Below are 60,948 nucleotides of genomic sequence, written 5' to 3' on the forward strand. Positions count from 1 at the left end.
TCCAAGTTGTGGACTGGGTAATTCTTCTCATGGGTCTTCATTTTTCTAAACACGTAGGCAATCACCCTACCGTATTGCATCAACACCGCGCCAAGGCCAACACGTGACGCATCATAATACACAGTATAAGACCCCAAACTCGTAGGCAACACCAACACTGGGGCTGTAGTCAAAGCAGTCTTGAGCTTTTGAAAGCTCGCCTCACACTCCTCGGACCATCTGAAAGGAGCACTATTCTGGGTCAATTTGTTCATAGGTGCAACAATAGATGATAAACCCTCTACGAAACCACGATAATACCCGGCCAAACCAAGGAAACTCCAGATCTCAGTGGCTGAAGACGGTCTGAGCCAACTCTGCACTGCTTCAATCTTCTTCGGATCTACCTTGATTCCCTCACTCCACACCACATGACCCAAAAATGCCACCGAATCAAGCCAGAATTCACACTTGTGAGAATTTTGCATACAACTTCTTCTCTCTCAAGGTCTGGAGCACGATCCTCAGGTGCTGCTCATGATCTTACCGACTGCGGGAGTACACCAAGATGTAGTCAATAAACATAATGACAAATGAATCAAAATAAGGCTAGAATACACTGTTCATCAGGTGCATAGATGTTGCTGGGGCGTTGGTCAGCCCAAATGATATCACAAGGAACTCGTAGTGACCATACCGAGTCCTAAAGGCAGTCTTCAGACTGACATCTCTCACAAAGGCTAGATAAGAATCACACCCCTTCACAACCATACCTTGAGCCTTTAGAAATGGTATAACCCTGCTAGGAATATAATCTAATGCACCCCTCCACTCTAACCATGGTAAACCTAGTATAGCCAGTGTCACAGTCTTGGCGTGACAATCTAGAATGGCTTGATAGAGCGACAACCAGTCCATGCCCAAGATAATATCAAATTTTACCATATTAAGTAATAATAAATCAACTCTGGTCTCAAAACCACCAATAATAACTAAACACGATCGATACACTCGATCTACAATAATAGAATCTCCCACAGGCGTGTACACAAAAATAGGATAACTCAAATAATAATGAGATATATCCAAATATGGAGTAAAGTAAGATGACACATACGAATAAGTGGATCCCTGATCAAATAATACCGATGCATCTCTATGGCAAACTCGAACCATACCTGTAATGACTGCGTCTGAAGCAACTGCCTTCGTCATATCCAGAAAAACATAGAATCTAGCATGGCCTCCCCCTCTAGGGCGACCTCTACCCGCCTGTCCCTACCCCTAGATGGCTGTGTGGGTGGAGCGACAACTGGGGCATCAATCATGGCCTGAGAAGTTTGTGGACCTGACTGAATCCGCAGAGCTTGAGTAGTCTGTGGAGGTGCACCCCTCCCGAGTCAGGGGCAGTCTCTAACCATGTGGCGAGTATCACCACACTCAAAGAAAGCTCTCGGTGGGCGTGGCTGCTAGAATTGGCTCAGGCCTGGTCAACTGGACTAACCGCTAAATGCACCCCGTGCAGGAGGTGCACTAGAAAGTGGCTAAGCAAAGTGTGCAACCTGAGACCTCGGAATACCCGGAGAATAAACTGGATGACTCACAAGGCCTCTACTATGACGGGTTGTAGCTGCATTGTAGCCACTACTAAATACTCCAGTACCTCGAGGCCTTTTGGCCTCTCTGTCATCTCTCTCACGGCCCCGCATACCCTCCAACATACGTGTAATCTCTACTACCTGCTGATATGGGGTATCTGTCTCCAAATCTTGGGCCATGCTGAACCTAATACCATAGTTGAGCCCCTCGATAAATCGACAGACTCGCTCCTTGACTGTAGAAACCAAGGTAGGTGCATGTCTGGACAAATCACTGAATCAGACAGCATACTCCGACAGTGTCAGAGTCCCCTAGCGCAGATGCTCAAACTCTACGCACCATGCATCCATAAGGGCCTGGGAGACAAATTTCCTCAAGAATAACTCTAAAAAATGAACCCATGTAAGTGAAGTTGCCTCGACTGGGCTACCCTCCTCGTACACTCGCCACCACTGATATGCCGCTCAGGACGCTGGAAAGTAGTGAAAGCAACCCCGCTCGTCTCCAGAATACCCATAGTGCGGAGAATATGGTGGCACTCCTCAAAATATCTGTGTGCATCCTCTGAAGCTAAACCACTGAAAGAATGAGGGTGATACTTCTTGAACCTCTCGAGCCTAAGATCCTCCTCCTCAGATGTTGCTGCCCTAATCATGGGTTGAACTGGATCAACATGTTGTACCGGTATAACCTCTGGGACCGGATCGACCTTAACCCATTGCTCAGGGGTTCGGGCTGCGGGAGTCTGTATTCCTCCCCCAACCTGAGATGTGGCTGGTGCAAGTGGGATCAACCCCGCCCGAGCTAAGGTACCGAACATGCTCAAGAACTATGCGAGGGTCTCCTAAAGTGCTGGGGTGGCAACAAGCACCTCGGGTGCCTGTCCCCCCAACTAGAACTACTGGTGGCTCCTCTATCGCAGCTTGGGCAAGTGCTATGTCGTCACCATGTGCCCCTCCTCGGCCTCTGCCCCAGCCCCGGCCTCTCGCGGCTCTAGTAGGGGTACAGGTGTCTGATTGTCGGATCCAACAGTGCGTGTCCTCACCATCTATGAGATAATAGAAAGTCAAAGTTTTAGTTTTGGAAATCAACCAATTCGCACGATAAGGAATCAAAGAAGTGAAGTTTTCCTAACAATTCTGTAGCCTCTCAAAGATAAGTACAGACGTCTTCATACCGATCCGCAAGACTCTACTAAACCTGCTTATGACTCGTAACACATATAAGCCTAGAGCTCTGATACGAACTTGTCATGACCCCAGTTTCCCTCCGTAGGATATTGTGATAGCACCCAATCTCTACGACTAGGTAAGCCTAACATTTGATAACAATTGAACAGATGTAATTAACGAAATACTAAAAATCAGTCTGATAAACTCATATAAACTTCTGAAAAATAGAATCTCAACCATGCAATCCCCAAGAACTGTAGAGTAGAGTCATAGGCTCTATAGAGTATGCTAAAGTGTCTAGTGCATTGCTGTCCGAAGAAAGTACAATAGTAAATAAGAACAAGGGAAGGTGGCTCCGAGGCCTGCGGACGCGGAGTAGGTATACCTTGAAGTCTCCAAGTAGCAACTCAAATAAACTCTAGCGTTCGGCACGGGCAGACGTACCTGGATCTGCATAACAATTGTGCAGAAGTGTAGTATGAGTACACCACAATGGTACCTAGTAAGTATCAAGCCTAACCTCAGTAGAGTGAGTAGTGACGAGATTAGGTCAAGACACCTACCGGGATATAAATAAACAGAATAAAACCATAAGAATGAATAATATTGGAAAGCAGAGAAATAACTGATACGAAACAAGATAATAGCATGAACTGCTACCGAAAATTAAGCATGGAAGTAACATAATAGAAGCAGATAAAGAGAACCAAAATGATCATACACGGACAACAACTGCTAAACAAGGAAAAACAAACAACAAAAATGATCCCACCAGAACTACTTGCCAAATGAGATAAATAACAAGAATCACAACGAGGTATCTCCTCGTGTACAATAAGATTCACTACCGAGGTACCACCTCGTATAAATCAAGAATCACAACCGAGGTACCGCCTCGTATTCACAATCTCAATCACAATCTTTCCTTATACCGCCGCGTGAGCCTTACATTTGAAATAGGTTTTGAAAATAGTTTTTCCAAAATAGCTACACGCACTTTAGCCCACCTTATGATGCCACGTGGCTTCGTGTGGTTCCCCTACAAGAAACACGCACATAAGTCCCACCTTGTATTTTCGCATGCACATTAACCGCAAGACTTATACCGCCGGATGCACGTCAATATCACATCACAATAACAACTCGCCCCACAAGTTCCTATATATCACAATTTGCCAACAATCAACAATATCAATGTTTCCACAACAATAGCCCATGGCTCCACCACAACGGGTACAAGAATATCAACAACAAAAATAAATGTAAAATGCCCAACAAGGAAGATGTTTCTACAATAACAATTTCGCCTCAACATGATAACGACTTTCACAACCACAACACCAACAGCTCAACAATGAAATAATGTATAACCACGATATTAAATAAGAATGACTCACAATGGAAGATATAACATATAAAAATGAATTCAAATTATGAAAATCAGCAAGGAAAAAGATAAAATGAACAATAACTTCAAGTAATGATAATCAAGAATGAAGGGGATAACACGAACAATAACTTCAAATAATGATAATTAACAATGAAAAGATAGCATGTAACAATAAAAGAGGCAGTAAGTTCAACTAAGGCATGAGAGCAATTTATCAAGTAGGATGTGGAACAAGTTATAAACAAGTCAATTAAGTTATGTATGGATAAACTAACACAAACAAGAATAGATTAACTAAGAGGATTGAGAACATGATATGGCATTTCAACTAAAGCGTGGAATATAGTCTAAGTATCCTAAACCAGTCAAATACAACGTACAACCCGTGTACCCACTTGTCACCTTGCGTACACGACTTTTACATAGCAAAAATCAATCCCAATACTAAGGGGTAGTTCCCTCAAACAAAGTTAGGCAAGACATTTGCCTCAACCAGGCCAATTGAACACTCGAAAATAGCTTTTCCCTTACAATTCGCCTCAGACGGTTCAAATCTAACCAAAATCGACTTAATATCACCAAAAAATGCTATGGAAATAAATTTCAATAGATAAAGCTAAGATCTTTATACTTTTTCCAAGAAGACAACAAAAGTCAATCCGGGCCTGCCCGGTCAAAACCCGGATCCAATGGTAGATTTTGACTATGCATGACCTCACGAGTTCATATATGTGATTAGTTTCAAAATCCGAGTCCAAATCGATTCTCAAAACTCAAATTCTTATTTTCCAAAAACTTGACAAAGTTTCACAAAATTTTCACTTTGATTCACATGATTTTGATGTTAAAATCTAAGATATATTGATTCAATATGATTAGAAATAGATTAGAATCACTTACCCAAGATTTGTAGGAGAAAACCCCCTCTCCAAATCGCCTTCTACCGAATCTAGGGTTCTAAAATGAGAGAATGAGTTCAAAAATCCCGTCTCCCAGCCCTTTAACCAGCTGTAGATGTCGCATTTGCGACACAGGGTTCACATTTGTGAACCCTCGCAATTGTGGACCAGGGCACTCATTTTGCGAACCCTGACAGCTTAATTCAACATCGCATTTGCGATAAAGGCTTCACAATTGCGAAGCTGGGAACTTCACAATTGTTAAGCTGGGATCTTCGCAAAAGCGAACAAATGTTCGCAATTGCAAACTCTATCCAAAATATAGTGCCTTTGCAAATGCGAAAGGGAAGTCACATTTGCGACATCTTCCCCCTTACTGTCACCTTCACAATTGCGAGGCTGGTGCTCGCAATTGCGACATCGGAGCACCAGCACACCAGCAGTTCATTTTTAAGCTCAAACCATTTCGAAACATGTTCGGAACTCATCCGAGCCTCGGGGCTCCAAACCACACATCCACACAAGTCTAAAAACATCATAAAAACTCACTCGTGTGATCAAAAAATAAAAATAACATCTAAAACTATAAATCGAATACTAAAACACATGAATTTTGAAGTAAGGTTCAAGAATTTCTAGAATTTCAACTAAACGTCCGAATCATATCAAATCAACTCCAAACGATACCAAATTTTGTAGGCAAGTTCTAAATACCATAATGGACCTATTCCAAGTCCCAAAATCAAATTCCGAGTTCGATATCTAAAAGGCAACCTACAGTCAAACATTTCAACTTCAAATTGCCAAATTTTGGCAAATCAACTTAAATCAACCTACAGACTTCCAAAATCAATTCCGAGCATATGCCCAAGTCCGAAATCATGATACGAAGCTATCGGAGCCATGAAAACACAGTTCGGGGGTCGTTTTCACAAAAGGCAAAGTTTGGTCAAAATTTTCTAATTTAAACCTCTAAGTCAAGAATCAAGGGTCTAAATTGACCCGAAAGCTTCCCGGAACAAAACTAACCAACCCCACAAGTCATAAAACCATAAACACAAATGTATGAAGCATCAAAAGGGTAAACGGGGTGTAATTACACAAAACAACCGATCGGGTCGTTACAAATTTGGTACCCACCATGGGGCTAAGGATAATAGTGGTGATTTAATACAAGTCTTGATAACGCACATTATTTTACACATGTTCTTTCGAGTTTGTTTTCTGGACAATTAAATACGTTAGACTCTCAATCTGACATATTGGTGTTGATGCCGAATCAGGCCATCTTGGTGAAAATAACAACGGGGTGCCGAGCAACAAAGTATCCCCTGTCGACCCTAATGGCGTGCCAATCGCTAATCTGGTCGATGCCAACTCACAGGTTGCTATCAACACTAACCTACAGACTGATCCCAATAACAAAATTCATGGGGCACCTCGGTCATCAGTTCGTGAAGCACCTGAAGACGGAGGCGATGGAGTTAGCTTACGTTTGATTTTTGAGATGTTGCAAGCCCAACAAGTTGGCATAGCTGTTATATCCCGCATTTTCGTATGTTAAAGTTTCATCGTAAGTTAATCGACGTAAGTTCGTGAATGGGATTATTTTGAGATTATAAGCATCATGCTATTTCAAACAAGTGATGAGTAAATTCGTGAAGGTGAGAGGGGAAGCAAGTCAAATAAAATGAATTTTCGTCCAAGTTTGACATATTGGGATAAAATGCGGGCCTAGAGATAATACCCGATATTTATGGATTAGTACCATACAAGGTACCAAATGACCATGATAGTATAATGTATAAAGGGTATTAAAAATAAGTAGAATTTTAAGTAATTTGAGATAATTCTTAATTATGCGGGTAATTAATTAATTACCGGGTAGCGGGATATTACCTAATTAGTTAATTGATTATTGGATAAGAATAAAACCCCTCCCCCACCCCATGTGGAAGCAAGCCACCACCCAAACCAAATGACTCATTAGTCATGTTGGGTTAGGTGGCAACTAGCTAAAGTAAAACCTTGAAATTCAATAAAAAGCTACATAACCTTTAGCTAATTAAAAGGCTTCATATATCTAAAATTTTGGCCACAATATGATATTATATGCTCAGAATCCCTTAGTTGCAAGCTGGTACGTAAGGATAGGTGAGGCACTAGGCGTCAGTCTCGCCCCCCAGGTTCGGGGCATGACAAAAGTAGTATCAGAGCAGTTCTGTCCTAGGGACTCTACAAGTCGTATCTAGTAGAGTCTTGTTTATGGGTGTGTTGTGCACCACACTTCTAAGCAGGAGGCTACAGGGCATTTAGAAGTGTCACTCTTTCTTCTTACTCTAGATCGTGTGGTAGAGCTCAGTTGTAAGAACACAATTTCCTAAACTCGACCTTATTCATAATACGGCGATGCCTACATTTAGAAAGATGATTGGTAAGGGATTGAACGCGGTTGTGAAAGAGTTGAGTCAGAAGAACCCGGTGAGCTTCTGGAAAAGGAGCCTTAAGGCAGAAATATCTATCCACCCCTATGGTGAAAGGCAATGAAAGATTCAGAAGATAAATACAAGTTTCAACAAATAAAAGAAGCAAGGTGAAGAAGGGTACGAGGTACCTAATTAGTAGAGATGAACATTATATACAATTCAGGAAGAGAGATATAAGCATTTTGAGTTACCTTCAACAGTAACAGAGGTATGTATAATTGGCCACACCGATCTAAGTTATGCTCTATGGGAGCTAACAAATATGGTTTAAGAGAAGGACATAATATCACGATCTGACTAGGGCTAGAGTGACCCAAAATGGTGGATGAATTGTTTGCGTTAGTTTACATTTCCAAAGGATATTGCAAATGTTCTAATAGATCTCCTTGTGAGACACCCGGATGGTGTACTCTAAAATAGTACAGCTAGATATGAGTACTACAAAGATAGGCACTGGAAGCCTTGAAGGGAGATATATCACCTTAGTATGGCTCCCGTCCCTAGTAGAGAAAGAATGTTAGGCAACCTGAAGAGTCAGTAGATGGGGCAAGGGGAGGTAAAAGCGAAAGAATGTCTTGTTAATGTTTCAGAATAAAGTGATAGATAGAAATATTAGCAGGGAAGTACGAAGAGGGATAATGAAGCATTATGAGTGAGATGTGATACATGGATGGCAACGGTAGAGTGTTACAGAATCTATAGTCAAATGAAGAAAAAGACGAGAGGTGATGGGCCTTAAGACAACAAAAGAGTATGGGCCATACAGTCACATCCTTATTTCGAGAAATAAGTTCGCGACTCTAATGTGATTAATAGAAGGAAAAGTTAGACCCCAGAGTAATAGAAATCAGTATGGACTGGTGAACAAGATAAACTAAACATGAATTAAGAACTGAGTGATTTGATAATATTCAGCATCATGAGAATTTCAGATTGCATTCTGGCAACAATAGAATGGACAACAGAAGAAGATCCATGATGAATTCAGAGAATTGTCATTCAGGGAGACGCTTCCCTAAAGCAAGCAATATGAGCAAAGTTAAGCTTAAGGTATTGTATGTGCCAGTTACACTAAGTGTCACCATCGCGAGTGAGGAGATGTGTTATCCTTGGCACAGAAGGATTACCGCAAGGCGAGTAAGGGTCATTGATGATGTGAAAGGATGCCAAAGATGAAGAGGAAAATCATCTATAGGCAGGTCGTCATAGCTCCAAATCTTAGTACTCCCCTAAAGGGGGGAATATGTAATGATAAAGGAAGAATGCGATAAAAATGAGAAAGGGATGAGATTGGACTTATCCAAATGTTACAGATATGCTATGATTCCAGAATGTTATGTAAGCACGACGTCAAAAAAAAATGTAAGGGTTCCTGCCCGGGATGTTATTGATAGATAAGGAGCCAGTACGTGAGGTAATTTAAGACAAGGAAATAACCCAAGAAAGATTACGCGGAATATGGATATGAAAATGGGCCGATGAGTAGTTAGTAGTTGATTTAGGAAGAGCCTAGTCATTACTAGACAAGAAGTTACAAACAAATCAGCAAATCATTCAAGATAAATGTAGTAAACCCCAACATGGAGAATTCAGCCTCGCAATAATGTCATTATAATACTTGAGATACATTCAAATAGGAGTCGGGGTAGTTAAAGATACCGTAAAAGTGTTACAGGGATAAAAGAAAGTGCCACTGGGAAGGCAGTCAAAATATCAGTTCAGAAGCAACCATATAAGCACAAGGGCACGGAGGTAAGAAACTACCGATGATTATAGGAAAGGAAGGACATCAAAAGGTTCGTAATAAGCTCATAGCTTTACAAGAGTCAGAGGGTCCTCCCTAAGTACGATAACGAAATTCTAGCTGAGGAAATAAGAAAGAAGGCTTCAACCTAAGCATAGTAACTTAAAGAAGAAATGGTCTTGTAGTAGCAGTCTCACTACAACATTGTATGCACTCCATAAGAAAGTGGCACCTATCGGAGCTAATGAGAGGGAAATAAAATCAAAAGTAATATTTGAGACCATGTGAGTTGCATAACAATTTTAGCAGATGTGGGAACTAAGATAAGCTAAGTTAGCACACAACAAGGGGGCAGAAAGACAAGGAAAAGTAATAGCTTACGTTTAAAGAAAGCTAATATGGAACAAAAGAAATTATTAAATCAATGATCCCGAGTGGGTTACGTTATGAACGCACTTAAGGGTTCAGAGTTTTATGCGTGCAACATATACAGCCGTAGAAGATTCTGGTATACGTTAAAAGAAAGAATTGAGCCCAGGTCATAGACAAAGGATTAAATTGTTAAAGGATTATATCATGCATATTCCTCAGCGCCCATGAAAGGCTAAACAGAATAACTAATACCATGAACCACAAATCGGGAGATAACTTAGGCCGACATAAAGGCCGATCAGAAGAAGGAGGAAACTAAAAAGTTACATCAACGAAGTAAATCAGGAATCCGATTATTGGACCCAGAAGTTATAGGAATCATGATTGAGAACATAGCAGGATCACTCTTAATATTAGAGGTGCAAGAGAGATAGTACAACAACCATATTCTATAACGGCTCTACGATAAAGCCAGTTAGGAAAATACTAGCCTCATAAGAATTCAATATGGAGCTCCCACCAGATTGTATATGCACCAGAGGTGCAAGTATTATAATAGAGCTTCAAATGGTGGATGTGATTTATACCTATATGGGAGGGAGGTGATGAAAAAGAGATAGAAGAATATGAGGTTATATTTTAAAGTAAGTAAGGTAAAGATGAACAGCGTACGAAATACTCAAGTATAGAAGGATGAGAGTGGTCCATACTTCAGATAGAAGACTAGAGCCGCTAGGATTCAGTATCCAGGAATGATAGCAGCGTCGTCAGTGGCATATCTTCCAGCCTATGGTTTCTAGGCACTGAGAGGTCTATTTAAGAGAATAAAGAAGAATTAGAGACGATGCGATGTCTCGCTTGATGTTCCAGAAAAGCATAAGGGAATCGATCGCAAGCTAAAGTATGATAGAATGACAAGGTTGTAGGAAGACAAGAGTAAAGATAAGAAAGGGCGAATGAGAAGGTGACAAGAATGGATAAGCCCTCGGGATTAAGCCCACAAAAATGAGAGAGAGCTGATGTATTCTATAAATTATATAAAGCTCAGTATAGCCTAAATGAGCTCAAAGGAGTCTAAGACTAGTAGCATTTAGAAGAAATAGAATGGGGACCTGGTTATAAAATGAGGATGTGATTGTGATAGATAAAGGATGACGTTTGGCATTCGATTGAGTAATGACTTGAAGAGGATTTCATGAATTATACAGGATTAAAATACCCATATAAGGTAAGTCATATTGGGATGCTAAAAAATACGGTTATGGAAGTATAGTATCGCCCCTAGGTGGATCAATCTAATTACTCCAGATGTCCCTGATGAGACGTGAGCCCTAACGGCAGTGTTACATAAGAGATCAAGTCATCAGTGGTAGATGATAGATCAACATTAAGTTGAATCAACAGTGGAAGGACAAAAGTCACAAGGTATGAGGTGATATTAGGCCGTCATTCTTAAGATGAACAAGTAATGAGGAGGCATTAAAGGACTTAGATTTATACATATGGAATAAGTAACGAAGGTAACTTGGAGTTCGGTAGCAGACCTTAGTAGCAATGAATCGAAGTAAGAGTTATGGTATAATAAGACCTACCTAGATGCAATAAATTCATACGAATGGATAAGTGGATCTATGAAATACGGTATAACAATATTTGTAAGTTCGACAAAGTACCAGTATACCTACAGATGCCCAGAGGGACATTTTATCAAGCTCTGTATATGTTTACAAAGTGAGGCCTAGAGATTGGCTAAAAGCTTGAGGAAAAAGGAGAGAAGAGTCGCATAGGAACATTTACAAGGTCAGAGTCGTAGAGGCTGCATGACAGAAGGTAGCAACAGTTACGAGATTGGAAGGATTCCGGCCATAAGTCATGGTATAAGAAAGAGGCCTAAAGGGGGGAATGCCCTAGCCTTTGGACTTATTCACAGAACAATTGCCTAGATGGCAAGAGGAGCACTAAAGTATTTGTAAGAGCTATGGGTTATGAGAATGATAAGTGCATCAGTCAACATTCGAGGACGAATGTTCCAAAGGGGGGAATGATGTTATATCCCGCATTTTCATATGTTAAAGTTTCGTTGTAAGTTAATCAACGTAAGTTCGGGAATGGAATTATTTTGAGATTATAAGCATCATGCTATTTCAAACAAGTGATGAGTAAATTCATGAAGGTGAGAGGGGAAGCAAGTCAAAGAAAATGAATTTTCGTTCAAGTTTGACATATTGGGATAAAATGCGGCCCGCGCGATAATACCCGATATTTATGGATTAGTACCATACAAGGTATCATATGACCATGATAGTAGGATGTATAAAGGGTATTAAAAATAAGTAGAACTTTAAGTAATTTGAGACAATTCTTAATTATGCGGGTAATTAATTAATTACCGGGTAGCGGGATATTACCTAATTAGTTAATTGATTATTGGATAAGAATAAAACCCCTCCCCCACCCCATGTGGGAGCAAGCCACCACCCAAACCAAATGACTCATTAGTCATGTTGGGTTAGGTGGCAACTAGCTAAAGTAAAACCTTGAAATTCAATAAAAAGCTACATAACCTTTAGCTAATTAAAAGGCTTCATATATCTAACATTTTGAGGGATTAGGAAAGAGCTCTCCAGGAGACTCTCTGAAGCCAACAGAAATGCTACTTGAAGCCAACGTGAAGGCAAATTGAAGCTAACATAAAAGGGTACGGGTCTTTAATCGATCGGACAGAGATTTTGCAATTTTAAGGGAGTACGGTGTAAACCTTCTCAAAAATATCACACGGATTTTTCCCTACTCCAGGTATGTTAAGGCTAATTCCTTCCTTCATTTTGGCATGATCTCATAATTACTCGAGTTTGATAATGAGGCATAAAGAGAAATTCATAATCCTGAATTTATGTACATTTCCTAGTCTCATAAGTTACAGCATTTTCCCTTATCGGGACTTCATATTTAATTGAGTATTGTCTTATTCCAGTCAAGAGAGTAGAGAGCCTATATATACAGTATTATAGTATTTTCATTACCAACGAGCTATAATCGATGGGCAGGCCCCTATTGGGCAACCTCTAATCAGATGGTAAGTTATATACTGAGCCTACTGTGGTCGAGCGCCTATGAGCGAGCCCAGTTGGTCGAGATACAGAGCCTAGTATGGCCGAGTGCCTATGAGCGAGCCTACAATGGCATAACAATTATATGTATATACCGAGCCTTATAAGGCCGGACAACTATTTTACTTACTATGTTGAGAGAGTTGAGTCAGTATCAGCAGGTAAGCATACCTTCAGATTATCTTTGACTCCCAGTTGCTTTCAGTTATTATATTATCAGTTAAGTTTTAGCTTTCAGTATATTGCCTTACATACTCGGTACATTATTTCGTACTGACGTCCCTTTTCTGGGGGTGCTGCATTTCATGCGTGCAGGTTCAGACAGACAGACGAGTAGACCTCCTCAGTAAGTGTTGCCCGAGTTCAGCTTGATCGGTAAGCTCCATACCCTTCGTAGTTTCCGGTCTAGAGCTTTACGTACATCTTTGTATATATATATATATATATATATATATATATGTTATGAGTAGGTAGGGGCCCTGTTCCAATCATAGTATATCCATCAGTAGAGGCTTGTAGACATATCCTGCCAGTTAATGCTATATGTTGGGCTTGTAGGCCTTTTATGTACATTTTATTAGTTTGTCAGCTGTAGTAGTTATGACGGCCTTGTCAGCCCAGCTTTATATTGAGATTTAGTCATTAATCACAATTGTCTTGCAATGTAGCCCATGGCCAAAGTATGACATTATATGCTCAGAATCCCTTAGTTGCAAGCTGGTACGCAAGGATAGGTGAGGCACTGGGTGTCGGTCTCGCCCCCCAAGTTCGGGGCGTGACAATAGCAAATCTGCATAATCAAAACCATGCACATAACGCAGTTAAAACTGGAAGGAGATACTCGGAGGGAAGAATGACATGTCATCGAGCCTACGGATCCGGATCCGGGGAAACTTCCGAGGTGATGAAAATGCACGAGGCACTGACAAAGCGGGTATAATCCAGCAAAAAGAAGATAGAGGCAAAAGATAAGAAAGTGGAAACCTACAACTCGAGGGTTGATCAGATCCCGGGGAACCTCCGATAGTGAAGGGACCCGATTCCAAAAAGTTCATTCAAAACCTTTTTCCCCTGAGCGCGGCACCAAAGTTGATTTCAAAAAGGTTTCGAATGCCCTATATTTCAAAATACAATGGGACTACAGATCCAAACGAGCATGTGAACTCTTACACATGCATTATAAAAGGTAACAACCTCGAGGATGACGAGATCGAGTTGGTGTTGCTAAAGAAATTCGGGGAAACCATGTCCAAGGGAGCGATGATATGGTATAATAATTCACCTCAAAACTCTATCGATTAATTTGTTATGCTTGTAAATACCTTTGTTAAAACTCACGCTGGATCCATTAATGTTGAGACAAGAAAATCGGACTTATTCAAAGTCAAACAGAGGGACAACGAAATGATCCGAGAATTTGTGTCAAGGTTCCAAATGGAACGAATCGACTTACCACCAGTTGCAGACGATTTGGCCATTTAGGAATTTACTCAAGGGCTTGACCCCCAACGCTCGATTGTGTCTCAACAATTGAAGCAAAATTTGTTAGAATATCTAGCGGTTACCTGGGTCGATGTCCACAACAAGTATCAGTCAAAGATAAGAGTCGAGGACGACCAATTGGGAGCTCCCCCGGGGTCGTTTTATCCCTGTAAAGTGAATGACAAGTCTAAAGGAGTAGTAGATTGGGAGTTGAGGCCGCCCCGAGACCGATACCAGCCTTACAACTCAGATAGAAAAGGAAAGGGATGTAGTTACAATTCAACCAGGAACGAAAGAAGAAATGATCATGGTTCGAGCAATCGAGGGTTGGTGAATAGAAAAGGGCCCGACAGACCATCTGGAGACAGGGATGCCCCGAGGATATCGGAGTATAACTTTAACGTAGATTCAACAAGCATAGTGTCAACCACTGATCGCATCAAGGAGATCAAATAGTCGAGGTCGCTTCAGTCTGATTCGGCACAAAGGGATCACAATTTGATATGCAAGTATCACGGTACTCACGGGCATAGAACCGAGGATTGTCGACAGTTAAGAGAAGAAGTCGCTTGTTTGTTCAATAATGGGCACCCGGTAAGGCTCACTGCAATATTTTTATGACTGATTACTTCTCCAAATAGATTGAAGCATAGGCGTTTGAGAAAGTTAGAGACATGGAAGTTATCTACTTCATCTGGGATCACATAATCTGTAGGTTTGGGATGCCGACCGAAACTACATGTGACAACGGAAGACAATTCATCGGCAACAAGCTCAACAAGTTCTTCGAAATCACAAAATCAAAAAGATTTTATCGACCCCTTATCACCCGAGTGCGAATGGTCAAGCAGAGTCGACAAACTAGATCATACTGCAGAACTTGAGGAAAAGATTAACCGATTCAAAATGAAGGTTGAAGGAAATTCTACCCGAGGTCTTGTGGGCATATCGAACAACCTCGAGGTCAAGTACCGGTGAAACATCATTTTCTCTAGTCTACATGGTAGAGGCATTGAATCTAGTAGAAGTAGGGGAACCGATATTGAGGTTCCAATATGCTACAGAAGCTTCAAATGACAAGGCCATGGCCAAATATTTAGATGTACCGGATGAACGGTCAGAAGCCGCCCTGGTCCGGTTATCAGCTCAAAAGCAGCGGATGGGAAGATATTATAATCAAAGGGCAAACCTTCGACACTTCCAAGCCAGGGACATGGTCTTGAGAAAAGTCACAATGCATACCCAGAACCCAAATGACGGGAAATTAGGCCCAAATTGGGAAGGACAATACCAGCTTGAGTACGAAAGTGGTAGACAACTGCAAAACAATTAGAATGTGGCACACTTAAAGTGGTACTATTACTAAGGTATGAATATTCAATTTTATTTAAGGTTTATTATCCTTCAAAACTAACCCGTGCAGATACTCAATCGAAGTCAAGACCAAGAATCATAAAATTATGTCTGAAAGCACGTGTTGCACACTTTTTTCCTTCGACCATTTTTTTTTCCCGAAGTGGATTTTACGGCACGGTTTTAACGAGCCAACATGAAGCGTGCTACTTTATTTTTGAAGACCGTTCAAGGATCGGGGACTTGGAACTACCCACATCGGATCAATAGTACTCGAGCCCTCGAATTTCGGCCTCAAGTACTAAGGGACTATCACACCCCAGATCAACATTCGAAGATCTTCGAAAATTTCGAAGACACTTTTATTCGACATTCAGAGCCAAGACTTGAATAATAGGATTTATTATAAGGGTCAAACGATCAAATGAATCGTGCCTAGATAGTTTATTCTGGCCACTACAACTATTTACACTACATTCAAAGAAATAAAATGAGAAATTCACCCTCTATACTTCATCGATTTACGCTTACACTAGCAATGTTCCCGTTATATCACTTAGAATAAATATTGGGGTCAAAACCTTCTAAGCTTGCGGTCCATCATTAACCGGGGGCATGAAACCCCAAAGGCAGTAGAAGTCTACGAGACTGTGCCCAATCATTTAAAGACCCCTAAACCTATGGGTTACCTTGAACCGGGGACTGCCATCTAATAATAAGACCAGGTAAAATCAGGTTAAAAAATCCCGAGGGCACCAAGCCTACAAGGCAGGGCCTAAATACAAAAGGCTAAGGTCAAATTAAGATCTGAAGCTATTGGAGCCCCGACCCCAACGTATAAACGACTCGGAGACGTCTGAGATCGTAAATATAAAAAGTAAGGTCCTTACACATTTTAAGTCTACAAAGACTATGTCCGATTTGATCGAATCAATCGATTTTGAATTTTAGCCAAGGCAAAGGTCACCTTCGGCAAAGACTAACTATGTCCGGATAAATCATTCGAATACACGGCAAAGACTTCATTTTGACCCAGGTCTTATTCGGACTTTGGAAGTCAAACAATTTTAGTGATGATAAAATTTATGCTAAGTCAACGACGATAAATTAGTCATACTGAATCCGAGACATAATTTATATATTCTAAGTCCTAAGAAAAAATCAAATGCGAAAAAATTAAAGGACACAATGTATCTGAAAGGTAATTCCATATATTTACCAAAAGATATTTACAGAGTCACGAGAAACGGCCCCAAAGTACAAAATCTACGAGTACAGAGAAACAAAAATAATATAAACTAAGGCATTACTGCCTAATCTTCATTATAGCCCAACTCACTATCTGACCCCTCGGGGTGGTACTTCCCTTTGGCCTTGGCTTCGAACCTCTTGGCCTATTCAATCTTGTCCGCTACGTCAATGCCTCTGGCTTGGATCTCCTCGAGATCCTCCCTTCGAGATAGTCACCTCACATACTCGATCTTTGTTATAATCAGGGCTTCGGCTACCTCGACATCAGCCTTATACCGAGCCAGCATATCCTGGGCGTTCGAGATCTTGCTCGAAGCCACTTCCAATTTGAACTTCAGCGCAGTATACTCTTGACAAAGAGTGTCGCGCTCTTCCATGGCCGAGGCGAGTTGTGCCCGGAGCTCCTCGTTCAGCCGAGACCATTTTTTGGCCTTGTGTTTCATCACTCGGAGCTCTACCTTGGTCGATGTCAAGTCCTCTTTGGTTGCATCCACTGCGATGCTAGATGATCCATTTTGCCTCTCAACTCATCGGCTGTAGCCTTGACCCCATTCATCTAGGTCCTGAGTTGGTCGATCAGAGTTATCTTTTCTTTGACCTGGGAGGTTGTGGCATTATCATTGACGTTTAGCCTCTCATTATCAATCTCTAGCACCTCTTACCTTCTCAACTAGAAGGGCATAGTCCTATTTTTCGTTTGAGGCCTCTTTTTAGGCCTTCTCCAGTTCAGCCTGAAGGGCGGAGAGGTCGGCCGTGTCCCTAAGGACTTCATCCTTTTGCTCATAGAGAGCTTTGTACATCTATGTTTGCTGGACTTGTTCCATGAGCTCGAATTCAAGATGATTCACCAACATCTTGGATCGGTGGAAGCTCTCGTGGTGAAGAACCGAGGCCTGAGATACGAAGAAAGAAGACCGTTAAAGATAGTTAGAGAAATGAGAACCTGTTAAAATAAAAAGGAAAGAAGACATACTCGATTCAGTACCTGTTGAGCCTCAGTGAAAAGGCTTGGCCCTCCTACCTCGTTCATCTTCATTTGGTCCTCCTCGGTTACTAGGGAAAGGAGATAGCTGGCCACTCCGACTGGCTCGGACAACATGCTAGTGTCTACCGGCACCGAGAACATGACTGTCTTCATTCCCTCGGGGTCCACACTCGGGGCAGGAAACTGCTGCTCAAGCTTTGAGATCGGAATCGGCCCACCTGATTCCGGTTTCACAACCTTTTTCGGGATCTCCAGGTGGTCAAATCCAGGGTAGTCTTCCAACATACCGATGTCCGCACCCTCAAAAAATGAGTTAACGGAATCATCCACAGCCTGGGACATTTTGGCCGGCTTCTCTTCAGATGCCCGACCCTCATTTAAAGTGGCCTCTATTCGGGGCGGTGACTCATGGATATGGATAATAGTGTCGCCTTCAAAAATAACCTTTCTCGGGGCCGGAGAGGATTCTTCCAAAGCAGCAGTCGCATGTTCTTCTTCGGGCCCCGAGTTAATGAGGATTCGACTTTATGAGCACCCTCCCTAGGGGCTACCAGCTCTTGATCAGTGTCGTTCGAGCTTTTCATCTCTTGGTTGGTATTTTCCATATCTTCGTCATCCTCGGTAAAATCCTTGAGCTGATGAAGAGCTTCAGAGCCTGGGCATCCGAAATATTTTTATTGGTGCTCTTCCTGACCCTGAGCACGATCCTTCTTCTTTTCTTGACCTTGGCAAGAGCGTCCAATGAGTCGGGGGATCTATTTTTCTTATTCATTTTTTCCTCATTCTCTGCAGCAACTTCAGAAATGGGCTGTACAGAGGTAGAGTGCTTGGAAGACTCGACGATTTCCCGAAGCTTGTTGGTCTTTGGCAAGCCCGTGAAAGAAGAAATGGAGGTTGTGTTAATGCCAAAATAAAGGGCGACAAGGAAAAGATCTACCAGTAAAAAGCACTCACCAGGGGAACGAGCCTCCCACTTGCATTTGGAAAGCAATAGGAGCCTCTGGTTCCTGTCCCCCAACTTGAGCTACTGGTGGCTCCTCAACTGCTGCTCTAGCTGTAGCACGTGCTCCTCCTCGGCCTTTGTCTCTACCTCTGCCCCGACCCCTATCAACACTAGATTTGGGGGCAGCGTCTGCGGCTCTTGTTCTTACCATCTGTGAGAGAATAGAATGACAAAGGCTGAAACTCGAAAATCAATAAACTCGCAGGATAAGAATGAATGAAGTGAAGTTTTGCTAATAGTTTCGTAGCCTCTCGAAGATAAGTACAGACGTCTCCGTACAGATCTCGCAAGACTCTACTAAACTCGCATATGACTCGTAGCACTTATGAATCTAGATCTCTTATCAGGGTCAGACTCAGTTCCAGTACTAGTTCCCTCAGAGAGGTTGTTTTGAGTGTGGTGATACTAGGCATATGGTGAGAGATTGTCCCAAGCTTTAGAGGGTTGGAGCACCACAGAGTATTCAGGCTATGTTCTCCAGTTGCTGCCTCACCTGCAAATCCAACTAGGGGTGGAGGACATACGGGTAGAGGATGTCCTATCGGGGGAGCCCAGGCCCATTGTTATGCTTTCCCTGGTAGGACTGAGCCTGTGGCATGAGATGTTATCATCATAGGTATTGTTCCGGTTTGTCATAGAGGTGCATCATTATTATTTGTTCTGGGTTCCACTGATTCGTATGTGTCATCCTATTTTGCTTCATATTTCGATATGTCTCGTGATTCTTTGAGCACTCTTGTTTACATGTCTATGCCTGTTGCGCCTTTTGGGGATTCTATTGCCGTAGACCGTGTATATCATTCGTGCTTGGTCACTATTTGGGCTTGTAAGATTCGGGTTGACCTTCTATTACTTAATATGGTGGACTTTGATGTGATTTTGGGCAGGTACAGGTTGTCGCCATATTATGCTATTCTTGATTGTCACGCTAAGACCGTGATGTTGGCTATGACGGGGTTGCCAACGTTGGAGTGGAGAGGTTCATTGGGTCATGTTCCTAGTAGGGTGGTGTCTTTCCTAAAGGCACAACTGATGGTTGAGAAGGGGTGCTAAGAATACTTAGCCTTTGTGATGGATGTTAGTGTTGATACTCCTACCATTGAGTCACTTCCGGTAGTAAGAGACTTTCCAGATGTGTTCCCAGGAGACCTACCAGGCATGCCACCCGATAGGAATATTGATTTTGGTATTGACTTGGTACTGGACTAGTTGCTTGCATATACCTTCGATCCACTCCCTCCAATGCGGAACCGCATTAGGGACTCGGGGGGGCAGCTGCACATCGGATGAGATATGTCATGACTGGGAAAAGTAAATACAAGGAAAAACCTTGACGGCTTAAGAGGAAGTAAACCTACGATTCGAGTTGCACTTCCCAGGGAACGACATGAATTCGGGAGGAATGAGGTCCTCAGTCTTTATCCGAATGAACCTCCATTGCCAACCCCGGTCCCTATCTTCATCTATGCAGGAGAAGAGAGCTTTCTTTGCCTGTCGTGCAAGTTTGATTAACCCACCTCGAAAGATCCGGGGGCTGTACAATCAAAGCAAGTGATCAACTGTGAACTGTGGCTCCTTCATAGTATTCGCAAAGTGGCGGAGGAGCGTCACGATCCTCCAAAAGGATGGGTGAATTTGCCCAAGGAAAATGTTATAACTCTTGCAAAACTCGAGGACAACCATGTCAATAGGCCCAAACATGAAAGGATATGTGTAAACACTTAAATACCCTTTCACGTGTGTTGTGATGTGGTCATGCCCAACTTTGCCTTGTAAACATGACTTAGCAGTTGTTGCAAATATATTCCGGTTAATAAGTCCGGAGTCGAATTCCATAAAGAATTAACCTATTAAACACATCTACTAGACTCGCACAAATTTACGCAATCAATCTTCGGAAATATTTAAGTAACAAATTTGATGTTTACTAACTAAATATCACGTAATGAAAATGCAATAATTAATAACTAACTATGAACGGGTTGTAGACAAGAATTGGAATGATCTAAGGTTATGATTTCCCCTATTGTCGGAATTTTTCCCCCTATATTTTCTATAAATTTGCCTAAGTCTTCTCTACCGATCATGAACGCTCTGAGTGTTGTAATTCTCTCCCAAGTAACAACCACAATTTACTAGACATATTCTCCTGAATTACGCTAGCTGACATTAAATACGGCTCACTCGGATCGCACCAAGGTTTCGTTATCCCTAATCCTACCTTTAAACCCTCCGTATTGATCCCTCATATACGTTAGGAGTGATGTTGTTCAACAATTACCTAAATATTCACTCTCTCCCGAGTAATACACACTAAATAGGAACAGTCGATTGAGGGCCCTTCAATCAACAACAATAATAATATAGTTGAACAAGTAGAGAAAATACTATGGCAAATCTATATTAATGTAACAGGAAATTCATCCTCCAATAGGTTCCATCAAAACCCTAGATTAGGAGTTTAGCTACTGATACTCATAGTAATAATATCCCAGATGTTCTGCATTATTCAATTACAAAGTAAAGATGAAAGGATGTAGAAATCAATAATTCTAACTCCCAACGGTTGTTTCACGAGCTATCCTTGCCTCCGGTTGCAAAACTACTTCAAAAATGGCACTTTATCTCTATTTATATGTGTAGGAAAAGAGCTAAATGACATAGTCCAAGTCCTAGTCAAATCAGGAGACGAAATAAGCCTTCAAAGTTCGAAGTGTGCGCGCCTCAGACCTCGCCTCGCAAGGCTTCACGCGAGCAGGACCTCACCCCAGACCTGGCGTTGCCAGCCTTAACGTGAGGTGGACCTCACCTCCTGCCTCGCCTAGCCTGCTCCCACGCGAGCTATTAAGCTTGCTTCGCCAGCTTTCTCATTTATCCGCTGCTCACTTCTTTCTTTCTTCTTTTCAACTGTTTTCGAGCACGCTTTAGACTTTAATTATTCCTTTTGCTCTACTTTCATCTCCAATTCACCTACACATAAAATAGACTCCATTACGCGCAAATAAAGTGTAGTTTATCATTAAAGCATACAAAATGCAAGGCAAATAATGTACTAAAATATTAAATTATAGCCACACATCAATACCCCACACTTAAACATTGGTCGTCCTCGAGCAATCAAACTATACTTATAGACACAACCTTTTTAAGCAATTCCCTTAACTCATCACACCAAGAATCTTTAAAATAGTCTAAGCACAAAGGTGTAACATCCTCACCTCAAGATTTGACTCATAAATACCATGCCTTATTCACAATTCACTTACTTACTCTAACATGGAGGTCAATGACATTTCCTTTCCTTTATGAATCACGTGCCCTCACCCAACAAAGAGCTTAGTTCCACACACAATGAATTTTAAGAACGTAGGAACTCAATATAGGAAAAATTCACTCGCTCTCAGAAATAACATTCATATGCCACAAATGATGCATCATAGGCTTGCCCGTAGTGTAATACTCTACTAATCGAGCTCATCCAGTCTAGGATCAAGTAGGACTTCAATTAGTTGTACTGTAGGCTGCGGGTCGGGTAGGATACATTTGGATATGACTGACTACACCACCCTTAAGCACTTTAATACATATACTTTAATACTACAGCACATACTTATGTTAAACCAGAATTCCACCTTCACTTCAATTTATGTTACCCCATACTTCTTTAAGCACAAGTATATCACTAGCCACCACCATCAAGAATTATTTTTCATACAATACAACTTTTTTTTTTTCTTTTTTTCTTTTTTTTTTCTTTCAATCCAAGTGGCTTTTATTGACATATTTTATTTCTTTCTTTCAAACAGTGCACCTTCCTCCTTATTTCATTTGTTCCACTCAAAAGCCAAACCACCACCCCACACTTTAACCTTTACATAATTCATCACAATTCAAGTGCTCATGAGAGGTGATAAGGTTCAAATATATGGTCGATTCAAACAAAGGGGTATGGCTTGTAATGCGGTTACCAAAGAAATAGGATTATAGGCTCAAAGGGGTTAACTACGTTATATGACATTCAGGCGGGTAAACTCTATATATCTGGCTCAACAAAGAAATGCCTATATTACTTCCCAGACTGAACAAGACTACCATTTCCCATTGCACACACACGGGGCAAGTTCTAGACATCAAATGCAATGTACTGAATACATACAAACCTCACACATACATGGCACATAACTCACTCAGGATTGGTTTTATTATGACACTCCAGTAAAAGCAGTCCAGCAAATTTAAGAATCTACGATTTAAGGTACTTATACTAAAGTCAAAAACTAAGCCTAAGCGTCACAACCAGAGTACTAACTATTCTCAAGGCATAACAAAGTTAAGAGATATCGCTGTAATTCAATTCATAGCCCAGCGATTTCTACTCCTAAAAATTAAAACTAACTACACCCGGTTCAAATAAAACTCTTGGAAAAGAACCGCAGCCCAAAGAAAAACCAAGGGGAAAATTACTACACTACCTACAAGAAAATCTATTTGATTTTTTTTTCTTTAGACTTAATTCCCTCAAGAAAACTGTCTAGGAGATCCATCGTCAGAAAGAGTCTAATTTGTTTTCTAATTTAAAAGGCTAAGACGATACTAACTAAAACAAATAGCTAAAACAAGACTAATTGCTTTCTACAAGTCCCCACCCCACACTTATTTCATGCAATGTCCTCAGTGCATACACAACTGACAAAACAAGAAAAAAGATTAGTAAGGTGTAGGAAAAACTCCCTGATCAAGCTGCATCCTCTCCCTCATCCTCTGATGCTACCCACTCCTCATTTTGTGCTTCCTCCTCATCGTCATCATCATCCTCATCATATGACTGCTCCGGCTCGGTCTCGGACTGCTTAGGTGTGTTAACATCCTCATCCTTAGGGAGTCTGTATCCATCACCTATCCCAACCAGCTGTTGGGCATGAGCATTGAGCGGGTACCACTGCTCCAATATGGCCCTCTCCTCTGTAGTGTTCGGCCGTCCCCCTATCCAAAGCTGCAAGTCTATCATCCCATATAAATAGGCCATGAAGATGTCATCATGTGCATTGCGCTCAGCTCCTGTCAGTGAAGTTGTGGTGTTCTTCTCCTTAACCCGGACATTTGTGAGGTCCGTTGGTCTTATGGGTGGATCAATGATATGATCGAACTCCTTTTCCTCCTCCACTTCTTCTTGCCGTAAGTACTGAGTTAGCATGTTTGCAAAGGGCATTCGGTCAATTTTCTTGCTAGTTCGTACTTGGGTCATCAGATAACGGATCAAGTGGCCCACATTCACCCTTTGGCCCTTCATTAAGAAACACAACACACAAGTGCTCTCACGACTAATGAGAGTTTCATGGCTGCACGGTAGGAGCCGTGAATTGATCAACTTCAACCATACTTGTGCTTCTGCCTTCATATTCTTCTTTGGGAACTTCCTATGGCATTTGGTTTTCTTATCCCGCACCCAAGCCGCCACAGAGTTGACACCACAAAGAGTGTGTCTCGGCTCTTGATAAGTAGGACGGACTATGGAGTGGTCCAAGGGTTCCCCAGGAACATCCGGAGCACCTAAGAAATTGCATTTTGCCGAGGCTGAAAAATCTATCAACCTTCCACGAATCGACACTAGCTGTTCAGGATCCTCTGGATCAAACCCAGCATAAAATTCCCTCACAAGATTGATGTTGATCTCTCTAGAGTTTCGGAACACATAGCTCAACCCCAACTCATTGATGCCTCTCCAAATAGCATGGTACTTGACTTTCAAGCGACACTCATGAATATCAGCTTCCGGATGTATATGTTTTGGCCTACAACGCTTGTACCAATCCTTAACATGTGGGGGTATGCTTTTGATTCCAAATTATCGTTGGCCCTGAGGTTGTGGACGGGTGGCTGCAATAGCTGCAACTGCTCTCAGTCCTTCACCTTGACTGGAAAAAGTTCCCCCCCACCCCCTCCCCTTTCTCTTCTTCTAGGGAGGTGCAGAAGTAGCTTTAGCCTTAGACGGAGCAGTGGATGTGGCTTTGCCTTTACCGGTGTCTTTTCTTGGAGGCATATTTGTACCTACACAAGTGAGCATAAATCAGTTTAAGCGGTATTGCAACATCTCAAAACATGGTCTTGCCACCCACACTTAGAGTTTAACACATGATTATCAATAGTTTCCGAGGTTACTCAAACTTCACCTCATCGTTTCTTAGCATGAGAATCAAGCAATGACACATGGGTGCTTCTTCCACATTTGAAGCATCGGGCTACCAGTGAGCCACCCTACACTTAAGATTTTAAAGTGGTGCACAACTACATAGCTCTAGTCTTATAATCCGGGAGACTCGGGCTCCAATGGGGACAAAGAATGACTTTGAGGAATTATAACAAACACTTAGCATATACTAGTGCCATGGGAGTGCTTGTAGGGGTGAGGGATTGCCCCTCCCTCCCAGATTGGCTTGGGAATTCCGTACTACCACTTGTTCACACAATAGCAACACCATTCCTATGGGGTTCATGGGGTTGGGACACACAAACACATGGTTACAATAAAGAACAACCCCAAATATTTGTGTCCAATATCATGCATTCACCTAACTCGAAATTGCCAAAGAATGGAGATAGAAACCATACCGTAAATATTTAAGAGAAGGAATTTTCCTTTGAATTGTTGTTGCAAGTGAAAGAAATAGCAGAAGATTGCTTGTCTTCAATGGAATTGTGAGGGGAAGGGTCTGGCAGTGTTCTGCTTGAGTGTGTGAGGGTGTGTTTTGTGAGCAGTGGGGTTTGTGTGAGAGGAGAAGAGAAGAAATGGGGCGTGCAGTATATTTTCTTTTAGGCGTGGGTGTTTTAAGTTGGGTTTTTAAGAGGGGGAATTAAAGGAAAACAAAACAAAAAGAAAATAAAAGCAAAAAACTAACCTGGCAGTGCGATCTCTCAGACGAGCGACATACCTGGCGAGGCGAGCTTAGAGGCAGGCGACGCGAGGGATTCCGCGAGATGTGTCTCGCTATAACCCATGTGAGGCGAGCTCCTTAGTGAGCTCAATACTTGGCGTTGCATGGCTTAACGCATGGCCCAGCTTGCTGGAGACCAGGCAGCACAAGATACTGCGTACGACTTGCCAAAATCACCTGCAAACATGTTAGTTCCTAAAAACAAAAAGAAAAATTCTAACTACACTAAAAATCAACTACAAATTGGGTTGCCTCCCAACTAGCGCCTTAGTTAACATCACGGAATGACGAATACAACATTACAATGGGTTGCCTCTCATGAAGCGCCTAATTTAACATCGTGGCATGATGTAGGTAATCGCACTTAAGGCTCGCTCAACATTGGTGGCTCGAGCAAATGAGTTACCGACACTACTTTCGCGTCATCCATGCCCAAATAATGTTTAAACCTGTGTCCATTGACTCTGAACGTACGAGAGTCATTTTTTGCAGCAATCTCTACGGCTCTGATGGGGTGAATCTCTACCACACAAAATGGTCCTGGCCATCTTGACTTCAATTTGCCCGGAAACAATCTCAATCTCGAATTGAATAATAATACCCTATCTACCAGCTAAAAGTTTCGCTCAAGAATATTTTTGTCGTGCACCAGTTTCATTCTTTCCTTGTATGACCTTGTACTTTCAAAAGCATGGTATCGAAACTCGTCAAGTTCATGCAACTCTGTGACTCTACTAGTTCCAGCGGCTTCCACGTCCAGATTTAATTATCGCAACACCCGGGAGGCTTTATGCTCTAACTCCACCGGCAAGTGACATGCCTTTCCAAACACCAATTTATACGGTGACATTCCAATCGGAATTTTGAATGCAGTGCGGTAATCCCATAACGTATCATTCAATTTTCTTGCCCAATCAGTCCGAGTAGCATTTACAGTTTTGGTCAAAACACTCTTGATTTCTCTATTTGACACCTCGACTTGCTCACTCATTTGTGGGTGATACAGAGTGGCAACTTTGTCGCGAACGCCATATTTCTCCAACAACTTTTCAAAGGCTCGGTTGCAGAAGTGGTTACCCCCATCACTGATGATAGATTTTGGAGAGCCAAATCGGGTGAAGATGTTCTTTCTCAGGAAACCAATAACTGCCTTCGCATCATTTGTAGGAAGTGCGACGGCTTCTACCCATTTTGAGACATAGTCCACCGCTAGAAGTATGTACTTGTTATTGTATGAGCTAACAAATGGTCCCATAAAGTCAATTCCCCACACATCAAACACCTCTACCTCTAGGATCGGGTTCATGGTCATCTCATGTCGACGGAAAATATTCCTCGTCCGTTGGCACTCATCATAATTTTTCACCCAGAAGTGTGCATCTTTAAACATCGTCGGCCAATAAAAACCTGACTTCAACACTTTAGCCGTTGTCCTTATGCCCTCAAAATGTCCTCCATACAGTGAAGCATGACTTGCCTGCAAAACAGAAGATTGATCTATCTCGGGAATGCATCTCCGGATCATGTTATCAAGACAAATCCTAAACAGATATGGTTCATCCCAGAAATACATGCGATAATCACGAAAAGACTTTTTCTTTTGCACAGAAGACAAGTCATAAGGAACAATACCGCTTTCCAGGTAATTTGCAATATCTGCATACCATGGTGTAGCATCGAGGCTTGTCGCTAAGAGTTGTTCATCTGGGAAAGTCTCCACAATCTCTTCTACCTCAACCTTCTTCTCGGCTCATTCCAGCCTAGACAAGTGATTAGCCACTTGGTTCTCTGTTCCCTATCGGTCACGTATTTCCAAGTCAAATTCTTGCAGCAGTAGCACCCATCGAATTAGGTGCGGTTTTGACTCCTTTTTCTCAATTAGGTACCTAAGAGCAGCATGGTCAGTATAAACAATTACCTTCGAGCCTATCAGGTATGACCTGAATTTGTCAAATGCGAACACCACTGCTAGCATCTCCTTCTCGGTCACTATGTAATTTAGTTGGGCACCACTCTAATTTCTACTTGCGTAGTATATTGGATGCATGACTTTATCTTTTTGCTGCCCAAGAACTGCTCCCACAGCATAGTTGCTCGCATCACACATCAGCTCAAATGGTTGCCCCAGTCGGGTGCAACTATGGTAAGTGTTGTCACCAGTCTCTTCTTCAATTCCTCAAAAGCTACCCTGCAGTCATCAGAAAACACAAAAGGGTGATCGATTTTAAGCAATTTACACAAGGGGTTAGCAATTTTGGAGAAGTCTTTTATAAACCATCTATAGAAACCGGCGTGGCCAGGGAAACTTGTTATTGCTTTGACGGAAGTGGGTGGTTGAAAATTTTATATCACATCAACCTTTGCACGATCTACCTCAATGCCCTTACTCGACACTAGGTACCCTAAGACTATACCTTCTTGTACCATGAAATGGCACTTTTCCCAATTAAGCAATAGATTAGTCTCCACACATCTTTTCAGTACTCTTTTTCAAATTCTTTAGGCAATCATCGAATGAGTCTCCCACCATTGAGAAATCATCCATAAAGGCCTCCATAATGTCCTCTACCATATATGTGAAGATGGCCATCATGCACCTTTGAAATATGGCGGGTGCATTGCATAAGTCGAACGACATTCTCCGAAAAGCGTAGACGCCATATGGACCGGTGAATGACGTTTTCTCTCTATCTTCCGGAGTAATGGAGATCTGATTGTACCCCGAGTATCCATCCAAAAAGTAAAAGTGGGACCTCCCGGCCAGTTTATCTAGCATTTGATCAATGAACGACACGGGAAAGTGATCTTTTCGGGTGGCCTTGTTCAATCTTCTGTAGTCTATATAAATTCGTCATCCCGTGATTGTTCTTGTTGATATCAACTCGTTGTTATCATTTTGCACTACAATCATCCCACCTTTCTTTGGCACACATTGGACTGGGCTGATCCAGTTGCTATCGGAGATGGGGAAAATGATCCCCGCATCTAACCACTTTATCACCACTTTTTTCACAACTACCTTCATGTTGGGGTTCAGCCTTCTTTGATGTTCTCTAGAAGGTTTGTGGCCATCTTCCAGTAGAATCTTATTACAAAAGGCCGGGCTAATACCCTTAATGTCTGCAATGGTCCAACCAATTACAGTTTTGCACTCAATCAATACCTGCAAAAGATGTTCTTTTTGCACATCTAACAAACCAGATGAGATAATGACAGGTAAAGTTGAGTTAGGTCCCAAGAAAGCATACCTGAGATGAGGTGGTAGTGGCTTCAGTTCTAACTTTGGTGGCTCTTCTATCGATGGATTAGCTGGAGGAGTTTTCCTTTCTTCTAAGTGCAAAGGCTCAAATTCGAGCTCTCTTTTCCAAAACCCTTGGCCTTCAACAGCCAGTACCCACTCCGCCATGTCCTCTCCATTTGCTTTATCTAAGTTCATGAGGCAGACTGCTAGAGGGTCTTTAGCATTCAAGGTCTCATCTTCTTCCTCCAAAATTACATCCACAACTTTTATTAGAGAGCAGTTAGCAAATTCACTTGGTCGCCGCATAGACTTCTACATATTGAATGTTATATCTTCATCATTTAGTCTCATTTTTAGCTCTCCCAGTGGCCAATAATGGTCTTCCCAAAATTATGGGAATCTCCTCGTCAACACGGCAGTCCAGAATGACAAAATCTATTGGGAACACAAACTTCCCAACCTGTACTAATACATCATCAAGGATACCTAATGGCCTCTTTACTGTCCGGTCGGCTAGATGTAGTAGCATGGATGTGGGTCTTTCTCTTCCAATACCTAACCTTTTGTAGATAGCCAAGGGCATCAAGTTTATGCTTGGCCCTAAATCCCACAATGCTTTAGCAAAAGCATAGCTGCCTATCGTGCATGGGATTGTGAAACTCCATGGGTCTAATAACTTCTCAGCTATGGGTCTCGTCACAACTGCACTACAAGTCTGGGTCAATGTAACAGTGGACAGGTCTTGGAAGTCGAATTTGCGAGACATTAAATCTTTCATCATTTTGGCATACCCAGGCATCTTCCGCAAAGCGTTAATCAGTGGAATGTTCACCTAGATTTGTTTCGATATCTCCATGAATTTCTTATACTGCTCATCCTTATGATATTTGGCCAATCTCTGTGGGAATGGTGCTGGAGGTCGCTTCCGTCTTTTGATTTGAGTTTTATCTTGCTCAGGCACTACTTCTACTGTCGTTTCTTGTGCTACCTCAGTCTTCTTCGCAACCTCTTTTTCTTTGCTTCTGCTCTCTTGTGCATGTTGTACTGTCACCTAAGTTAACCCTGTTGCATCATCTATCTCAATGGGTACTTGCACAAGTGTTTCCGTAGGTCGGCTTTCGCGAGCAATTTCTTGCTTCAGATCTAGGTCTCACCATTTCTTAGACTCACTACCATAAGTTGTTTCGGGCCCTGCTCTTTTGGATTGACTTGTGTGTCTACAGGTAACGTCCCTTGGGGATAATTATTTAGAGCCATCGAAATCTTTCCTAATTGAATCTCAATTCCCTTTATCGATGATTCATGTGAGTCCACTCTCTCTTGCATTTTTCTATTGGACCTAATCAGTTGTTGCAGCATTCCTTTAAGTTTGGCAAACCCATCATCTTGTCTCACTATCTGTTGTTGTTGAGGCTGTTGATAAGCTAGCTGCTGATTTTGCTGGTTGTAACCCTGTTGCCTTTGGTAAGGCACAACTTGACCCTGTAGTCGCATAGCTCCAGGATTGTTGTTGTTATTGTACTGCTGTTGTGCTGGCCTATATTGTTGATTCTGCTGCCCCCAATTCTGACCACCTTGCCTCTGTCCCCCATAGTTGGCCACATAGTTCATATCTTCCTGATAGTGCTGGTTGTCACCTTCCGCACTCCACGAGCATACATATGGTTGGTTAATGCATGGTGTACATAAGCCCACATTAGTTGCATCAACTATGTGTACCTGCTGCTTCTAGCCTGATTCATCGATCTTTTTGGTGATGATACTCATTTGCGTCATTAAAGTGGCCACATTTTCAGCTATGGAGTTGTTTGGGTCCAAAGCCACTGAATGAACTACAAGAGTGATTGTAGAGTCTCTTGTCATCCATCTTGAGTTTTGGGCCATTTTGTCAAGTAGGATCTTGCATTCTGTGAATGTTTTGCTCATAAATGCTCCACATGTTGAAGCATCAACATTGGCCTTTAAGTCGTCTGCCAGTCCCATGTAAAACCTCTGCCCCAACATCTGATCTGGAATTCCATGATGTGGACATTTAACCAGCATACCCTTGAACCTCTCCCACGTTTCTTGTAGTGTTTCTGTTGGTCTCTGCCTGAAGCTCAATATATCATCAATTTGTTTAGTAGTCTTATTGGGTGGATAGAACTTGTTCAAAAATTGCTTGACTAATTCCCTCCATGTAGTGATGGAGTTTATGGGGAGTGAATTAAGCCAAGTCTGAGCTTCTCCTGTCACCGAGAATGAAAAAAATAACAACTTTATTGCTTCCGGTGTCACATTAGGTTGCCTTTGCGTGACACATATCGATAGGAAATTCTTCAGATGCAACTGAGGATCTTCAATGTATGACCCTGAGAACAGTCCCTTGTTCTGCAACTAATGTAGCATGTTGTTTGTGATTTGAAATGATTCCGCTTATATCTGAGGGACTGCAATTGCGATTGCCAGATTTTTGGTGGTGGGTTGTGCCCAGTCATACAATGCTGCTTCTGGCACAAGAGGCACCACACCTTGATTGTTCGGTTCATTCTCATTGTTTCTGTTGTTTGGATTTTCTACTCTGTCATCCATGTCTGGTTCGATTTGTTCTGTTGAGTTCTGTTGTTGTTTGCCCTTCTTGTTTGCATGATTCAGTGCCTTGAAAACATTCCTAGGATCTGATAATGCTTCGAACAATTCACCAGTTCTTGAGGAGTTTCTAGGCATGCACCTGTAGCACCCAAGACTACAAACGTTAAAATTTCAATATATTTGGTTTATAATGAAGAAAATTGACTACACTAAGAATTATAGCAATTCTTTTAGCTGTAATTAATAACACCGTTAATTTTCCGGCAACGGCGCCAAAATTTGGTCACGCCCAACTATGCCTTGTAAAAAGGACTTAGCAGTCATTGCAAATATTTTCCGGTTAATAAGTCCGAACTCTAATTCCACAGAAAATTAACATATTAAACACAGCTACTAGACTCGCATAAATTCACGCAATCAATCTTCAGAAATATTAAGTAACAAATTTGATGTTTACTAACTAAATATCACGTAATGAAAATGCAATAATTAATAACTAACTACGAACGGGTTGTAGACAAGAATTGGAATGATCTAAGGTTATGATTTCCCCTATTGTCGGAATCCTTTCCGCTACGTTTTCTATAAATTTGCCTAAGTCTTCTCTACCGATCATGAACGCTCTGAGTGTTGTAATTCTCTCCCGAGTAACTACCACTATTTACTAGACATATTCTCCCGAATTACGCTAGTGGCATTAAGTACGACTCACTCGGATCGCACCAAGGTTTCATTATCCGTAATCCCACTTTTAAACCCTCCGTATTGATCCCTCATATACGTTAGGAGTGATGTTGTTCAACAATTACCTAATTATGCACTCTCCTGAGTAATACACACTAAATAGGCACAGTCGATTGAGGGCCATTCAATCAACAACAATAATAATAGAGTTGAACAAATAGAGAAAATAGTACTACGACAAATCTATATTAACGTAACAGGAAAATCATCCTCCAATAGGTTCCATCAAAACCCTAGATTAGGAGTTTATCTACTGATACTTATAGTAACAATATACCAGATGTTTTGCATAATTCAATTACAAAGTAAAGATGAAAGGATGTAGAAATCAATGATTCTAACTCCTAACTGTTGTTTCACGAGCTATCCTTGCCTCCAGTTGCAAAACTGCTTCAAAAGTGGCATTTTATATCTATTTATATGTGCAGGAAAAGACCTAAACGACATAGGCCAAGCCCTGGTCAATCCAAGAGACGAAATAAGCCTTCAAAGTTCGGAGTGTGCGCGCCTCAGATCTCGCCTTACGAGGCTTCGCGCGAGCAAGATCTCGCCCCAAACCTGGCGTCGCTAGCCTTAATGCAAGGTGGACCTCGCCTCCTGCCTCGCCTAGCCTTCTCCCACGTGAGATATTAAGCTTTCTTCGTAGCTTTCTCATTTAGCCGCTGCTCACTTCTTTCTTTCTTAGTTTCAACTGTGTTCGAGCACGCTTTAAACTTTAATTATTCCTTTTGCTCTACTTTCATCTCCAATTCACCTATACATAAATTAGACTCCATTACGCGCAAATAAAGTGTAGTTTATCATTAAAGTATACAAAATGCAAGGAAAATAATGTACTAAATTTAATATGGAATTATAGCCACATATCATGATGTCCTCGTTAGGACTGGGAACGACTACGTCCTTGTCTTCCCATTTACAGTCCTCTCGGACAGTCTTGTGTGTCTCCTTAGTAATGTAGCAGACATACCTTAATGCCTCCTCATCCCGATCTCCTTGTGCGGAGGCTTTCTCGACTTTGAATTTGTTACCTACGGAGTAGCTGCCGGGGATAAAATGTGTAAGAGGAGGTCTCGAGGCTACCACCGGAGGCACTGCCACGGTGTCGGTGGCCGAGGAAGAAGTCATCGGTGCAGTGTTTTGAGGTACTCATTTTGAGGTCTTCGCCATCTCTATCTGAGATTATGAAGATCTGGGGAGTTGATATGCAGATTTGAAGATAAGGTATGAATATTTGAATGTGAGCTATGAAGATATGTAGGTATGAAGAACAAGTTGTGAAGGTTTGAGGAGATGGGTACGAAGGATCGGCAAAACGGATGAAGATATGAAAAGCTCGAAGGTAACTTAAGAAAATTTGAAGTCAGAAAGTAAAAAAGTGAAAGTAAGGAACCGAAGCTTTTATAGGGAAAGAATAATGATAGCGAGATGTTTCGAATTCGATAACCGCCAAGGGTGTTCAACCGACGACTGACACACGTCCAAAGTCAGAGAGACGTGACTAGTGGGACGTTTCAGTTTGTCAGGTTACGCATGACTTATGAGGGAAGGAACCGGAGTGAATTGGTCACTTCTCATCGCTCCTATAATCTACTCTCCGAAAAGTGAGGGCACTATCTGTATGCGGGTAAAATCGAGGATAGAGTTATTATTGATTTCCTGTTATGAATGAGGAACGACGTTACTTGTTGCTGGCTCGGGTGAGCCCGAAGATATCCACATATCAGAACTAAGAATAGAAGAATGATATAACGGGTATCGAGCACGACCGAACCCGGAGGGAATCAAGCTCCACTGGAATGAAGAATCGAGGGTAAAAGAAAGGCGGTTGAAGGAGAAAAACGAGGAGCCGAAATATCGGCCATCAGCCGGATATTACGGCGCATATCACGCTCGGTATTGACTGCAGATCTTATTTTCGTGGGAAAAAGGAAGGAAAAGATTTTTACTTCATTTAGACTTATATTAGGGTTAAATCTCCTCTACTATATAAAGAGGAAGACCCCTTCATTTTTCGGACTTACTTTTTCACGCATAACAAGGCAATAAAATTTACTTTAGCTCTCAGCAATAGTTTTAAGCGTTCTTCAGTTATTTATTTGTTTATTCGGATCTGAGCTATCTCGAGGGCTCAATCAAGAACGATCACTGGCTTTAAGTTAAACTCAAGCTAGGCTTAATTATTGCATCACTTTATTTTGATCATTCCATCTTATTTCAATTCAACTATTTACTGTTCTTTGATCATTTCTATTAAATTAATTAACCACATATCTTTTAAGACGCATACAAATTTAATTATTATCCATTATAAGGGTAAACACATGAAACCCTTTTCGAGATCAACCGTCAACGGTCTGATCGAGCTGATCTCTGGGTGGTGTTGTAAGTTGTGACTACTAGAATGGCTCTGCATGACCGCTGTACATTTGTCTGGCCATTGTACTTTTTTGGGTCAAAATTCTACTATGATAAAAGCAATTTGCGATTCATTAAACAGCGACCTTTTAGGGGGAAAAGCTCTGAAATTAGGCGGCCACCCACCAGAAACATGTTTCTTCTTTCTTGCCAGAAAAGATTGGTCCAACAAATACCTAAAGCTTTCTGCTGATGGAAATAAAATATGCGCAAGTTCTTGATACATTCATTGTCTTCTAGAATATCAAATAATCTGGGTTTTATTTCTAAGTATCTTTTATGAGGTACTGAATTGCAAGCCAGGAATGGAAAATATCTGTAGATTGATTTCTCACTTCTTTGGTCTACTTTAGTTGCAAAGCCTAAAATTTTTGCATGATGGACGTGTCAGGGATAGACAAGTTCCGTCACATAACACTCAATTAATTATTTGCTCTACTTACTGTGAGCTTTCTGGTTGTGCCTATTTCCATGAATATTCACCTAAAGAATACTGATTTCCGATAAGGGATTAAAAAAGAAAAAGTTAAAAATTAACAGAAAATGTGGCTATAGGGAATTGAACTAGTGACCTTACAAAGATTTTGAACCCTCAACACAACTAAGCTATTCTTTTCTACCATGTCAAGGAGATTCAAAATATAATATATAAAGGTACAGAACAGATTTGACTTTATATGTGCAGTGTAATTTTCGGATGAAGGGGATGAACCTCTTCCGCCCCCTAAATCCACCCCTTCATTTAATAACAAGGTTTGTCATTTCTATCTTCCACCTATTTCAGATGGTCATAGATCCATACATGTTTCAAGCTAATTCATTAGGACATTGCTTGATGCAAGAGCTACATGTTTTGTGGCTGAAGAATCCCCCCTCCCCCCCCCCCCACCCCCAACCAATCAAGCCCCCCACGAAAAAGAAAATATGATATTTTTTTACACAAAATAAAAGCATCAATTAACTTTTTTATGGAAGAAAATGAGTTAAAGAGTACAAACCTATGAATTGATGTCGAGTCTTCCCTTCAAAATCGCTCCTAGGCCGAGTTCTAATGGAAGGGTTATGGAATTTTGGGGGAAATCCCGCTACTGTTCTGTTTTAAGTCACAGGCGTCAGGCCTTCTTCACGTTCGCAAAGGGCCTGCCGCGTTCGCAATGAGCAACAACCTGAGTGGCTTTCGCGTTCGCGAAGACTGCTCCCCTCTGGTCTTCGCGAGCCCATGCTCGCGTTCGCATAGAAGAATGACTGACCCCTCCCCCAGGACCCTAAAGCTTCGCGTTCGCAAGAAGCTGGTCGCGTTCGCGAAGGGTAAGGCCCTCATTGCTTCGCGTTCGTGATTAAGAAAATAACCCTGCCCCAGTTTACTCTTCGCATTTGCAAGAGTACCTTAGCGAACGCGAAGAAGAACACACCAGATATCAGCTGAAGCACAAAAACCAGATTTTCTAAGTTCAAATCATCCTGCAGCCTATCCAAAACTCACCCGAGCCCTCGGGGCTCCAAACCAAATATGCACACAAGTCCTAGAACATCATACGAACTTGCTCGCACGATCAAATCGCAAAAATAACACCTAGAACTACGAATTGAATGCCAAATCAAATGAAATTTTGAAGAAAGCTTTAAAACTTCTATTTTCACAACCGGACGTCTGAATCACGTCAAACCAACTCCGTTTTCACCAAATTTCACAGACAAGTCATAAATATAATAATGGACCTGTACCGGGCTTCGGAACCAAAATACGGAGCCGGTATCAACAAAATCAAACATCAATAAATTCTTAAAATCATTAAACTTTCAACTTTTAATTTTCCATCAAAATTCCATATCTCGAGTTAGGGACCTCGGAATTCGATTCCGGGCATACGCCTAGGTCCCAAATTATGATACGGATCTACCAGGACCATTAAAACACAGATTCGGGTCCGTTTACTCAAAATATTGACCAAAGTCAACTCAAATCGTTATCAAAGCAAAATTTCATATTTGTTTTACAGTTTTTAACATAAAAGCTTTCCAGAAACACGCCCGGACTGTGCACGCAACTCGAGGGGGGTAAAAATAAGATTTTTAAGGCTTCAGATCACAGAATTAGGTTTTAAAACATAAGATGACCTATCGGGTCATCATATTCTCCACCTCTAAAACAACCGTTCGTCCTCGAACGGACATAGAATAGTACCTGGGCTGGTGAAAAGATGCAGATATCTACTCCGCATATCTGACACGGACTCCTAAATAGCTACCTCAACGGGCTGACCTCTCCACTGCACTCGTACTGAAGAAAAACTCTTAGACCTCAGTTGTAGAACCTGCCAGGCTAGAATAGCATTTATTTGTTTAAATTGGGTATTTAAAATCTAGCCCTAAATTCCTTCTAATTTCGGACCTAACTACCTAAACATAGCCCAATTACCCCTGGCCCAAGACCAATTAACCCAACCCCATACCCGGTCGCGACCCGTTTAACCACCCGACCTAAAACCCTTTTAAATCGTGGTTGTTGATCTCTGAGATCAACGGCCCACATTACACCATCCCTTTTTAATTATACCCCAAACCCCCTAACCCTAAATCATTCCTCACTGCCCGCCGCCCTTGAATCCTCTCATCTCTCATCTCTCAAACCCTAGCCGTCTTTCTCCCAATTTTCTCTCATAATCCCACCGGACATAGGATTACATAATTGTTTCTTGCCATATTCTACTTCCCCCTGGTACTGGAACCTTCTATATACCGCTTTCCTAAACATGGCCATCCACATTTCGAGACTTGAGGTATAGCTGAACGACGTCCACAGCCCTGAAGTCCCCTTCTTTCTCTACTTTACTGTTATACCGAGTCTCAGACAGTTGTACTTTATTTCAGACCACATATGTAGTACTCTAGTTACTCATGTCTTCGTGACTCCAGATTTTTGGAGATGATTGGATATCGTCATATGTATTTATTTATTTCACTTCAGACTATTTCGGTTTATCTTTATTGATATTTTATTTTGAATTGGTAAAATTGGTTAAATAATCTAACTAATGTTGTCTTGACTAGTAAGTGAAATGTTAGGCGTCATTACGGTCCCGAGAGTGGGAATCCGGATCCTGACGATCTTAAGAGGAGAAGTATAGATGCCCCAATTAGGAGGTGTGAGAGGCTGGCCTTGGTGGGTATGATGAGGGATAAAGGTAGGCCAAAGAAGTATTATAGAGAGGTGATTAGGTAGGATATAGCGCAGTTGGAGCTTACTGAGAACATGACCCTTGATAGAAGGGTGTGGAAGTCGATGATTAGTGTAGAAAGTTAGTATATAGTCGAGCGTGTTCCTTTTTCTTTCTTAATCCGGTAACATTAGTGTCAGTATGATTTTGTTTTATTCTTAGATTGATATTACTACTCATTATTTGAAGTCTATCTTTGCGTCGGCTTTCTTAATATCTTGTATTCGTTTATTCTCATATTGCTATCACTACCTATTGTTTGATTGCTTTCATTGCCTTAATTTTCTTAATATCTTGTGTTGTTACTACTTGTTGCCGATGTTCCTTCTCATATTTTCTTTAGCGAGGGTCTATTGAAAACAACATCTCTGCCTTTTTAGAGTAGGGGTAAGGCTGCGTACATCTCACCTTCTCCAGACCTCACTCGTAAGATTACACTGGATTTTGTAGATTATAGATTGTAGAATTGATTACGGACGCGTTTGTTAATTTGGTCAACAATATTTTGACTTCTCCCTGATGAAGCCACCGACAAAATCGGTGGAAAACTTAATTGTTTGAAATTTTGCATGAAAAATTCCCACTACTTCGGTTGGAAGAGTGGTCAGGAAATATTATAAAATTTTAATAATATATTTATAGTTACTTAGTAATACACGATCGCATAAATTAAATACATTCCAAGAAGATAATACAGTAACGGAGAACTGAGACTTTAATTCAAATTACATGATTCAGGTAGCTAAATACATTCCAAGAAGAAATTATTTAATTACAGTTTTTATCATTTTCTGATTGTGAAGATAGATAAACATAAGGTATAAATATGGAACGGCATCACCCTTCGTGCTTTTACTCTCATCCTTACCATGAAATGATAACATAAGTAAAATGAAATGGCACAACATCACCCTTCTTGCTTTTACTCTCAATTTACCCATGTAATGATGAATAATTGGGAAGGATAACACAGCATCACCCTCCGTGCTTTTACTCTCGATCTATCCATGTAACAATGAATAAATGATATAGACGACACGGCATCACCCTTTGTGCTTTAACACTCTCCCTTACCATGTAGTAAAGATAATATAAATTCGGGAGATAAATAGCGCAGAGAATGTGCTTTACGTCAAATATGATGCCAAGATACCAGACCTCAACTTCCAAAATACTCAACCATTACTAATTAAGCAATAATTATGAAAGAAATGATCAAATAAGTAATAATCTAACATAAGCATGGATATCATAATTAAAAAGGCAACAAGTTCCACCCGCATGCTTTATCCAAACAACAACGCATAAATGCTCGTCACCTCACATATACGTTGTACCCACATGTTAATCACGTAGCAAATAGGCAAACAAGTCATAATCCCTTAAGTCAAGGTTAACCACGACACTTACCTCACTGCGCAATTAAATCAAAGCTCAATTGGAGCCTTTCCTCTAAAATCCGCCTCCAAACAATTCAAATCTAACCAAATATCGTTCAAACAATCCAAAATAAGCTTTAGAAATTACCCATGAGTGAAAAAGATTCAATCTTTAATGATTTCGAAAAAAGTCAACAAGAGTCAACCCCTGGCCCGCTTGGTCAAAACCCGAGATTTGGACCAAAACCCAATCACCCATTCACCTTCGAGCCTGGTTATATAATTAGTTTCGAAATCCGACCTCAATTCGAGGTCTAAATCCCAAATTTACAAAAATACCTAATTCTACCCAAATGTAATGGGTAATTGAAAAGAAGTAGATTAAAGTCACTTACCAATGAATTTAGGAAGAAAATCTCTTGGGAAGATGGTGTTTAGGGTTGAGAGTTTGATAGAAATGAACTAAATCCCATTTTTTTCCTTTTTTGTCCAGGTGCAGAAATTGCAATTGCGACATGGGGTTCGCAAATGCGAGAAATTCTTTGTAAATGCAAAAAAGCCCACATCTCTGCTACCATCGCAATTGCGATGCTTTGTTGGCAAATGCGAACACTGGAGCTTTGCAAAAGCGACAAATTGATCGCAATTGCGTTCCCTGTTGTTCCAGCCTCCTCTTCGCAATTACGAAGAAGTTGTTCGCAAATGCAAACCTGATAGAGGCTCTGTATTATTGGAAATGCGAACCAGACCTCGAAATTGCGAGGTCTGAGGCATGTGCACCATAACCAGCAAAGTCCTGACTCTTTCAACACTCTGCCACTCATTCAAAACTCACCCAAGCCCTCGGGGCTCCAAACCAAACGTGCACACAAGTCCAAAAATATCATACGAACTCGCTCGTGCAATCAAAACACCAAAATAACACTTAAAACTACGAATCAGATACCAAAAAGAATAAAAAATTTAATGAAACTTAAGAACATGCAATTTTTCAAGTGGACATCTGAATCACGTAAAATCAACTCCGTTTTGTACCAAATTTTGCAGACAAGTTATAAATACTGTAATAAATTTATACCAAGTTCCGGAATTGAAATTTGAATCCAATAGCAATAAAGTCAACTTATGGTCAAACTTAGGAATTCTTTAAAGTTTTAAATTTCTAATTTTCCATAAATTACGTTAATTCAAGGTAGGGACTTTCGAATTCGATTCCGGGCATACGCCCGAGCTCCCAATCACGATACAGATCCACCGAAATTGTCAAAATACAGTTCCGGGTCTGTTTATACAAAACGTTGACTGTAGTCAACTCAAATGAATTTTAAGGCACGATTTCACATTTTCATCAATTTTCTCATAAAAAACTTTCAAAAAAGGATGTCGACTGTGCATGCAAATTGAGGAACGCTAAACGGAGCTATACGAGGTCTCAGAACGCAAAAATGAAGGGTAAAACTATAAATGACCTATCGGGTCATCAAAAAAAAATCCTTAAGTTTTTTCCTGAGCTCGGGGGTTAGTCCCGTGACGAGGTATGCCTTTCGATCCGGTAGGTGCTCCACCAATATAACCTGCTCTAACTCCACGATCGTCGATTTGGTGGTGTCGGTGTCATCGATCGCTATAAAAGATCTCGGGACGCCGTAATCATCCTTATCACCTGCTCCGTGCTCCTTCAGTTTTTTCGGATCGGTTGAGGCCGGTATCATTGATTGCTATTTAGTTTCTTTTTTTTTTTGGTCGGTTCCATGCTTTTTGATGTCTAAACTGCGGGCACCGGGATTACTTCATCGACAACGAACATTTCTTTTGTGGCTGGCTATTCCCCGTAGACTATTTTGACTCCTCCCGGAGTGGGAAATTTCAGTCCTTGATGTAAGGTTGAAGGCACCACTCTCATGTTGTGAACCCATGGCCTTCCGAACAAAGTGTTGTACCTTATATCCCCTTCTATCACGTAGAACTTAGTTTCTTGGATGGTCTCGGCAGTGTTTACCGGTAAAGTTATCTCACCCTTTATGGTTTCGCACGCCATGTTGAATCCGTTCAATACCCGGACCGCCGGTATGATTTGGTCATGCAACCCCAGTTGTTCTACAACCCTCAATCGGATGATGTTGGTCGAGGTACCTGGATCAATCAACATGCGTTTAACCTAAGATTTATTGATAAGTACGAATATTACCAGTGCATCGTTGTGAGGCTGGATGATGCCCTCGGCGTCTTTATTTCTGAACGAGATGGCCCCTTCCGGGACGTAATCCCGGGTGCATTTTTCCCTCATGATGGAAACTTTGGTGCATTTTATCATTGGCCATTGGGGGACATCCACTCCCCAATGATCATGTTGATCACATGCTGGGGCTCCTCTTGTTCGACCTGTTTGTTGGCGTCCCTGTTTCTGAAGTAGTTTTTGGCTCGCTTGCTTTGGAATTCCTGAAGGTGTCCATTGTTGAACAATCGATCTACTTCTTCTCTTAGCTATCGACAATCTTCGGTCCTATGACTGTGAGTACTGTGGTATTTACACACCAAGCTATGATCTCTCTGGGCATGATCAAACTGCAGTGGTTTTGGACACTTGGTCTCTTTGATGCGTCCTATGGCTGACACTATACTTGCAGCGTTTGCGTTGAAATTATACTCCAATAATCCCCGTGCTTCCCTACTCCCGAGCGACCTGTCAAACCCGCTCTTACCCATCAGGCCCCGACTGCTTGGTCCTTGATCATTTCTCTTGTCGTTCTTTGTTGGGTAGCGCCCAGATCCGTTTCCCCTCGTATCCGCACCATACGACTGGTATGGATCACGGACCGACCTTGGCTCCTGATCGATGATTCTCTTAGACCCGTCATTGGTTCTGTTGGGATAAATAGACCCCGAAGTGGCCTCGAGTTGGTCGTCCTCGACTCTGATCTTTGATTGATACCTGTTGTGGACATCGGCCCAGGTGACCGCCGGGTACTCTACCAAGTTTGCTTTAACTGCTGAGAAGCCACGGATCTTTGGGGGTTGAGCCCTTGAATAAATGCCTGAACGGCCCAATCATCTGCGATCGGGGGCAGATCCATTCGTTCCATTTGGAACCTCAACACAAACTCCCTAAGAATCTTGTTATCCCTCTACTTGACCTTGAAAAGGTCCGAATTTCTCGTCTCGACCTTGATGGCGCCCGCATGGGCCTTTACGAAAGCATCTGCAAGCATAGCAAATGAGTCAATAGAATTTGGAGGCAAGTTGTGATACCATACCATTTCTCCCTTGGACAAGGTTTCTCCAAATATTTTTAGCAACACCGACTCAATCTCGTCGTCTTCCAGGTCATTCCCCTTGATGCGCATGTATAGGAGGTTACATGCTCATTTGGATCTGTGGTCCCATACTTGGGAATGTCGGGCATTCGAAACCTCTTTGGGATCGGCTTCGGTGCCGCGCTCATGGGGGAAAGGCTTCTGAATGAACCTTTTGGAATCCGGCCCTTTCAATATCAGTGGTGCTCCCGGGATCTGATCGATCCTGGAGTTATAAGTTTCAACCTTCTTGTCGTTGGCCTCTATCTTTTTCTCGCCAGACTCCACCCGTTTTGTCAACGCTTCGAGCATCTTCATTACCTCGGAAGTTTCCCCGGGCCCGAATTCTCCCGGTTCCATGACAACTTGTTCATCCCTTCGAGTATTTTCCCTGGTTCGCTCGGGCTCCACCCTGTTAGGGGCGTGGCTCTAGTTCTGTAACTGCGCTATTGTCGCTTGCTGAGCTTGCAACATTTCAAAAATAAGCCGCAAGCTCACCCCATCACCTTCACCTTCGGGCGCCTCTCGAGCCGATGGTCGGGGTGCCCCGCGAACGCTGTTTTTGGGATCAGTTGGTAGATTGATGTTGATGGCAACCTGTGAGTTAGCATCGACCGGGTTGGCGGCTGGGACACTATTGGGATCAACATGGGGCACATCATTGCCAGGTATCACATTACTATTTTCGTCATGGTGGCCTGACTCAGCGTCAACGTTCAAATGGGCAGACTGAGAATTTGACATCCTTGGACTAACCTTTGGAATCAAAACTTTAAAGAACAAACATAAAACAGGGTGTGTTATGGAGATTCGTATCAAATCACCACTATTATCCTTAACCCCACAGTGGGCGCCAAACTGTTTACCCTTAAAAATAAGTAACAATTAAATTTATATGCGATTTAAAGAATACGTGATTTAATTCAATACGAATGATCTAAGAACAATATATAATTAAATTAAAGAGAGAATGAACGGACAAACCAATCGCTATGTAACAATCAGGCCTGGCCTTAAGTTGAACACTGAAAATCGGTCTCGATCGAGTCCTCGATATGAGCTCGTTTACAATCAAAGAAGAGAATAACCGAAGAACACTTTGAATAATAGTTAGAAGACAAAAATGAACTTTTATTGCTTTGATATGCGTGTCAATAATGTGTTAAAAATAAAAGAATTCTCCCCTTTATATAGTAGGGGAATTTTAGTCCTAATACAAGTCTAAATAAGGTAAAAATCTTCTTTTTCCGGTAAATGCCAATCCGCAGTTGATATCGGATGGGATCCGTGTTGTAATTCCGGTTGAGGGTGAATATTACGGCTCCCCACTTATCACGACCAACTGTTCCTCCTTTTTCCGTGGTCTCGAAATTTTACTTGGTCCGAGTCCGTTATTTTGTCGTGCCCGATCCTAGATATATCGTTCACTCCTCCCGAGTTCCGATACGAGGGATCCTTCGGCCTTGCTTGTAGTTGCGTCGAACCGTGCTTCCCTCTCGTTCCCTTATCGGGGAATCGGAGAAAACTTTGCCCCCGATTTTACCCGTACACAGAGTCAAAGTCAGATTTTTGTAGATTTGGAATTTTGTATCATATTAAAAACTCTGGCTTGAGCATATCAGATTAGCGCTTTATTGAAGAAGATCTTTTTTTATGCAAAATTGTTGGTAAATGGGAGGCTGATACAGGGTAAAGTTGGCGTAACTCATGCAGTGTCCTCATATTAGAAAACAAAATCAGTAACTAAATAATCAATTAATGTTTCCATTTTTCTGTTAGTTTGACAACATCAGCTTTTGATTAACGGATACTTCTTATTTAAGATCCCTTACTGTTAATTCTTTAGTACTACTAAGTTAGTATCAACAAAAACATTCTCTGTTTTCATTGACTGAATCCATAATGACCACCAGAAACCAATAGTTAAGATTTGGTTAAGCATTGTTACATAGGCTCCTATGTAAACATGTTTATAGTTTCAAGTTATCAAATCCTTCCAACTTTAACTATAAATAACTGAGTAAGCTAAGGTGTTTGATTAGATATGAATCTACACCTACCGCCCTAATGTTAATAAATGAGAATTTTAATGTTTTCTTTTCTGGGGATAATGGAATATCAACATAGGCCCAATTGTTTGTATAAATAACTTTGTGAATTTCTTTAGTAACCTATTAAAGACTCCTACAAGCTTTTAAGTTTAACAGCAATCAGTAAAACCTTCTTTTACAGGAAACTAGAGACCATGATATAGCCGATTTCTTGAGTACTGATTTGAAATACTTTTTCATGCTTTGTCTTCTAAGTAAGTAGCCTAATATCCCCCCCCCCCCCCCCCCCGCGGGCCCAAGAGACAATCTTTTATGTGGAGGCTAGGTTACTTTGTGTTAAAGTAGGATGATATGCTTTCAATGTGAAAACAGTAAAATTGCCAGTTTCTTCTGTTCTTTAGCATGGTTAATTTGTTTAAAAAATTGAGTCAACTTGAAAGAAATACTATCGCTGTTTTAATTACCAAGCGATTTCTTTTCATCTTTTTGTTTCAATTGAGAATTTTACCTACTCTCCTTGCTCACAACAAACCTGCTGAAGTGGACCAAACAAGCATATCTCATGAATCACTCACATCTTTATTACATTTGCTTGACACATATATTATAAAATATGTATACAAGGAATTTTTGAGATCAAGTGTAGTTGTTTAAAGAACGTTTATCTTGTTATTTTTTTCTTCTCATTGCAGCCAACTCGACAACCATGTCGCCGAGGTTTATCTGGATCAGAATCACTTGATTCAAGGAAAAGGCCTCTGAGACATCTCCTTCTGATTGTTCTAGCAGGTGTAACATTGACTTCTGCCTTGTGTGCATCAAACAGACTTGAATGTACAGGTTCTGAAGGGATCGACATGTGTACACCTGGATCTCTTTCTGTTATGGAACTATTAAATACAATAGAGTTGTTGATTCCCTGTACATTGCAATTAATGTATGCAGCTATGGTTTGATCTTCCTTAGTCTTTGAATCTTTTGGACTTCCCTCCCCATCTGTGGTTGTGTCAGCACTTTCATCAGGGTTGATTTTGTATCCTCTGTGAATGTGGATTCGCCCTCCTTTTGTGGATGAATCGGAGCCAAGTTGCATAGATGCTCCTCTATTATCACCTGCAAGAGTGATCACATTCACTGGCGTTTTTCCGGTTTTTTGCGTGTCATCTCCAACTGCCACTCTATTAAGAACCTTTGAGATGTTATCTTTGATCTCTTTGTGAATGGGAATATGTGCTTCATTGGATACTACAGTTTTATGACTAGAACCACTGACCACAGTTTTGTTTCTTGGCTGAGTTGTAGTTGTTCTTGTCTGCCTTCCATTAGATCCAGAGTTTTTCAAAACCTGATCTTTGCTAGAACCCTCTTGCTTCGATTGAACTTCAGGGGTTCTTTCTCCAGCACCATAGTCTTTACGTCTAGATTCTTGCACTACTTCTTTGGTTTCCTGATTGTTGGTATCTGACTCTTTGAGCATTTTAGGTTCACCACTGATACTGGAAGAATCTGATTTCTCAGATGGACCTTTTGTAATGCCTGTTATAGTGGATTTTGGCACTGATTCTTCTGAAGGTTGCATTGCCTTGTCTGTGAACCTTATTTTTGCTTCAGAGTCCGCATCTGACTTGGTTTCTTTCTTGGTTCGAAGCTCCATTTGTTCTGTTGCTTCTTTATCTGCTTCTATGGATTTGGAAGAAGGCTTTGAAATCCCATGCAATGATTGTGGTGGCGATGTTGGCAGAGTAGTTTCCTGATTCTTTTCATGCATTTGAGATTTCACAACGGATGGAGAGTTTGAAGACTCCTGGCCTGCTTTAGATGAAAGGACGTGGGGAGCTTTGCGTGTTGGGGAGGATGTTGGAGTCATAGCTGGTGATTGAGGAGCTGAGCGAGATGGAGATTGGGATTGAGATGCACGAGACCTATTTGCTGCACCAGATGGTGAAGCTGGTTGAGATGTATTACGGGACTTGTTAGTTGCTTGAGATGGTGAGGAAGGTTGAGACTCGTTCTTAGATGCCCGATTCTTGGGAGAGGGAGCTGCCCCTGCGGGCCTAAATGGTGGCCTCTGAGCAACCTTTGGTGTAGTAGGGTTACTGGTGGTGGTTTGAGACGTAGGCCGAGCTGGAGAATTGGTGGAGGTAGAGCTCATATTTGAGGCTTGGGTAGGGGTTCGGGTTTCAGTCGAAGAGCCAGCAGTGGTAGGAGTAGCAGGTGATTGGCTTGTGCTTGGGGTGGAGGATTCGATAGGACGAGGTGGAGAGATAGATGGTGTTGGAGTTGTGCTGGTTTTGGTGTTGGGCAGCTGATTATTGTCCAGAGTTCCAGCTTTAGTTGGTGAAGTAGGAATTGAAGGAGTGGCGTTTCTCGTGGGGTTGGGTGGCTGGTTGTTGGTTGGGGTTTCAGCTCTGGACAGATTGTTTGCGCTGGTCCATGCAGCTGGCTGTGACCCTGCTGCTGGTCGAGTTGCCGGAGAGGGAGCCGTGCCAGCATTGGGTCGAGTAGATGGTTGGGTTGCTGGTGCTGGAGGTGGAGGTGGAGGTGGAGGTGGTTCATCTCGAGACCAAGGAAGGCGAAAGCGAAACGATGACCTCCGTGCTGCCATTTAACAAGGATGTTGTGTGAAGGAAATGAATATTTGCAATACTTTGATTATCTGGTTTTGATTCGAAATGAGCGTTGAAACTAATATAAATAGGTTTCCTTTTGATACCTTGGAACATTTCTGACATTGCTTTGCTTCTTTTCCCCTCTCAAAGAATAACCGTTTTCTGGGAAGTCTATTGTGAAAGTTGCTTCCTTTAAGAGGTTTAGCTTTTAAAGTATACTTTCTAACCGTTTGGCCAATGTCCAACTCTATAATATTATAAAGAATTTCAAAATTTTACTCGAACACATTTTCTCGCTTCATATTCTTGTCCTGGTGTAAGTTGAATTGCACAACAATGCGGCAAGCAAAACACACTTGCCTAAGACAACCACTCTTACAATAGGGCAAACCATATTTCCTTGCCAAAGATCATTATAAAAGAGGTTGAGAAAAAAGAAAAAGGAAAAAAGAAAACAAGACAAGAAAAACCACAAAAAAGTTATGTTCAGCAATATGCTATCAGTTGTCTAATGCCTCTCCAAGAAGCAAAGCATAAAACAAAATTCAGAGGAAGAGCTCATCATTCTCTCTTTTCTGACCTAGTTGTTTAAGCAAAGAATGTAACCTACAACAACCAACGAAGGGAGAACATTCTTCCTAGGGAATCTCTCAAGTAGTACAGATAATCTTTCATCACCAGACCAAACTACAGTGCATTTGCATGCGTAACTGCTTTCACACATATGCCATTTATTAACATTCATTCTGCCGCACAAATAGTGCTTGCAGAATGAAGAGGGTACCATTTAGTTAAATGGAAGACTCTTACTCTCCGCTAGAAACAGGGAGGCTTGGGAATCAAAAACTTGAGGAAACATAACCAAAGCCTCCTCATCAAATGCCTATGGAGATATACTAATGAAGAACATTCGTTATGGAGGATGGTAATTAAAAACAAATATGGAGAGGAGGGGCCTTGGAAAACAAAAAAAGTAACCTCTCCATATGGGGTAAGTGTTTGGAAGGCAATTAGAGCTCTTTGGCAAATTTTCAGCAACAAAATCAGCTTTAGAGTGGGGAATGGGCAGAACACCTCTTTTTGGGAAGACAACTGGTTGGGGCATGAGCCTTTGAAAACAATGTATCCTGATATTTTTTTCATAAATCAGCAGCAGAAGGCCACTATCTATGATGTTTGGTCAGCTCAAGGATGGAATCTCACTTATAGAAGATTTTTGAATGATTGGGAGATCACTAGAATCACAGACTTCTACAACACACTCAATCATTTTACAGGGGTGAATCTGAATGCTGGTGAGGCATGGTGGCTGAGGCACAGTCTGTTAAATCTTCTTATCAGGTGCTTAATCAAACAAACATGATGACTGATCTTTGGCCATGGAAACACATATGGAAAGCCAAAATCCCTTACAAAGTGGCATGTTTTGTTTGGTTGGTAGTTAAACATACCTGTTTAACACAGGACAATTTAATGAAAAAAGGTGTGCAGTTGTGCTCAAGATGTCATCTATGTGGAAGAAAAGCAGAAACTAATAGTCATTTGTTCTTACACTGCACCGTGACTGTTCAAATTTGGAACATATTCCTAGCATTAACAGGGATACACTCAGGGGCGGATCTATATATACGGTTCGGGGTGGTACGCCACCCGCAAGTTTCGACAAAAACCTTATGTATATATGTAAATATGTATAAGAAATAGAATATATATATTTAAAGTGCCACCCGTAGAACAAAAGTGGCAAAGGTGCCAGTGGCAAGGGTCTGCCTTTTCGTTCAGCAGGGCAAGAGTTCGAATCCAGGCGGGAGCAAATAAATTTTTGGCTTACATTCAGTTGCAATTTAAGAAAATTAAGTACACTACACATCACACTCTTCTATATTTTATAGTAAATATTTTACTTTTCTGTTTGTTTGTTTAAGAAAATTAAGTACGCTACACGGCACACTCTTCTATATTTTATAGTAAATATTTTACTTTTCTGTTTGTTTGTTTGTTTAGGTATAAACAAATAAGATAAAATAAAAATAAAAGTACTCTTTATAGAATATTCTCTTATAATTAAAGGTAAAACAATGTCCCAATTCCCCAAGTCCATTTTTTCCTTTCCCTTTCTCCGATTCTTGCTGCTTCAGCCTTCATTCACACCACTGCTTCTACTTCTTGCTTCTCTGTTAGACTGTTACTGTAAGCATTTATTTTGCTTTACCTTTGCGGATGCTTGATGCTTCACACATTCATTGCTCACTAGTCATTGCACTACGCCCACCATTGTAAAGTTTCCTCAATCCTCACCTCCTCATGTTTATTTCTTAACCCTATGTGGCTATTTTTTTCCCATCAAATATATGTTCTTGCTATATTTTTATTTTGTATTTAGTTGGATATTAGTGTTCTTGCTAAACTTGATTGTCACTATTTTGATTTTTTTTGTTATGTATTTCTTTGGTTGTGTTTGAAAATCAAATGTCTCTTAAATGGTTTCACTGTAGAATTTAAAATAACTAAACTTATTGATGGTATGACCTGGTAGAAATTGTTCTATATTTCTCACTAGAATGAACTTCTATTTTATAGGAATTGATTGAGATGGATAAATTTGTCACGAGGTTGGACCATTCTCGACCAAGTCCTAGTTGTCAATCCTTGATCCAAGCGAATGCCAATCATTCCTATCTTATAAATAAACTCGATTTGGGATCACTTAAAGGCGATCCAGGAGAAAGAATACATATTGCTGACTATAACCCTAGAATACGAGATGAAGTAAGGAAATATTACAATCAACAAGGTCCTTGTCAACCTTCCAAGCATCAATTTCCCAAAACTCAAATAGGAGGAAGAATGCTTCAATTTGTTCCAAGTTGGTTCAATGGTCAATTTTTTAAATGGTTGGAGTATAGTGTGAAGAAAGATGCGGCATTTTGCTTATGTTGTTATTTGTTCAAAAATAAATTTATTCATGGAAGTACGGGTGAATTTTATACTAAAAATGATTTTAGGGCTTGGAATAAGGGTCTTAAAAGATTGTGTTTACATGTTGGTGATGTTAATAGGGTCCATGATAAATGTTTCAAGAAGATACTAGATTTATCAAATCATCATCAATCAATTCAAGTTATTTTTTATAAGCACTCCAAGAAATTAAAAAGTGAGTATCGAATGCGTTTAGAAGCATCAATTGGTGTGGCAAGACTTCTATTGTTGTATGGATTGACTTTTAGGGGCCATGACGAAAGTGAATCTTCAACAAATCAAGGCCTCTTTCTAAGATTCTTATGATGGCATGGGGACAAGCATCTGGATGTGGGAAAAGTAATATTAGAAAATGCTCCACAAAATGATACTTTGACTTGCCCTATGATCCAAAAGGATATTATCAATGCTTGTGCAAAAGAAATATTAAAGGCTATAATTGGAGACTTGAATGGAAATTATTTTGGTATATTAGTTGATGAGTCCAAAGATATCTTACACAAAGAACAAATGACTCTTGTTTTGCGTTATGTTAATAAAAATGGTGAAGTGGTAGAGTGATTTGTTGGTCTTGTCTATGTTAGTGATACATCGGCATGCTCATTGAAGGAAGCAATCTACTCTTTGCTTTCGGACCACTTACTAAGTCCGTCTCAAATACGTGGACAAGGTTATGATGGAGCTAGTAACATAAGGGGAGAGATAAGTGGGCTTAAGACTTTGATTATGAAAAATAGCTCATCGGCATATTACATACATTGCTTTGCTCATCAATTGCAATTAACACTTGTAGCTATGTCTAAAAAATATTTGGATGTCGAAGACTTCTTTTGTCATGTTACTAATGTATTGAATGTCATTGGAGTATCTTTTAAGCGCAGAGATTTGCTTCGCCATCTTCAAGCTGAAAAACTGGAGCAATTACTTGAGTCCGGTGAAATTCATACCGGGCGAGGACTAAATCAAGAACACGGGCTTCAAAGACCAGGTGATACTCGTTGGGGATCATATTTCAAAACATTAGATAACGTTATTGTTATTTTCTCATCTATTATTCGTGTACTTGAAGTGATTGAACATGAACGTTCCACCTCAAATGAGAGAAATCAAGCAAAATATCTTTTGAGTGAGATAATAACATTCAAATTTGTTTTTATGCTTCACTTGATGTTGAAAGTTTTGGTAATGTCAAATGAGTTGAACAAGATCCTACAAAAGAGAGATCAAGATATTGTTAATGCCGTGGAGTTTCTTAATATTACAAAGAAAAGATTGCAAGATATGAGGGAAACTGGATGGGAATCTTTGCTAGATGATGTTTCCTCATTTTGTCATATGCATGATATTATGATTCCCAAGATGGATGAATCCTATTTTCCTGAAAAGTCGAAGCGTAAGTCTTTTGGTATTTGTTATTCACACCACTTGTGTGTTGATATCTTTTATGTTGTAATTGATGTGCAACTTCAAGAGCTTAATGACCGTTTTGATGTAGTGAGTAGCGATTTGCTTCTTAGGATGGCTAGTTTGAATTCAGCCAATTCTTTTGCTAATTTTGATAAAAGTAGAATAATGACTTTAGCAAAATGTTACCCAAATGAGTTTGATGAAGTACACATTCGAGACTTGAGTTATCAACTAGATACTTTCATAATTCATATGCGAGTTGGCAATCCCAAGTTCTCCAACTTGCAAGGAATTAGTGATTTGGCAAAAGCATTGGTTGAGACAAATCTTGTGGAGACTAATTCGTATGTTTATTTACTTGTGAAGTTAACTCTGATTTTACATGTTGCTACCGCAACTGTGGAGAGAGCATTCTCATCCATGAAGCAGATAAAGAATGAAGAGAGGAACAATATGGGTGATCAATATTTAAATGATTGTTTAATTTGTTACATAGAGCGTGATGTATTTACAAATGTAAGTAATGATGTCATTATTGATCGTTTTCAAAATATGAAAGCTCGTCGAGGACAATTGTAAATTGATTGTATATGATATTAAAAATGTTGTTGGAAGTTTTATGCTTTGCATCAATTAGTTATAGTTATTATATTTTCTTTCGTTTGATCTATTTGTCTATATACCCCGAAGTCCCGAATCGACGCTCGAGTTGATCACATCGATTAGGTCGGCACCCATAACCCCTAAATCCTGGATCCGCCTCTGGATACACTGGGTCATGTCAAATAGCACCAAGGTAAATCTTGTTAAGGTGAACATCATGAAAGGTATATAAATTCTCTTTCATGTGGAAGGGCCGTGACGATAGAAGAAACAGAAACAAGGCACAAAAACATTATTACTATCAACTTTGACAACTAGAATTAGCTATACATAGTCTCAACAGTTTTGGTCTTTCACCAAAAGAGAACAAAGCACCTCTCTAGATTCCAGAAATGTCAATTTCAGATTCAGTTTCTGCTTGCTACTGAACGGGAGACTATTGCCCTTACTGAATATCAAAAGCCCTATGAGGACTTGATGATGTAGCTCAAGTTGTAAGCAACAATAGCCCCTGAACCTTGTCTAACATAGCTAGCAGAATATCCATTTCATGCAAGGTCATGCAGCAACTCATCAGAATAATACTTTCCTGAGACTGAACATTGCCCCAGTATTCGTCGTGAGTCAATATCATAATCCTATAGGAATGCTTTTAACTACGGAGTATTTTATTTTCTATCTTTTCCATTTTACTAGAGGCAAAAAGGATTTCTTGACTGACATAAATGCTGCACTAACATGGAAAGTAGCAGCTTGATAATATTCAAGAAGGAATACCACCGCCTCATCAATTTCAAGTGCACCAAGTCCCTCCCTCCCTCCCTCTGAGGAAATAGTTTAATGATTCAAAAAGTGACTAAAGAGGCACCACAGCATTGCCAAAGAATGACAGGAAGTACAGTGTAAACTAGACTCAAGGCCTCCACAGCACATTAACACAAGCACTAACTCTGAGGAAATAGTTCCCAGGCCTAAAATAGATAAGATAGCAAAATAGAACTCCCTCCCTCCCTCTCCAAAAGACCCGACGTATTAAACAACAGTAGAGCAAGAATTACAATCTTTTCTAATGATTCAAAATTGATTAAAGAGGCGCCACAACATTGCCAAAGAACAAAGAAAGTACAGTGTAAGCTAGACTCAGACCTTCCAGCACATCAAGACAAGCATTAACTCTAGTTCCCTGGCCCAGAAATAGATAAGGTAGCAAAATAGAACACATGGTCTTGCGGTTTAGGTGGATGGATTATCTGGGATATAGTCATGATTCCTTCCACTCTTTCAGTTGTATTTAATTACTCCAGGAGTATGCTATTATCTTAAGGACAAAATCTGGTTTGCAACATGAAAATCATGCATGCAAGGTCCATTTCAAAAAAGGACCTTGTATGGCATTTTGTTTTTTTTACTTCTCAAAAAAGGTCCATATCACGGTATAAAAAATTAAGTACCTTTTTAGAAGGATCAGAACTAAGTAATTCCCTCATACCCAGAATAAGATCAGAAATATCAAATCCATCATAATCAGGAACTTAATATGGTCGATGATATATGTCTCAGCCATTAATCGGCGTTGCTCTTTTTTTTTTTTCCAAATTCAATTCTGGAAAATTATGAATAGGGAGAACACACAGGTGGTAGAGACCGCTGAAAACTATACATGCAGATACCAGAAGACAATTCTCGTCTAGCAAATTGCAAATCCAGATTGACATGCTAAAAGACAATATTTATTATATTCATAGTCCAACTCCCAAGTTTCAAAGCTATTTTGTAACTAGACTCTTATTACTACTACTGAACAAATGAGTGAATAAACAACATGAAAGAAATATTTTGATCGGAAATTTTATATTTGTGGGAGAATTGATGCAATTCATTATTCTTCAAAGAGTCAAACGCGATGCTTTAGGCTACAGATTGCATGATATCCTTGTAACAGACTACAAAAAACTGGGTACACTTTTGAAAAAGTAAGTATTAATAAAAAACAGGGTACATAAGACAGATACCCCCTAAACACAATTTCAAGTACTTTACTCCCATCAAAGAGAAGTCTATGCTAAAAGCACCACAGAATAATTAACACTATGAGCTATCGTCCACCTATGCATACTGGAAAAAATCAGCAAGGTCGTATGCATTTTCACAAGTGCGTGCAAATTCTATGCATATTCCTTTTTTACTTTTTAACAAAGAGATGAAAATCCGCCTAGAAGAACATGTAGACTAGATATACCAGTCAACTTGTGATTTAGCATCAAAGTAAAAGGCAGCTTAGGCTAAATAGAAACTAGATAAGAGAAGACACAGACTCCTTTCAAGCACTTCCGAAGATTCAACTCGTTTGAGACAGTTGAAGCTATAAAGAAGCTACACTTTACAAGCAGCACTTTCTATTTACGTGTTTCATATGTTTTCTATCTTATAATGTCTGCATAACCTTTTTGGTTTACAAGGTACGGGAGCATGAAAATCACAGAAAGCTAATCGCCATTGATAATTTTTGCAGTCTCAACAAAATGACATAGTTAATAAATATAAAAGATGCAGATTGTTTGATTTGGTGCTTGCGAGCACTATTTGTATGTCTTCTCGGCTTTGCCACCTTTATTCAGTTTTCTGATTACTTTCCAACCTTTTGAACAGGACAAGATGCTAACTGTCACATCTTATACTGATATTCTTATACTGCTCATGATATGAAAGCAGTACTTTTGTTGTATAGAGAGAACAAGATCATTTAAGACAGAAAAAATATAGGTTTTCCTTTTATTGCCAGAAGAGAAATAGACTTGACTCGTGAAGGAAAATGATGGACTATGCTACAATTGCAGAGAATGAAATGTGACATGCCCTAGTTATCTATGGAAAGGTAGTAGGCATAATTTCTGATGTAGATATTCTTAAAGCATTGGTGGAGCATCAAACTCAAGAAGTGAAGCCACTAATTAATAAATAAGGGGATACTACTAGTGAAACCTAATGAACAAATATGCCTAGCAAGCTACAATTGTCATGCTCTGCTAGTTACAAATGTAGCCAACTCAAAGAAACTAATGTCATCTTGTCAGTGGGTCTCTTCAAATAGCTGCTAAAACAATTTCATCTGCCCACAAACAATTAACTAGCAGATCAATTGTACCCAATTTGATGAATCTTTTATAAATGGTGTCATAGGATTTAGAAAGATTTGAGAAGTAAAACATCCAATCCATCAGCAGATAGAGTCCCCCACTGACACAAAAGCAAAGAAATTCTGTGCCAGAAGTAGAAGAGCACTCTTCAATGATACAATTATGCACAGTGCAGATATATTTGCGCAAAAGGAGAGTACAGGGTGTCAAGACATCTTATGTCGAAATTAAAGTGCTACTACATTTGCAATTAGACCCCTCCTATAAATGATTGAGACTCTGCAAAAGTCAAGAGTTAGCTGATTGAAATCTGAACACACATGACCAGACGATAAACACTGCTAGCCTGCTACTATTGCCAGGATATTGCTAAACAGCTAAGTACCGCAGCCTCAAATAAATATATTTTAACTTAAACCCAATGCATTTTTAGTGGATGAGAAAATCAGTTTACCACAGTCCTTTTAATGTTGATTTCCAAGATCAATTCAACAGTCCCGAGTAATAAGGCTATGAAAAAAAAAGGCATTAAGAAATGAAAGAGCTGCAACAAACATCACAACGACGACAATTGATGCACCTGATAATGGAGGAGACATTTATAAGACGTCAAAAACTTATTAACTATTCTGTCAAAGAACAACAATAAAGGCAGAAAGGCATGGCCGCAAATGTTCTAGAACAGTAATCCCCTTGCTGCTTTAAGTTTAAGGAGAAAATCTCATGGTGGTTCCTGGATCACATGGAGGCAATTAACTCTTAAAGGCTTCAAATCATTAAAACACACTTTCAAGAGCCAAATGTCAAGATAGCACTAACTTGCCTTCTAAATGCAAATGACCAACATTATCTTACAGATGGTCTCCTGCGGAGAAAAGTTTGAGATGCCTGGAGCGTTACTTTAAGTTGCTCGGATACTGTAAATCCCCGACCTTCCATCAATCCTTGGAACTTTTGAGCATCTTGTACAAATCCACCAGCTATAAGTGACTGTATAATCCTCTCAAATTCTTCTGGTCCCAACTGCTCCTTTTTGGCCTCCAAAACTCCAAGAGCTTGAAGAGCCTTTTTCTCAGCATTAGCTCTTGCATACATGTCACATAGACTAATATGAACCTTAAATGGAGGAGCCTCACCCTGCTCAGCAATCTTATCCAAGAGTTGTTCAGCTTCATCAATTAGCTGCATTTTACCCATCCAATCCACCAAAACAGAGTAAGTAGCCACCCCAGGCTCAAAACCATCTTTCTCAAGCTCCATTAGAAGATTTAAGGCTTTATCCAATAGGTTCTTCTTCTCATAAGCTGCTATCATGCTAGCAGTGCATCTATCATCTGGCTTGTGCCCAAGTTTAATCATGTAATCAAAATTATGCCTTGCCTGATCAGGGTCACCAGCTTTGCCAAATGCCTCAACAAGTAATGTACATGACTCTAAAGTGGGCTGAAACCCTGAAAACTGCATTGTAGTTGCTATTCTTTGGGCTCCATTAACATCACCACGCTGAGCAAATGACCTTAGGAGGGCCATAAAAATCTCCTTAGAGGGCTTGATGTCTCTTGCCTCCATTTCCCTCATCAATGATTCACCCAACTTTGGTTCGCCAGCATTTACATAGGCTAAGATCATGGAATTGTAAACTCCCATGTCTGGTAGGAATCCTTGAGTCCTCAAGCTTTCGAATGCAGCTTTTGCCTGATCCAGATCACCTGCTTTGCTGTACATGTGAACCATGGTTGTTGATGTGAGAATATCAGGTACAATTCCATTTTCACTCATCTTTTTGATAATTCTCTCAGCATCTGCTAGGCGGTTGTCTCTAGCATGGGCATCAATGAGTTTGGAGTAGTCACGTATGTTTGTTTGGAAGGACTCTTCACCGAGCACATGTTCTGCAATCTAAACATGTTCAATAAAAATCAGACTTACCCAATACTTAAAGAACAATTTAAACTTCATCAAAAACTTAAAAACAATTTAAATACAGAATTTTCAAAATATTTGGTTATTGATGCAACAGTGGGTCAAATATTTCTATATCGGCAAAAGTTATAATTTCACTAACTTCTTTGTAAGCATTTCACTAACTAATCTAACTCCATCCTTGCGTTCCTCACAGGATGAACAGGAAACAAGAAAACCATACAGATTGCAGCACTACACCAGTGCATAAGACCACAAGGCGGCAGATACTTCTTATCTCAAGATTATTTTTCCCAACGTGTGAAGATTTCATCATAACAATCCTACTTTCTTAACTGGAAGAACCCAAAAAAGTTAGAAGAAACCTAATCTGATTATAAATTCCTATATTTCTCTACATTATCAGTAAGATGAAAAGGCATTCAAGAACAAGTGAATTAAGGATATTAACTTAAAGTCTCCAACATTTTGTAGGGCCATTATCTAGTTTGATTTTGTTCTAAAAATTGAGTCGCTGACTTTGATGTGTCAGACAAATACAGTCAGAGTAAAAAGCAACTCAAAAACTAAAGAAGTAAAAATATAACGACAGATGTAATCAGATAAAAAATGTTCACACCAGATATCATGGCATAGGACATTGAGCAAAGAGCCATAGACTTGATAATCTGGTAATTTTGCTTCATTTTGATAATAAGTGTCTGATATGCTCAAAATGTTTCTAGTTTGGCTTATATACCATAATCTACTTCTTGTCTAGTGTCTGACTATATGTGCAAATTGATAGGCCATTTCTTTCTTCTGCTTCTTCCTCTATCTTTTGGTCTTTTATGCTTTTTGAAAAGGTTTTCTATATATGTTCCTCCGCGCATGTACACTTTTTGAAAAAGAAGTTCAACATTTCTTGAACAATACTTTTTCTTTTCTAACAATACTTAATTTCATAAGAAAAAGGTTGCTTTGGTACAATTGATTGAGGACTGGCAAATTTATAAAGTTAACTAGAATGTGCAGAATGACGTAAAAAAAGCATATAGAAATAAAAATTACTAAGAAAAATGTATGCCCTTAGCTAATGCCTTTGCTTGGATCCAAGTATATTTATGAGCATTATCATACTATCAGGCATTTCCTTGAGCCGACTGTCTATTGGAAACACGCTCGCTACCTTCACAAGGTAGGGATAAAGCTTGCGTACACACTACCCTCCCCAGACCTCACTTGTGAGATTACACTAGGTTTATTGTTGTGGTTGTTATCATACTATCAGGCACAAGCTCGTGATCCTAAATTCTCTAGATTTGTTGCGTGGACCCCACTTGACACTACAACAATGGTAGGAATGAAAGTCAAAATGCACGACAATTATTCAAAATCATGCAACTAAAAAAAACTTAACAAGGAAGGAATACCTTCAAATATAGATGAGGATTTCGTTCCTTCAATCTATCAAGTAAATTGACCCAGTCTACCCTGGTAGGTTGGAGAAGTTCTACCCACTCAGCTAGAAGTAGAGAGGCATCATCTTCCTCTTGTGAAGCAAGGATTTTGTCAGTAACAATTTTGCACTTGCCAGCTATTGGTTTTGGTTCTTGAGGCCATATGATTTTTTCAGCTTCATGAATCTTATCGGCCACTGCAGACCATTTCGAATTAGACAAATCAAGTCCATAAATCTTGTAGTTAAGCTTCCCACGCCTTTTCGGAAGAGACACAACTTTAGGCTCCTCCTCTGCACCAACACTGTCCTGCTCCACGGCCATGGCCCCAATACCACCATATGAGCTCCCTTCTTGAGCTGATTTTTCTTCCTCTTCCTTAAGACGTTCAAGACTCTGATAAAACTCACTCTCCTCCATCTTCTCACGTGCCCATTTGAACCTATACTCCCTAAGCATGTCTCCACGTATACCCACTTCACCAGCAAACCTACACATCTCCTTAACTTCCTCAGCTTGAAGAAAGTTCTTCATTTTCTCCTTCCTTTTTGCTTTCTCCATATCTTCCAACACCACATTGCTCACCTCCCACACTGTCTTCCATAAATCCTCACTAAAATCTTCTGACGCCGCCACTGCAGACCCCATCATCTGATCAAAACCACCCTTTTCCAGCTCAGATACAACCTTCCCTACAATAACCAAAAGCATCCCATCAATTGTTTTCTTCTCAAAATCTGGATACACTTCAACCAGCTTTCCACGCATTATCCAAACGAATCTCGACAGGAAATCGTTCATTGTGGCATCATCCTCTGACTCGGTTTCTGACTCGCTTACCATTTCTTCAGCTGTGTGAACGAATCTTTTATTGCCCCAATATTCCATTTTTCGAAATTTTGGATTTTGGGGTTGGAAAAGATCAGTGCGATACTTCGTCGAACAGATGGAAGGTGTAATGGAGGATGTAGTGATTGGAGCATTCTGGTGAAAATGGGGGTATTGAGATAGAATTCTTATGTTACCATTGAGTTTTGACAGATTGTTGATAGTTTGTTTGGAAATTAAGTGCTTCATATTCATTTCTGATTTTCAGAAAGAAAATTTGGATTGGGGAAGTGAGAACTAGGGTTTTGTGAAATAATAAACCCTGATACAAAGAAAAGCTTGCCAAGAGGGCTGTTGGGCGGCTTTCAGAACCCGCGCGACTTTTGATTAAAGCAAACTTAAAAAAGGAAAACAATACTAATAATTCAAAAACAAAAAAAAAATGATTTTTATCTGAAGATCTAAATCGCCAAGTTAGGTATCACTTTGATTCTTTTACATCTTATGATATTCTTTCGAAACGAAAAAATACCTTTTATTTGCTTTTTTACCATGTGAATTTAGTTTAGGTAATCCAAGTTGTTTTGGGTATATTTTATTATGTTTAGAGGTGTAATTAATAATATGGAGGCCTGCTCTATAGGTTTGTGAAGTAAAGAGTTGTCAATTGAATTGAATTTTAGTAAAAAAAGGTCAAATATTAAAATTATTAAAATAAAAAGAAACATCTGGAACATAATCTATCGGAGCTTTAAACTTAACAACTAAACTCGGGAGCCAAACAGCCAATACAAGCTTTATGACCACAACTTGTGCCTGCCGTGTAATCGTGAAATATATATTTATTTATACTCGATATTTATATTAAATTAATGAATGATATTTTTTATTATTTAATTATAATTAATTAATACATACTTTTACCTCAATTTATCACTTAGTCGGGCGGGATCTAGAGCATCGATATAGGTTCATTGGAATCCAATATTTTTTATGCGGAGTATAATTTTTTTATGTGGAAGCGTACAAAAATAAACTATTCGATCTGAAGCATAATTTTAAATTTTATTATGAGTTGATGTGATGACCCGATAGGTCATTGTAATGACCCAACCGGTCATTTTGACTTTTAGAACCTCGTTCCTTAAAAATAAAATTTTTCGTATGTGCTTTTAATGATTTATGACTTGCGGGGATGGTTGGTTCGGGATTTGGAAGTGTTTGGGTTGAAATCAGAACACTTGGTTCCTTAAGTTGGCTAAAGGCCAAGTTTGACTTCGGTCAACATTTTGAGAAAACGACCCCGGAATAGAATTTTGACGATTCCAACAGCTCCGTATGGTAATTTTGG

The 60,948-nt window shown here is 40.5% G+C and overlaps 4 protein-coding genes and 1 non-coding gene across 5 annotated transcripts; 2 read left to right on the forward strand and 3 right to left on the reverse strand.

Annotated features, from left to right (window-relative positions):
- Positions 1-29,335: 29,335 nt before the first annotated feature.
- Positions 29,336-30,609, reverse strand: LOC138901506 (uncharacterized). Its single transcript, XM_070189277.1, has 2 exons — positions 30,475-30,609; positions 29,336-29,830 (listed from the first exon to the last, which is right to left on the reverse strand). The coding sequence occupies exons 1-2, from the start codon at positions 30,607-30,609 to the stop codon at positions 29,336-29,338; spliced, it is 630 nt and encodes a 209-aa protein (XP_070045378.1).
- Positions 30,610-31,012: 403 nt separating this feature from the next.
- Positions 31,013-31,119, forward strand: LOC117278171 (small nucleolar RNA R71). Its single transcript, XR_004508490.1, has one exon. It is a non-coding gene; the product is annotated as a small nucleolar RNA R71 (small nucleolar RNA).
- A 14,111-nt stretch (positions 31,120-45,230) lies between these two features.
- On the reverse strand, positions 45,231-47,549 carry LOC104102011 (uncharacterized). Its single transcript, XM_009609592.4, has one exon. It carries the CDS (start codon positions 47,275-47,277, stop codon positions 45,334-45,336), a length of 1,944 nt encoding a protein of 647 aa, XP_009607887.1. The 5' UTR covers positions 47,278-47,549; the 3' UTR covers positions 45,231-45,333.
- Positions 47,550-51,055: 3,506 nt separating this feature from the next.
- LOC104102010 (uncharacterized) lies at positions 51,056-52,246 on the forward strand. Its single transcript, XM_070189278.1, has one exon. The coding sequence runs from the start codon at positions 51,056-51,058 to the stop codon at positions 52,244-52,246; it is 1,191 nt and encodes a 396-aa protein (XP_070045379.1).
- A 3,600-nt stretch (positions 52,247-55,846) lies between these two features.
- Positions 55,847-60,007, reverse strand: LOC104102006 (pentatricopeptide repeat-containing protein At2g32630). The gene is made up of 3 exons (XM_009609588.4): positions 58,743-60,007; positions 56,231-57,306; positions 55,847-56,140 (listed from the first exon to the last, which is right to left on the reverse strand). The coding sequence occupies exons 1-2, from the start codon at positions 59,850-59,852 to the stop codon at positions 56,254-56,256; spliced, it is 2,163 nt and encodes a 720-aa protein (XP_009607883.1). The 5' UTR covers positions 59,853-60,007; the 3' UTR covers positions 55,847-56,140; positions 56,231-56,253.
- Positions 60,008-60,948: the final 941 nt, after the last annotated feature.

The sequence above is a fragment of the Nicotiana tomentosiformis genome, chromosome 11, assembly GCF_000390325.3.
Source record: "Nicotiana tomentosiformis chromosome 11, ASM39032v3, whole genome shotgun sequence".
NCBI lineage: Eukaryota > Viridiplantae > Streptophyta > Magnoliopsida > Solanales > Solanaceae > Nicotiana > Nicotiana tomentosiformis.

What these genes read in the sequence shown, in the direction of transcription:
- LOC138901506 (XM_070189277.1), bottom strand. Translation starts at nt 30,609, where the DNA reads ATGAACTATGTGGCCAACTATGGGGGACAGAGGCAAGGTGGTCAGAAT. An exon ending in CTATGCGACTACAGGGTCAA is followed by an intron (nt 29,831 to 30,474) that starts GTTGTGCCTTAC and finishes AAACAAATCTAG; the next exon opens with GTGAACATTCCACTGATTAA.
- LOC104102011 (XM_009609592.4), bottom strand. Translation starts at nt 47,277, where the DNA reads ATGGCAGCACGGAGGTCATCGTTTCGCTTTCGCCTTCCTTGGTCTCGA.
- LOC104102010 (XM_070189278.1), top strand. Translation starts at nt 51,056, where the DNA reads ATGTCTAAAAAATATTTGGATGTCGAAGACTTCTTTTGTCATGTTACT.
- LOC104102006 (XM_009609588.4), bottom strand. Translation starts at nt 59,852, where the DNA reads ATGAATATGAAGCACTTAATTTCCAAACAAACTATCAACAATCTGTCA. An exon ending in ATCCTCATCTATATTTGAAG is followed by an intron (nt 57,307 to 58,742) that starts GTATTCCTTCCT and finishes GAACATGTTTAG; the next exon opens with ATTGCAGAACATGTGCTCGG.